The 71,775-nt window shown below is 43.3% G+C and overlaps 1 protein-coding gene and 1 pseudogene across 1 annotated transcript; one reads left to right on the top strand and one right to left on the bottom strand.

Moving 5' to 3' along the window:
• Positions 1-41,533: 41,533 nt before the first annotated feature.
• On the bottom strand, positions 41,534-56,694 carry CD2 (CD2 molecule). The gene is made up of 5 exons (XM_033195594.1): positions 56,531-56,694; positions 56,073-56,393; positions 50,142-50,372; positions 46,177-46,299; positions 41,534-42,300 (listed from the first exon to the last, which is right to left on the bottom strand). The coding sequence occupies exons 1-5, from the start codon at positions 56,589-56,591 to the stop codon at positions 41,981-41,983; spliced, it is 1,056 nt and encodes a 351-aa protein (XP_033051485.1). The 5' UTR covers positions 56,592-56,694; the 3' UTR covers positions 41,534-41,980.
• A 12,201-nt stretch (positions 56,695-68,895) lies between these two features.
• Positions 68,896-71,570, top strand: LOC117076157 (annotated as a pseudogene).
• The last annotated feature ends 205 nt before the right edge of the window (positions 71,571-71,775 follow it).

Raw genomic sequence — 71,775 nt, forward strand, 5'->3', positions numbered from 1 at the left:
GCTTTAAAATCTAACAATACTCTTATTAACTACTCTAGAGTCTCAAAAGGGGAATCGTAGAGTGTCTTCTGTTTCAAAGTTGAATCATTAGCAAACTCTAATAACTGCTGTCATTCCTTAATTGGTTAGCATTCTATGTGAAGAGTATGAATAAATGGACTTCTCAGATAATAAATCTCCACCATTTGGAAAAAAATACTTACCAGTTATCTAGTAAGGTTTTATATTAGGATATTTTGATCTATGACATTTTACAAAGTTTCATGTAACTTCTTGTTTCTGATAGAGGCATATTCAGTTTTAAAACAGTAAATCTAACTTTGGTTTTCATATTGATTTCATGTTTCAGTTTTATCTCTGACACTAGCTGCTATTGTTAGTCTAGTAGCATCGTTGCTATATGTTGCCACAATGATTTTATTGAATTTATTACAATATTTAAATTAGTAAAATATGCAAGCTTGCACAATCATAGTACAGACATATTTAGCTAAAGGGATCTCTCTTTTTTTCTCTCTTTTTTTTTTTTTTGGAGGCAGGGTCTTGCTCTGTCGCCTGGGTTTGAGTGCACTGATGTGATCACGGCTCACTGTAGCTTCATCTTGCTGTGCTTGGGCGATCTCCCCACCCACCTCATCCTCCCAAGTAGCTAGTACTGCAGGCACTCACCACTGCGCAGGTAATTTTTTATTTTTTGTAGAGACGTTGTCTCACTGTGTTGCCCAGGCTGGTCTCAAACTCCTGGGCCCAAGTGATCCTCCTGCATTGGTCTCCCAAAGTGCTGAAATTACAGGTCTGAGCCTTCACTTCCAGCCTCCACATCCCCTGAAGGGATGACTTTATCAGCTTCCCCAAAATGATTTCTTGTCTCATTTAAGTTATTTGTACATACATCCTGTCTCAAATTTTGCTTTTGGAAACTAAAATTTGGAACTGAGTCCACAGCATTATAAAGAATTCTGAATAATCCATGGTTTTCACCATGATCAGGACAATTTGTATGGAATCACCCAACACTTGGAAGATTCTGGCATCTTCTTAGATGTTCATGCTTGTCCCTGCTGGGCACAGTGGTTCATTGAACATGTTTTAGCATCAGTCATTTGTATGTGCTATGACTTGCATAGTTTTTTCTTTTACTTATTGTACTCTCAGTACACATGGCACTGTTATTTTGCCAGTTTATTTGATGGAGTGTTAAAATTGATCTCAACAATTAGAAACATCTTCTCCTGTTATGTAATACATCTTTATTGTTTGTACCTGCAAGATCTCATTACATAAGAACAGGCAAAAAGGTGAGGCCTATGGCACGACTCCAAACTGTCACCATTTGCACTTAGAACTAGAAACAGATTGACAATACTCAAATATCACACTCCAGGATGTCTTTGAGTCTCAGGCTTATAATAATGGAGACACTGTCGCTCTTGTAAGCATCTGAAAGGACTGCTTAGTGGAGAAATTACTAAGAGTGTTCTCGGAAATCTTGGGGTCTACTTCCTCCAAGAAGTCAGAAACAGGATGCAGTGGACTTTCAATGAGTCATTAATTTGACACTCATTGGCCCTTTTGTTGACAGAATTTGGGGAAAAAATGGGTTTATTTTTGTGGCGCCACTAAGACTAATTGTAGGGATGGCACAAAATGCGGGGCAGCTGCTTAGGAGTGTGGGGCGGCGTAATCCTGCGCCCTCTGTTTACCAGTGTGAAAGGAGAAGGTGGTGCGCAACCATGAAGCCAATAGGCCCTCGAGAGATTTTGAATTGACCCTCAGTCCTTGTGTCTGGAAATCCATCATTCTACACAGACACAGGGACTTGAGCTGAATGAATAATTAGTATGGTTTAGAGAATTCAACAAGTATTTGTTGAGCGCACTGTGAACACACAGTGTTCAGGACCAGGTGCTGGAAGAGGGAGGAAAGGAGGGGGGAAGAAAACATGCAACGATGTATGAAATGGTTCTCGTCCCCAGAAGCTTTCAGTAGTGGAAGGGAAACAAAACACACTTAGGAAATAGTGAGAAAATAGGACAATGTCTACATTTTAAAACCACAGACTGAATATAGATCAGACTTGTGGCCTCAGCATGGGACATGGGTCGGATGGGTACTGGAGAGGCAAAGAGACCATCAAAAGGCAACTAGCTGGCCCAGGGAGAGATGATGAGGGTCTGTGTTAGGGCTGAGGCAGAGGGAAAGACAGAACAATGACACTGGCGCAGTGCCGGCAGGGGTAGTGACTGATATGTTGAAAGCAAACGCTTACTTTGACAGTATAGATTTCTCCAGATGTTTCTGAAAACATATTTTTGTAAGAGTGAAATGCTAAGGTCTTTTTCAGTTCTAAAACAACCTATTTGTTCTAAGCCAATTTTAATGTCACTGACTCTATCAAAATGTTCTGTAAGTAAAATCGAACATAGGACTTCTCATTAGGATAGTTCCAAAATGATGGTAATATCACAGAAAATAAATTTAAGTCTTCCTGACATTTATACTTAAGCTGAATATACTTATGTGTACAGAATAGAAACATGAGGAAGAATAAGAAGAATAAAGGAGATAATATTTTAGTGATTAAATTTATCTTCTCAATATAAAACCTATTTCTAAAAAAACGTTTCCGGAAAACATTACTTGTGTTTGTAGGGGTCTCCTCCTCATCCAGACAAAAGGAAAATTATGCTTTCACACTCCTTGGAAGTTAGAGTCACGGGACTATGTTTGAGCTATGCTATGAGCCAAAGTAGCCTGTGTCACTTCTGGGAGGAGGCTTTTCTGAGCAGGCACATGATTCCCCAGCCTCCCCTTCTCCTGCCACACTCACCAAGGAGACCATGAGCTCAGATGGAGCCTCCACAGCCTGGATGGTGGACGCAGCTCGTTTAGGACAGTTGCTCTGGAAGTCATCCCAAAACTCAATGGATGTTGCCTGAGTAAAAATCAACTTTTGCTGTGTGAAGTCATTTTTTGGGGGTTGTTTGTTACCACAGTGTAGTCTATCCTATCTTGATTGGATAAGTGGTTCATTTTTCCTTTAATTTTTTATTGAAATAATTTTGAATCTGGGTTAGTTAGTTCATTGGTTAGAGAATAGTTCTCAGAAGGCCAAAGTGTCGGTTAATCTTCGGCAGGTCAGTTAGCTCTGTGGAGAGAAAAGCTGTTTCAGGAGCCTGTGAGACTCAGACCTTGCGTCCCTTCTCAGAGCCCCTTGATTGCCTGCCACCCTGATGGCACCATCACCCGCCCCAAACGGCTGGCACTCTGCCAAGGTCCCCAAGCGTAGTTTTCACATCTCACATACTAAGCCTTATTTGCACCAAGTCTCAGTTGCACTTCTGGAACTTGAATGAAATGATTCACCATGAAGCTTGAACTTGGCTTTCTGGCAGCCTCTGAGTACCCGGTGATACCACTCAAGATGCAGCAGAATGATTTCTGCACGGGGTAAATCTTGACCATTGGGCAGCAGGAGATGGCGAGAATCAAGAAGAAACCATTTTCTCTTCCTTTCTTCCTTCAATACAATACACAGAGGCCTGGATTTTTCTTGTAACATTTCCAGGGGACATCCTAGTTGAGCAGTCTGCTGTTTTCTTTATGGCCTGAAAGATTTGCACAACTTGGTGATGCTTCCCATCATATGACTTCTCATGATTTTGGTCTTATTTCCTTTTTCCTCACCCTTAACTCCCTGGACTTGCACCTTCCGAGAAGGTGGCAGCACCTTCATCCTTCTATGGGCTCTATAGAAATCCAGAATTAAGATGACGAATCACAGATTTCACCCCAAACTCTGAACAACGAGTTCACAAAATTAAGGCAGGGGATCTACACAAGGGACATAAATTAGGAAAGTCGGACAGTTGAAGAAGCTCCTTATACTTTGTTTCATCTTCCATCTCTGACTTCCACTTGTATATTTTTTGCTTCTTTCTGAAATGAATGCATTTCAGAAGTTTCTATAGTTAGAAGTTCTCAGAGTTTTGTTTGTTTGTTTGTTTGTTTTGGTCAGAAGCATGTCTTCATTTTTTCTTTTTTCTTAAAAAGTAGTTTTTGCTGGGTATAGTTCTAAGTTGACAGCTGTTTTCTCTTAGCAATTTGAAGATCTTGTTCTATTGTCTTCTGGTTTATATTCTTGCTGCTGATAAGTCCTCTGACAGTCATTAACAGGTAACCTTTCTTTATGCTCTCACTACTTTTTTTTTTTTTTTTTGAGACGGAGTCTTGCTCTGTTACCCAGGCTGGAGTGCAGTGGCGGGATCTCGGCTCACTGCAAGCTCCGACTACCGGGTTTACGCCATTCTCCTGCCTCAGCCTCCCGAGTAGCTGGGACTACAGGCACCTGCCACCACGCCCGGCTAGTTGTTTTTTTTTTTTTTGAGACGGAGTCTCGCTCTGTCGCCCAGGCTGGAGTGCAGTGGCCGGATCTCAGCTCACTGCAAGCTCCGCCTCCCGGGTTTACGCCAGTCTCTCGCCTCAGCCTCCCGAGTAGCTGGGACTACAGGCGCCCGCCATCTCGCCCGGCTAATTTTTTGTATTTTTTTTTTTTAGTAGAGACGGGGTTTCACCGTGTTAGCCAGGATGGTCTCGATCTCCTGACCTCGTGATCCGCCCGTCTCAGCCTCCCAAAGTGCTGGGATTATAGGCTTGAGCCACCGCGCCCGGCTACTTTTACATTCTCTTTGTCTCTGGTGTTCTGCAGTTTTACTACAGTGTGTCTAGGTATAGATTATTTTTTATTTATCTTGCTAAACATTTATTAACACTTCCTCGATCTAAGGACTTTGAAAATTCGTAGGTACCATCTTTTTGGATAATACCTCTCCTCTGATAGGAGGAGATTCTTTGCTGTTTTTTGTTTGTTTGTTTGTTTGTTTGTTTTGTCTTTAAGGAGCAGAATTTTGTTGATACGTTATACTGGTACATATTTATGGGGCACAGGTAAAATTTTGTTACATTCATGGAATCTGTAATGACCAAGTCAGGGTATTTAGAGTATCAGTCACCCAAGTATTTATCATTTCTGTATATTGGGTACATTTCAAATCTCCTAGCTATTTGAAAAATACAACACACTGATGTTAACTTTAGTCACTCTACTCTGCTATCAGAGAGATTCATTAGAATTTATTCCTTCTATCTAACTGTATCTTTGTACCCATTAAGCAGCTTCAGGAGGAGATCCTTTTAAACCAACACTCCTGGCCTCTGTCTGTCTATTCTCTCTCCTCCCTGGGGTGAGGAGATGACTTATCCAACAGTGAGGTTGGAGAGCGTATCTGAGCATGCTCAGCCAAGTCTGTGGTCCTCTTTCTCTTTGGGAGTTGGCTGCAGGGCATACACTTTTCTCTGTGTTCCTCTCTGCTTAAGGTTTTCAGGGCATATCCTATGAAGGATGGGAGACAGGGGATGGGACTTCAATTGTCTAGTGCTGCCAGTGATGGAATGGGGAAATTTGCTTAATTCTGAAGTTCAATATTAGGAAGGCTGCAATTAATGCATATTTATTTGCCAGTTACATCAGTAATAAACCTGGCATTTTTATCTCCATCTGCCGAAATCTAATGTACCTTTAAACAAAATAGCTTTTAATTTTTTTCTGAGACACGATCTTCCTCTGCCACCCAGGCTGGAGTGCAGTCGCACTATCACAGCTCACTGTGGCCTTGATCTCCTGAACTCAAGCGATCCTCCCACCTCAGCCTCCCAAGTAGCTGGAACTACAGGCCTGCACCATTATGCCTGGCTAATTTTTTTTTTTTTTTTTTTTTTTTACTTTGAGTAGTGGCAAGGTCTTGCTACATTGCCCAGGCTGGTCTCAAACTCCTAAGCTCAAGCAATCCTTCACCTCAGCTGCCCAAAGAGCTGGGAGGACAGACGTGAGCCACCACGCCTAACCAATGTGCATTTTTAATAGGTTCCAAACATGGTGGAGAATGGAGTGTCATTTATTGACCATCCTCATAGACTCCAATATCCCTGAGCCCTTCTGTTCTGTTATTTTGGAATTCTAATTAAGATGTCAGACATTCTGTTTCCCATGTCTGTTAACTTCCATTTTATATCTCTCATATTTCTGTCTCTGCCTTTTTTCATTCTGGGCAAATTTATTTCAGTTTCCTAAATCTCTCTTTAGCCATGTAGAATCTATTGTGTAATCCTTCCTTTTTTGATGGTAACTGTTTTCTTGCTCATGTTTTCCATTTCTTTTTTCCCCTTTCTTTTAACGCTTTAAACTGTTATCTGATGTTGTAGATTAGCGGTCCCCAACCTTTTTGGCACCAGGAACTGGTTTTGTGGAAGACAATCTTTCCACAGACAGGGTAGTTGGGGCGGGGGTGATGGTTTCAGGATGATTCAAGCATGTTATATTTATTGTGCACCTTATTTCTATTATTATTACCTTGTAATATGTAATGAAACAACTTATACAACTCATCAAAATGTAGAATCAGTGGGAGCCCTGAGCTTGTTTTTCTGCAACTAGACAGTCCCATCTGGGGTTAATGGGAGACACTGACAGATCAACAGGCATTAGATTCTCTTAAGGAGCAGACAGCCCAGATCCCTCGCGTTCACACACAGTTCACAATAGGGCTTGCCCTTCTGTGAGAATCTAATGCCACTACTGATCTGACAGGAGTCGGAGCTCAGGTGGTAATGCTCATTCACCTGCTGGTTACCTCTTGCTGTGCAGTGGCCCAAGTGTTGGGGACCCCTGTCATAGGTGATCTATTTTGATTTTTTTTTTTTTTTTTTGAGATGGAGTCTCACTCTGTCATCCAGGCTGGAGTGCAATGGCACCATGTCCGCTCACTGCAATCTTTGTCTCCTGGGTTCAAGCAATTCTCCTGCCTCAGCCTCCTGAGTAGCTGGGATTACAGGCACCCACCACCATGCCCAGCCAATTTTTATATTTTTAGTAGAGATGAGGTCTCACCGTGTTGGCCAGGCTGGTCTCAAACTCCTGACCTCGGGTGATCCGCCCACCTTGGCCTCCCAAAGTGTTGGGATTACAGGCGTGAGCCACTGCGCCTGACCATTTGATCATTATTTTTTTATTGACTCTTGCCTAGGAGTGTCTTGTTTTCTTAGGTCTTTTATAACTTCATGAGGTGATCTTTTTTTTTTTTTTTTTTTTTGAGACAGAGTCTTGTTCTGTCACCCAGGCTGGAGTGCAGTGGCCGGATCTCAGCTCACTGCAAGCTCCGCCTCCTGGGTTTACGCCATTCTCCTGCCTCAGCCTCCCGAGTAGCTGGGACTACAGGCGCCCGCCACCTCGCCCGGCTAGTTTTTGTATTTTTTAGTAGAGACGGGGTTTCACCGTGTTCACCAGGATGGTCTCGAACTCCTGACCTCGTGATCCGCCCGTCTCGGCCTCCCAAAGTGCTGGGATTACAGGCTTGAGCCACCGCGCCCGGCGAGGTGATCTTATATTTGGCTGGACTTCATTTGTGGGACTCCTGAGAGACCTGGATTAAGAATATGCCTTCTAGAGGTAATTGGTGTGTTCTTCTACCTGTCACCATGTATATTACAAACCTGGAGGCACCTCAGTAAAATTTTCAGCTTATGCCTTCTTGAGCTACAAAGATAATGCAAAACCCAGCCACAAATTCATTTTCTTGTTTTTCTTTTCTTTTTTTTTTTTTTTTTGAGATGGCGTCTCATTCTTGTTGCCCAGGCTAGAGTGCAGTCATGTGATCTCAGCTCACTGCAAACTCCGCCTCCCGGGTTCAAGTGATTCTTCTGCCTCAGCCTCCCAGGTATTTGGGATTACAGGCGCCCATCACCATGTCTGGGTAATTTTTTGTATTTTTAGTAGAGACGGGGTTTTGCCATGTTGGCCAGGCTCGTCTCAAATTCCCGACCTCAGGTGATCCGGCTGCCTTGGCCTCCCAAAGTGCTGGGATTACAGGCGTGAGTCACCACACCCGGCCCACAAATTCAGTTTTAGGAGAGACTTTTTTTCCTAGCCAGTTTTAATGCAGGCTGAAAAAAATTCCCTCAATATGTCCCCTTGCTTTGAGCAGTTTTTCTGTAGACACTCTTTCACTGAGGCTTTTTGACTATGTCAATATTATATGAGGGTCTCTATTCCAACTCCTACCTTTCTAAGGACCTGAGACTTTAACTTTACTCCTTACATCACCATGAAACTCCAAAGTCTGGGTTATAGCCATTAGAACATCTCCAAAGGATGTCTACAGCTTCAGAGTCAGGTCTTCACTAAGTTTTCCAGCTTCAGTTTCATTTTGGTATCATTTCACTACCATTTTTGTGAAGATTATGCCTTTCGGAGGAGTTTTGATATATTTTATTCAGCGTTTCTAAATGTCTTACAGTTGGATATTTTCTCAGGCTCTTTTGTTCATGATATTGCTCGAAACAGAAATCTCCTATGTGCTAAACAAATTAAACACAGAAAATAAAATGGATTGATACGGCACCACGGCACGTGGTATAGTGGACGTCTGTCATGCTTTGTGGCCACCCTGCATTATTTCAACATCTTATGTTTGGGCATCTTCCCACATTGTGGACTTGCACTTTCCAGGTCGGAAGTCAGGATTCATTTCTCCAGATTCTAGTGCAGGTGTAGGGGGCAGGCGTGCCTCCTAGACTGTGTCCATGGGATGGACCAAGTACATTAGAGCTGATGTGTCCAAGTCTTATATTGATAAGACTTACATTTGAAAAGAAGCAACATGAAGAGCAGGAACACATGAGACCCAGGTTTTGGCAGGCAGAGTGGCAGTGTGTCTGCTTTTCTAGAGAGCAGAGGCAGAGATTCTGATGTACAGTGCCCAGCATCACCAGTGGGCTCTGCAGCGCTGCTCTGTGTGGTCTTTGCAGATTTAGTCCTGTGATGAGTGATACACTTGACTGGGTAGCTTCCAGTCCTGACCTTTTGGACTTCCCAGGGAGTGTGTGATACCTAACATCCCATAGTATAGTCTCTTTCTGCTTAACCTGGCTAAGCAGATGATTGTGTTTTCAATTATGGACTCTGACTGATAGCCTGTGGATATAGCAATGTACAGAGGTTTAATTATGACAATTAATTCCACACACTACATGCAGAAATCAATATCATTACATATAGCCCCAGCTCACTGAAATCTGTGTGCTAATAAGGAGGTTTACAAACACAGATTACCGAATAAATTTCATATTATATTTAGAACAGGAAAATAATTTAGGATTCAAAAATATACCTTTCTTGTCAGCAATTTTGGTTCAAAACTACAAAATAGGTTTTTAATATTTGCAGGATTCTATTGTCTGGTTCAAACTTAGGGGTATATATGGTGTGCGTGTGTGTGTGTGTGTTTCAGGTTTGGTTTGATCTCATCTGTGGTTTAGTTAAAAATAAGAAATGAATATTTGGTTCCAGTTGGGATTTTATGTAAGTTCCTGCCAAGGTTATTATTACAAAGGTATAAAGAGGTCAGCATTGTACAGATAAATAATCACGCTGATTTCCCACGTGATATCCCATGACACCCATGATAAATAAAGACAACACATCTCATTTCCATTCCCATTTCACCTCTGCTCCCTTTGCTTGGAATTTCCTCCCCTTCTCTCTCCACGGACTTAGATTATAGCTGTCCTTTAAAGCTCCTTTTTTTTTTTTTTTTTTTTGAGACAGAGTCTCGCTGTGTCGCCCAGGCTGGAGTGCAGTGGCCGGATCTCAGCTCACTGCAAGCTCCGCCTCCCGGGTTTACGCCATTCTCCTGCCTCAGCCTCCCGAGTAGCTAGGACCACAGGCGCCCGCCACCACGCCCGGCTAGTTTTTTGTATTTTTTAGTAGAGACGGGGTTTCACTGTGTTAGCCAGGATGGTCTCGATCTCCTGACCTCGTGATCCGCCCATCTCAGCCTCCCAAAGTGCTGGGATTACAGGCTTGAGCCACCGTGCCCAGCCAAAGCTCCTTTTTAATGCCACTTCCTCCATCAAACCTGTCTTTCATCAAAGCAGAAAGAGTTAACATCTCCTTACTCTGGACTTGCAAAGTGCTTCGTGGGTTCTATTTAATATTTCTATGTGTGTCTGGAACTTGGGCACCACCCTCTTCTTGTGGAAGGTGGAACAGTCAAACGAGAGTGCCTCTCCATTTGTTGATCAGTTGGCTCCCAGAGTGGCTCTCTTCATTTCCTAGGCTCTGACATCCAGGACTGTGCTGTGAAGGAAGGTGGGAGGTGGGGTAGAGTGGGAAGACGATCTGATTCACATCTTATCAGGTCAAACACACAACCAGAATCATGAAGAATATAAAAACAGCTCTTTATTTCTGCTGATCATCCAAAGCCTTCTAATCCAAATGCTAATGATCCCAGTGGTTAGTCTACTTTGTCTCTTAATTTGCTCAAGGGCACAGGCATTGGGATCTGCCACAGAGCAACAGCTTTTAGTGGCAGGGTCCCTTCCCTAGATCTTCCTCCTCTTCTTTCCCACGACACTTATTTTAATCCTTTTCCTCCATAGCACCCACCCAAAGTCTTGACTCTTCTTGTGTCTGAACGTCATCAGGACAACTTGTCAATTACTTTCTGTTTCAACTCTTTCTCCTCTTGAAATGTGAGGTGGGGAGGAAAACTTTGGGTGCTGAAGTAGAAGAAAGGAGAAGAAGTCCCAGGAGACTGATCCTTATGTGAAATATTTAAAATTATCATAATATCTCTCATAAGGCAGATGTTAACCTCCTACTCATGTATCTCCTGTTACGAGAAAAGATTGGCCCTTTCCAAGACCTAGGTGTCACAACCAAAATTATCCTCTGTTATCCTCTATTATCGTAGCCTTGGGAGATTTACTCTCTGGAAAGAGGAAAGGATGGTGAGCAAGAAGGAAAAAAACCCATTCTTCCATATATCACCTCTCTGGCTAGAAATTAAGCATTTTGAGAGAATGAGCTGGTTTTCACACGTCTTAGTCCTTTGCCACAGTAGAGCAACACATATTTATTTAGTGGACGGACAAACTATAGAGGAAATCTAGCAGGAAAAATTTCATGTTCTGATGTTTGGCAGTGTATCTGATGTCTTAGACGTCAGTCCCCTGATGTCTAGGACTTTTTTCTAAAGCACAGGCAAGTTCTGGCATGACATAAATCATCAAGAATGTTCCACCCACCCAAGGCACTCACTATCGTTGCCTAACAGGACACAGAAGGCCCACAACATTTATTTGTCTGCTGCAACCCAGCAGGGCCACCCCTGGTAAGGGTGTGAAGTAAGGAAGTTTGGCCTTGGCCCTCCTGCTCCTCTGTTTGGTCCCCCAACCCCCAGGAATCTCCCCTCCCCACCTTCCCCAGTCAGCACTTTCCTACGCTCTAATATTTTTGCAAAACAGGAAAAGGTCTGATATCATATATATTTTGACTGAAATTGCTCTAGGTAAAATAACTAAATGATTCAAAAAATTGTAGGTTCTTTCTTCAAGACACCAGAAAAGAGTGACAGCCCAGATGAAAGGAGATTCTAGGGCCACAGGGCTTTCTCTGAGAATGTGGAAATCCCACTGGATACAGGAGATTCAACAGAAACTGCTTAATAAGCCCACCCAAGGCTCCCAATGCAGAGACACTGTCCCTGGTTTTCCTGCTCAGACAACAGCAGCAGCAGGGCTGTCTGGGACGTGATGGTAATGATGTGGGAAAACCTCTGCAACTTTGAGGAGTGTTTGCCTCTAGGACTCTCAGTGGGGCTTGGAGTTTAACAATTGCTTGTGGGTGTTCAGAGTTAAATACCATTGCACTTGTCACTCATGCCCTTGTTTATACCCAACACTGATGAGACTTGAGAAATCAATGTGTGTGTACACCTTAAATGAATGGTGAGTTTTCAAGGCCAGCAGGCATAATTTTCATGCTTCTGTTTTTGTTTTTGTTTTGTTTTGTTTTGAGATGGAGTCTCACTCTGTCACCCAGGCTGGAGTGCAATGGCTTGGTCTCAGCTCACTGCAACCTCTGCCTTTCAGGTTCAAGCAATTCTCCTGCCTCAGCCTCCCAAGTAGCTGGACTACAGGTGCGTGCCACTGCACCTGGCTAATTTTTGTATTTTTAGTAGAGAGGGGGGTTTCGCCATGTTGGACAGGCTGGTCTCGAACTCCTGACCTCAGGTGATCCACCACCCTTGGGCTCCGAAAGTGCTGGAATTACAGGAATGAGCCACCCATGCCCAGCCTCATAATTTTCATCCTTCTAATCCCAGTGCCTGGCACCATAGATATTTGCAGTAAAAAATGACTGAAGGAATGTATGGATGAATGCATGAGTAAATAAATAGCACATCTTACATTTTTCTGGTCCCCTGAAAGAAGAAGTAAACAAACAAAAAATAAAGTTGAGGGGGAAAGAGGCAAGGTAGCTAATGAAGAGGAATGAAAAATTTCCTGAACACTCTAAGTGATTTTATGTGCTCATTCATGCCATCAAAAATTCAGAATTGCCTCCTACGGCCCTCTTTCCACACACTTCAAGGTCTGGTGGTATTCATGTGGTCACAGGGCTTTCTCTGCACCACCTCTGTGTGTTCTGCAAGGAGGCTTTATCCCTGGGAAGCCAGCTGGGAGCAGAAGCAGGTCTTAGTGAGAGATGAACACTAACTCTCTCTAATCCCATTGCAGCCCTTCCAACATTACACATTTACTGATCAATGTCTATGGGACAGAAAGCAAATTAATTTCTCAAAGAGCCAATAGTCTGACTCACATATGCAGCAGATCCAAGGTAGTCTTCATGATTCATGAAGATCAGGATGGATCCTAGTAAGTACAGGGAAGTAGGAGAGGCGAAGGGCACATGGAGTGGAAATGCATGGGACTTGCCTCTGGAATGGATTTTATAACTGTACTGTATCTAGAGGATGTACATACCCAACATAACAATATCAGTTAAGTCTCCACCTGGCCTCCTACCCTGGAGTCCATTCACCAGCCTTTTCTGACTTTCTGTGCCTCAGGAAGTTGACCGCTATGGGCTGAAACACCTGTGCTCCCTGACCACCTGGCTTCCAATTGGGTTGGCCAATGGGAGGCCCCCACAAGAAGGAAAGAGAAGTTGGGGTTTTCCCACACCTTTTCCTGCTCTAGCGCTCTATCTTGACTGCAGCTGTCTTCCCATGGCTGCTGCTCTCTCCAGAGGACCCCTTCTCTACGGCTACAACTCTCATTGAACCCCTTGTCCCTCCTGGTCTAGGGGAGTAACAGCTTCCGGTAGTTCCTAGCCTCTAGGTGCCTCAGCATCCCTATTGGTGCCCTTGACCTTGCCTACACTTCTTAAGTGGTCCCTCCATTGAAGTCTCAAGTTGAGCCATCTGAGTGACATTCTGCTTCCTGCCAGTACACTGACTGGTAGAGAGGTGAACATATAGAAGTCATGTGAAGAGTCATTTTCCACTAAAAGCAAGTTCTTACATTGTACTTGTTTTTTGTTATTCAACAAGAGGTTCCTGACTTTTCAACACCTTTCTGCCCAACCTGTTTCCATGAGCTTGTTTCATGGCAGCTCCAGTGCTGACAGCACATAGCACATGCCTGCCTCATAGCGGATGTTCTGAGAGCTCCTGCCAGCTCAGGGGGCTCAGATCCCTGGACTGAAGGTACAATAATTCCATTGTGCAGGGGTCCAAGCCAGCTGCTCCCACATCCCAGGGCAGCACACAAAAGAGATGGCTCATTATTAATTCCCAGCCCCTCTCAGAGCCCCAGGTTGCACTCCAGGACCAGCCACAAGCATAGTACAATTTGGGGTGCAAGGAGAAGGGTTCTCAGACAGTCCTTGGCATTTTCTTTACATACTTGCTGAAATTCCTAGAAAACATCAGATTTTTTTTTTCATAAGGTTCACATGGCCTAGCCAGGGAAAACATCGGTGTTGATGGGGCTCAGGACATTGCTAGCCCAAAATATTCTAAGCTGCAGGAATTTGAGAAAACAGCATGTGCAGGAAAGTCTCTCTAACCTTCCCCATACTTCTCCATAAAACATAGGAAGGATTTTCTCACCTTCCCCTGCAGCAGGTCTTAAAACCTTCATGTGAGAGGTGAATGGTTCCCTCCCTACACCCAGGGGAAAGGAGCATCCTTGTCCCTGGAGACACAGGGACACAGAGGGGGATCTGAACAACAGGGCTTGCTAAGTTTTCCCCAGTTTTGTCTCCATTATGTCGTTCCCTTTTGTCCTCCTCTCATATTTCTCTTTGATTGTCAAACCTAACATGAAAATATTCAGGCTTACCTGTTTCCTCATTTCCTGATGAGGGCTCCTGCGTCATGTAACATTTATGTTAAATATATTGTTTTTGCCTTTATTTTTTTAATCTGTTTTTTGTTACAGGGGCCTCAGCCATGAATCTAAGATGGGTCAAGAAAAAGATATTTTTCCTCCCTTACAGTATGAGTGTGAGTGACTGCCTTTTCAGTGAGGGTGTAAATGGTGGTATCTGATCCTGCCCTGTGAGGAAGTGGGAACACATCTGGCTCTGAGACCCTGCCAGAAGATGAAAAGGACATAGAGGAAAGAAAGCTCCCTTTGAGGAATGATCCCCGTGAAGACTTCCCCTTAAGAGAAGTTAGCCCTGAGGAAAATTCCTCCTGAGGAGTGCTCCCTCTGAGGAGAGTTCCCTCAAGGAGTGCTCCTCCTAAGGAGTGTTCCCCCCGAAGAATGCTCCCCCTGTGGAGTGCTCCCTTGAGGAGTGTTCCCCTGAGAAGTGCTTCCCTGAAAGGTATTCCCTCTGAGGCGAGGTCCCCTTGAGAAGGGTTTCCCCTGAGGAGTGCTCCCCCAAGGAGTGCTCCCCCGATCAAGACTCTCTTAGCCTTTCCCGCACAGATTCTCCTCTGAGCTCTAGGTTGAGGCAAGAGTCCCTTCCCTGGAAGAGGGGACTTTTTGGCTTTAAAAAGGGCAGATTTCTCTTCCAACATCTAGGCAGCTCTTGGAGGCTACTAGTGGAGGGCTTTATGGGATTGGCAGCTACTCAGGAGAGCACCAGGCCAGCTGCCCTGCATGCCACAGCTCCGTTTCCTCTGCTATGGGGCTCTAAGGCTCAGTGTATTCTAAGCAGGGCTGGCCACAAGCAGAGCTGTGAGCGGGGAGGTGTTGCCCCAACTCCCTTCCCCACATGAGTCTCCTGCTCCTTTCTACCATTTCTATGCCTTCAGCATCCTTGCCAAAATGCTCTTCTTTCCATACAAGAAAGGCTGCACTCATCTTTATTCATAATAACCAATACTTGAAAGCACAAGATATCCTTCTGTAGGTGAATGTGCAACCGAGCACAGGTCTGGCTGCTTTGCCACTTGCAGGGCCCAATGACAAGAGTGAGATATGGTAGAAAGAAAGTGACTTTATTAACCGAAACTAGTAAAGCAGAAGTGAAAGTGACCAGATTCCCATCCAAAGTAATCACTTTAAATTTCTGAGGAGAAAGCAAGAGTTTAAAAAGGGGAACTTGGCCAGGCATAGTGGCTGACGTCTTTAATCCCAGCACTTTGGGAGGCTGAGGCGGGCAGATCACGAGGTTAAGAAATCAAGACCTTCCTGGCCAGCATGGTGAAACCCCTCTCTACTAAAAATAAGAAAAATTAGCTGGGCATGGTGGTGCTTTCTTGCAACCCCAGCTACTCGGGAGGCTGAAGCAGGAGAATCACGTGAACCCAGGAGGAGGAGGTTGCAGTGAACCGAAATCACGCCACTGCACTCCAGTCTGGTGAAAGACCAAGACTCTGTCAAAAAAAAAAAAAAAAGAGGAACTTGACGTGTGAAGCATACAGGAATTGTGCTGAGTACAAGATCCATGTGTCTTGTTTCCGTGGCTATCTTGGGTCTCAGTCCACCTGGAACAATGGCCGTATTGTTGACTAGCTGCCTTGAGGTAATCTCTGGAATTTTGCAGTGGGGTCTCCAGGCTTGGTCTGCCTGTCTCAAGATTAGCCCCTGGAAGGCAGCTTTTGATAATTTTTAGATTATACTATATTAAATCCCTGTGTATTCCATTAAAAAAAAAAAAGATTAGCCCCTGGAACTTCTAAGTAAGAACATATTTAGATACTAGTATACAGTTAGATAAATGCAAAGGGAGTATATGGTGGGAAAGGGCGGGACATAGAGTCTACTTTAAGCTTGAGGGTGAAGGCTTCTGCAGTTTGCTTCAACATTGTATTTCAAGACTAGGGAGAAAAGAGAAAGGGGATGTTTAAAAAAATGCATTTTGAAGTTAAGCTATTTTGTTACAAATGGATAAATAAACTACAGTACATACAGACAATGGAATATTATTCAATGCTAAAAACAAATGAGCCACCACGCCATGAAAAGACATGGGGAAACATTAAATGCGTATTACTAAGCAAAAGAAGCTAATATGAAAAGGTTACATACCATAAGACATTCTGCAAAAGGCTAAACTACGGAGACATCGAAAAGATCAGCGGTTGCCTGAGGTTAGGGGGAAGGAGGGATGAACAAGCAGAGCACAGAGGATTTTCAGGGCAGTGAAACTACTCTGTATGGTGGATACAACTCATTATATATTTGTCCAAACCCACAGAATGCACATAAAGAGTGAACCCTAATGTAAACTTTGGATGACAATGATGTGTCAGTGTGGGTTCATCATTGTAACAAATGTGCCACTCTGGTGGGGGATGTGGATAATTCAGGAGGCTATGACTTTATGAAGAAAGGGGGTACATGGAAATCTCTGTATCTGCCTCTCAATTTTGCTGTGAACCTAAAACTGCTCTAAAAAATAAAGTTGTTGTTGTCATTTTTAAGCTGCACTCTTCTGGGATGATTTGCATTTTAACAGGAATCAAACCCTTAAACCAGAGGTGAGCAGCCTTCTTTGCATACCATTTACTTTCCATGAAATGAAAATGCAAGGAAAACAACATAGATTCTCAAGATTTGGAATACTTGCTTTACTGAATAAAAGAAATGTCAATGAGGAAGCCATCATGGCTTTTTAGTCACTAACAAGTTAGTATCTGGACATTCATCCTGAAAATCATTTACCAGTCTGGTGGTTCTTCCATGTAGATCTCAGTCCTCAAGTTGCTCATCACTGCTTCATGCTGAAAAACATAATGTTTTTGTTTGTTTGTGTGTTTGAGACAGGGTCTCGCTCTGTTACTCAGGCTGGAGTGTGGTGGTATGATCATGGCTCACTGCAACCTCTGCTTCCTTGGCTCAAGCAATCCTCCCACCTCAGCCTCCTGAGTAGCTGGGACCACAGGTACACGCCACTACGCTCGGCTAATTTTTTTGCATTTTTAGTAGAGATGGGGTTTCACCATGTTTCCTAGGCTGGTCTTGAACTCTTGGACTCAAGTGATCTGCCCTCCTCAGCCTTCCAAAGTGCTGGGATTACAGGCGTGAGCCACCGCATCCAACCCAACATGAATTTTTAATAGTGGAATTTCAGGAGAGGCGCGGTAGCTCACATCTGTAATCCCCGCACTTTGGGAGGCCGAGGTGGGCAGATCACGAGGTCAGGCGATCGAGACCATCCTGGCTAACACAGTGAAACCCCATCTCTATTAAAAATACAAAAATTAGCCGGGTGTCGTGGTGGGCACCTGTAATCCTAGCTACTCAGGAGGCTGAGGCAGGAGAATCACTTGAACCCGGGAGACAGAGGTTGCAGTGAGCCAAGATCATGCCACTGCACTCCAGCCTGGGCTGCAGAGCAAGACTCCATCTCAAAAAATAAAATAATAAAATAAAATAAAAAAATAAAATTTCAGTTATCAGCCAGTGGTATGGGAGCCACCTAGAGGGCAGCAGGGCTTCCTAATCTCTCAGAAATCACACCAGTGGGCTCACCTTGGACCTGGTCCTAAGACACAGATCTTTGTGAAGCATAGGTGGAGATTTTCTTCCACATCCCTAACTAAAGCTTCCAAGGAAATCCTGCCCCTGAGAGGTAAGTGATATGACACACTGCTGACAAGTGCACTAGTCCCTAAGCAGCAGAAATTTCTGTTCTTTTGTTCCTCCTTGCTTTCTTAGAGAAATGTGTTTTTATGGTGTAATCAACAGTCACAGCTGAATCCCTTTATCAGCTCTGCAAGGGCAGGTGATGACACAGTGACCAATCTAGGTCACAGGCACCTTGTCTCTTCCTGTCCAGGTTTGCCTCTCCTAATGGACATATTGGTGTGGAGTCCATTTATTCATTGGAACACTCACTGGGCCTGTAGTAGTCTTATCTCAGGTAACTCATGGCACTGGGCTATTGCTGATGTTAGTACTCTGCTTTTCCTTGCTGTTGTTTATTTGTTTTGTTTTTGTGTTTGTTTTTGTTTTTTTAGACAGTCTTGCTCTGTCATCCAGGCTGAAGTGCAGTAGTGTGATCTCGGCTCACTACAGCCTCAACCTCCTAGGCTCAAGTAGCCTTCCCACCTCAGTCTCTCAAGTAGCTGGGACTAAAGGCATGAATGCACTACCATGCCCAGCTTATTTATTTATTTATTTATTTATTTATTTATTTATTTATTTATGAAACCAGGTCTCACTATGTTGCCTAGGCTGGTCTTGAACTCCTGGGCTCAAGTCATCCTCCTACCTTGGCTTCCCAAAGTGTTGGGATTATAGGCATAAGCTACCACATCCATCCTAATGTTAGTTCTATTTTTTAATTTCAGTTTATTTTATTTATTTATTTATTTCAATAGGTTTTTGGGAAATAGGTGGTATTTGGTTACATAAATAAGTTCTTTAGTGGTGATTTCTGAGAATTTGGTGCACACATCCCGCAAGCAGTGTACGCTGTACCCAATGTGTAGTCTTTTATCCCTCACCCACCTCCCACCCTTTCCCCTGAATCCCCAAAGTCCATTGTATTTTTCCTGTGCCTTTGTGTCCTCATAGCTTAGCTCCCACATGTGAGTGAGAGCATACAATGTTTGGTTTTCCATTCCTGAGTTATTTTACTTAGAATAATTGTTTCCAATTCCATCCAGGTTGCTGCAAGTGCCATTATTTCATTCCTTTTCATGGCTGAGCAGTATTCCATGGCATACATATATCCACTCGTTGATTGATGGGCATTTGGGCTGGTTCCATATTTTGCAATTGCAAATTATGCTGCTATGAACATGTATGTGCAAGTGTCTTTTTTGTGTAATGACTTATTTTCCTCTCAGTAGATACCCAGGAGTGGGATTGCTGAATCAAATAGTAGATCTACCTTTAGTTCTTTAAGGAATCTCCACACTGCTCTCAATAGTGGTTGTACTAGTTTATGTTCCCACAAACATTGTAAAAATGTCCCTTTTCACCACATCTGTGCCAACATCTATTATTTTTGGATTTTGTTTATTATGGCCATTCTTGCAGGAGTGAGGTGATATCACATTGTGGTTTTGATTTGCATGTCCCTGATAATTAGTGATGTTGAGTACTTTTTCATATATTTGTTGGCCATTTGTATATCTTCTTTTGAGCATTGTCTATTCATGTCCTTAGCCCACTTTTTGATGGGATTGCTTGTTTTTTTTCTTGCTGATTTTTTTGAGTTCCTTGTAGATTCTGGATATTAGTCCTTTGTTGCATATATAGATTGTGAAGATTTTCTCCTACTCTGTGGATTGTCTTTTTACTCTGCTGATTATTTCTATTGCTGTGTGGAAGTTGTTTAGTTTAGTTAAGTCTCATCTGTTTATCTTTGTTTTTGTTGTGTTTGCTTTTGGGTTCTTGGTCGTTGCCTAAGCCAATATCTAGAAGAGTTTTTCCAGTGTTATCTTATAGAATTTGTATGGTTTCAGGTCTTAGATTTAAGTCTTTGGTCCATCTTGAGTTGATTTTTGTATAAGATGAGAGACGAAGATCCAGTTTCATTGTTCTACATGTGGCTTGCCAATTATCCCAGCACCAATTGTCCCAGCACCATTTGTTGAATAGGGTGTCTTTTTCTCGCTTTATGTTTTTGTTTGTTTTATTGAAGATCAGTTGGCTGTAAGTATTTGGTTTTATTTCTGGGTTCTCTATTCTGTTCCATTGGTCTATATGTCTGTTTTTATACCAGTGCCATGCTGTTTTGGTGACTATGGCCTTATAGTATAGTTTGAAGTTGGGTAATGTAATACCTCCAGTTTTGTTCTTTTTGCTTAGTCTTGCTTTGGCTATGCATCTTTTTTGGGTCCATATGAATTTTAGGATTTTTTTTTTTCTAGTTCTGTAAAGAATGAACGTGGTATTTTGATGGGAATTGCATTGAATTTGTAGATTGCTTTTGCAGTATGGCCATTTTCACAATATTGATTCTACCCATCCATGAGCATGGGACATGTTTCCACTTGTTTGTGTTGTCTATGATTTCTACTTTTTTTTTTTTTTTGAGATGTAGTCTCGCTCTGTTGTCAGGCTGGAGTGCAGTGGCACGATCTCGGCTCACTGCAACCTCTACCTCCTGCGTTCAAGCGATTCTCCTGCTTCAGCCTCCTGAGTAGCTGGGACTACAGGCGTGCACCACTATGTCCAGCTAGTTTTTGTATTTTTAGTAGAGACAGTGTTTCACCATGTTGGCCAGGATGATTTTGATCTCTTCACCTCATGATCTGCCTGCCTGGGTCTATCATTTCTGTTTTTTTGTTTTTTGTTTTTTGAAATAGAGTCTCGCTCCGTCGCCCAGGCTGGACTGCAGTGGCTTGCCATCTCGGCTCACTGCAAGCTCCACCTCCCGGGTTCATGCCATTCTCCTGCCTCAGCCTCCGGAGTAGCTGGGACTACAGGTGCCCGCCACCACGACGGGCTAATTTTTTGTATTTTTAGTAGGGACGGGGCCTCACCATGTTAGCCAGGATGGTCTCGATCTCTTGACCTCATGATCTGCCTGCCTCGGCCTCCTGAAGTGCTGGAATTACAGGCGTGAGCCACCGCGCCTGAGCGGGTCTGTGATTTCTTTAAGCAGTGTTTTGTAGTTTTCCTTGTAGAGGTCTTTCACCTCCTTGGTTAAGTATATCCCTAAGTATTTTTTTTTCTTCAGTTATTGTAAAAGGGATTAAGTTCTTGATCTGACTTTCAGCTTGGTCGCTGTTGGTGTATAACAGGTCTACTGAGTTGTGTACATTAATTTTGTATCCAGAAACTTTGCTGAATTCATTCACCAGTTCTAGAAGCTTTTTGGATGAGTCTTTAGAATTTTCTAGGCATATGATTATGTAACCATTAAACAGTGACAGTTTAACTTCCTCTTTAACAATTTGAATGCCCTTTCTTTCTTTCTCTTGTCTGATTGCTCTGGCTAGGACTTCCAGTACTATGTTGAATAGAAGTGGTAAATGTGGGCATCCTTGTCTTGTTCCAGTTGTCAGGGGAAACACTTTCAACTTTTCTCCATTCACTATAATGTTGGCTGTGGGTTTCTCATAGATGGCTTTTATTACCTTAAGGTGTGTCCCTTCTATGCTGATTTTGCTGAGGGTTTTAATCAAAAAGGGATGCTGGATTTTGTCAAATGCTTTTTCTGCAACTATTGAGATTATTGTGTGAATTTTGTTTTTCATTCTGTTTATGTGGTGTATCACATTTATTGACTTGTGGATGTAAAACCATCCCTGTGTCCCTGGTATGAAACCCACTTGATCATGGTGGATTATCTTTTTGATATGCTGTTGGATTAGGTTAGCTAGTATTTTTTTTTAGAATTTTTGCATCTATGTTCATCAGGGATATTGGTCTGTAGTTTTCTTTTTTTTGTTATATCCTTTCCTGGTTTTGGTATTAGGTGATAGTGGCTCCATAGAATGAATGATTCAGAGAGGATTCTCTCTTTCTCCATCTTTTGGAGTAGTGTCAATAGGATTGGTAGCAATTCTTTGAAAGTCTGATATAACTCAGCTATGAACCCGTCTGGTCCTGGACTTTTTTTTGTTGGTAACTTTTTAATTACCATTTCAATCTTACTGCATGTGTCTGTTCAGAGTTTCCATTTCTTCCTGATTTAATCTAGGAGGGTTGTATATTTCCAGGAATGTACCATCTCCTCCAGGTTTTCTAGTTTATGCACATAAAGGTGTTCATAGTAGTCTTGAATAATCTTGTATTTCTGTGGTATCAGTTGTAATATCTCCCATTTTGTTTCTAATTGAGCTTATTTGGATCTTCTTTCTTCTTTACTTGGTTAATCTCACTAATGGCCTATCAATTCTATTTATCATTTCAAAGGACTAGTTTTTATTCTATTTACCTTTTGTATTATTTCTTGTTTCAATTTCATTTAATTCTGCTCTGATCTTGATTATTTCTTTTCTTCTACTGGGTTTGGATTTGTTTTGTTCTTGTTTCTCTAACTCCTTGAGGTGTGACCTTAGATTGTCTATTTGTGCTCTTTCAGACTTTTCGATGTAGGCATTTAATACTATGAACTTTTCTCTTAGCACTACCTTTGCTGCATCCCAGAGGTTTTTATAGGTTGTGTCACCATTATTATTCAGTTCAAAGAATTTTTTAATTCCCATCTTGGTTTCATTGTTGACCCAATGATCATTTAGGAGCAGGTTATTTAATTTCCAAGTATTTGCATGGTTTTGAGTCTTCCTTTTGGAGTTGATTTCTGATTTTATTACACTCTAGTCTGAGAGAGTACTTGTTATACTTTCATTTTTTTTTTTTAATTTGTTGAGACTTGTTTTGTGGCCTTTCATATGGTCTATCTTGGAGAATATTCCATGTGCTGATGAACAGAAGGCATTACGATGAATAGAATATATTTTGCGGTTGTTGGGTAGAATGTTCTGTAAATAATCTGTTAAGTCCATTTGTTCTAGAGTATAGTTTAAGTCCATTGTTTCTTTGTTGACTTTCTGTCATGATGACCTGTCTAGTGCTGTCAGTGCAGTATTGAAGTCCCCCACTATTATTGTGTTGCCATCTATCTCATTTCTTAGGTCTAGAAGTAATTGTTTTATAAATTTGGGAGCTCCAGTGTCAGGTGCATACATATTTCAGATTGTGATAATTCCCGTTGGACTAGTACTTTTGTCATTATACAATGTGCCTCTTTCTCTTTTTTAACTGCTGTTGCTTTAAAGTTTTTTTTTTTTTTTTTTTGATATAAGAATAACGACTCCTGCTTGCTTTTGGTGTCCATTTGCGTGGAATATCTTTTTCCACCCCTTTACCTTAAGTTTATGTGAGTCCTTATGTGTCAGATGCATCTCTTGAAGATAGCAGATACATGGCTGATGAATTCTATATCATTCTGCCATTCTCTATTTTTTAAGTGGAACATTTAGGCCACTTACATTCAATGTTAATATCGAGATGTGAAGTACTATTCTCTTCATGGTGCTATTTGTTGCCTGAATACCTTGGTGTGTGTGCTGTTGTTGTTGTTTTACAGGTGCTGTGAGATTTATGCTTTAAGGAGGTTCTATTTTGGTGTACTTTGAAGATTTTTTTCAAGATTTGGAGTTCTTTTTAAGCAGTTCTCGTAGTGCTGGCTTATTAGTGGTGAATTCTCTCAGCATTTGTTTATCTGAAAAAGACTGTATCTTTTCTTCATTTATGTAGCTTAGTTTCACTGGATACAAAATTCTTGACTGATAATTGTATTGTTTAAACAGGCTAGGAGGATAGGCTCCCAATCCCTTCTAGTTTGTAGGGTTTCTGCTAAGAAATCTGCTGTTAATCTGATAAGTTTTCCTTTATAGGTTACTTGATTCTTTCTTTTGCCTCACAGCTCTTAAGATTTTTTCCTTCATCTTGACTTTAGATAACTTGATGACTATGTGCCTAGGCAATGATCTTTTTGTGAAGAATTTCCCAGGTGTTCTTTGAGCTTTTTGTATTTCGATGTTTAGATCTCCAGCAAGGTCAGAGAAGTTTTCATCGATTATTCCTCAAACATGTTTTCTAAACTTTTATATTTCTCTTCTTCCTCAGGAACACCAATTATTCTTAGGTTTGCTCGTTTAACATAATCCCAGACTTCTTGGAGGCTTTGTTCATTTTTTAAAAATTCTTTTTCTTTTTCTTTTTTATTTTTGGATTGGGTTAATTCAAAAGCCTTGTCTTTGAGCTCTGAAGTTCTTCCACTAGTTTGATTCTACTGCTGAGACTTTCCAGTGCATTTTGCAGTTCTCTAAGTGTCCTTCATTTCCAGAAGTTGTGATTGTTTTTTTATTTGTGCTATCTGTTTCACTGGAGATTTTCCATTCGTCTATACCCTTTTTTTGTTTTCATATCTTAAAGTTGGACTTCACCTTTCTTTGATGCCTCCTTGATAGGCTAAATAGTCAACCTTCTGAATTCTATTTTTGGTAATTCAGAGATTTTGTCTTGGTTTGGATGCATTGCTAGAGAGCTGATATGATCTTTTGGGGGTGTTAAAGAACCTTGTTTTGTCATATTACCAGAATAGTTTTCCTGGTTCCTTCTCATTTGGGTAGACAATGTCAGAGGGAAGATGAGAGACTCAAGGGCCATTGTTCAGATTCTTTTGTCCCACAGGGTGCTCCCTTGATGCCGTGCTCTCCCCTTTCCCCTAAGGATGGGGTTTCCTGAGAGCTGAACTGCAGTGACTGTTTTTCTTCTGGACCTAGCCACTCAGTGGAGTTACCAGCCTCCAGTCTGGGGAGTGTCTGCAAAGAGTCCTGTAATGTGATCCGTCTTCAGGTCTCTTCGCTGTGGAAACCAGCACCTACTCTGGTGGAGGTAGCAAGGGAGTAAAGTGGACTCTGTGAGGGCCCTTGGTTGTACTTTTGTTAAGTGTGCTGGTTTTGTGTTGGTTGGCTTCCAGCTAGGAGGTAGAGATTTCAAGAGCACGTCAGCTGTGGTTGTATAGGGAGGATACAAGCTTGCCCTAGGGTCAGGTGGTGGGCAGGGCCATAGAGCTACCAAGGGATTATGTCCTTCGTCTTTGGCTACCAGGGCAGGCACAGAAAGACCATCAGATGAGGGAAGGATTAGGTGTCTGAGCTCAGACTCTCCTTGGACAGGGCTTGCTGTGACTGCTGTAGGGGATGGGGATGTGGTTTTCAGGCCAATGGAGTTATGTTCCCAGGGGGATTATTGCTGCCTTTGCAACATCACACAGGTCTCCAGGGAAGTGGGGAAAAACCAGCAGCCACAGGCCTCACCCAGCTTCCATGCAGCCCACGGCTCAAAAGGCTGGTCTCACTCCCACCGTGCCCCCACAACAGCACAAGTTTATTTCCAGGCAGCCAGTGAATAAGGCTGAGAACTTGCCCCAGGCTACAAGCCTCTTAGTTAAGAAAGCAAGAAGATTCACTATTCCTAGGCTGTCCCATGGAGGCTGTCCCATGGAGGCTGCAGCGGCAATCCACCTCCTTTTAAGGGTCTGTGGATTCTCTCAGTTTTGCTGGTAGTTTCTGTGGCAGTTCTTGGAACAAAATTCACGATGTGGGTCTCCATACGCTGCTCTGTTCATCAGTGTGGGATCTACAAGTTAGTCCTGCCTCCTATATGGCATTTTCTTTGGTTTTCCCTAATGTTATACTCTTAAAGCTAGCTTTGCTTCCAAGGCATCCTATAACATTAATCTTGATGCCCTTGACCTTGAGACAGGAGTAAATGAAGCAGCTAGAGACTCTGTGGGCTGCTCTCTCTGACAGGAGAAAATCCACTTCTTGAAAGCTCCTCCTCCTCCTCTTCCTCCTCATCCTCCTCTTCCTTCTTCTTCTTCTCCCCCTTCTTCTTCTCCCCCTTCTTCTCCCCTTCTTCTTCTCCCCCTTCTTCTCCTCCTCCTCCTCCTCCTTCTTCTTCTTCTTCTTCCTCCTCCTCCTCCTCATCCTCCTCTTCCTTCTTCTTCTTCCTCCTCATCCTCCTCTTCCTTCTTCTCTTCTTCTCCTTCTCCTCCTCCTTCTCCTTCTTCTTCTTCCTCTTCCTCTTCCTCTTCTTCTTCCTTCTTCCTTCTTCCTTCTTCTTCCTTCTTCCTTCTTCTTCAATGGAGTCTCGCTCTGTTACCCAGGCTGGAGTGCAGTGGTACGATCTTTGCTCACCACAACGTCCACCTCCTGGGTTCAAGCGATTCTCCTGCCTCAGCCTCTCGAGTAGCTGGGACTACAGGCATGTGTCACCATGCCAGGCTAATTTTTGTATTATTTTTAGAGAGACGGGGTTTCACTATGTTGGCCAGGCTGGTCTTGAACTCCTGACCTCATGATCCACCCCCCAGCCTCCCAAAGTGTTGGGATTACAGGCATGAGCCACTGCGCCCAGCCTCTTCTTAAGCCCCCTGAAGGTTAATGGGCAGCCTGCTGATTGTGAGGGTGGAAGAAGATTCAAACATTCAAAGTGATGTCTTTTTTTTTTTTTTTTTTTTCTGTATTTTCTCCAAGCCACTTCATGCAGGGATCATGTAGTGTGAGTGGGGAAACTGCTTCAGCCCCCGGACTCTTTTCCAGCTCCTATCTGCCCTGCTTCTCATGGATGGTCCCAGTCATCAACTTCCCAGCACATACAATCCTGTGTCAGTTCTCATATGAGTCCTGACCAGCCCTATTTTCATACTTCAGGTCAGGGATCTGGTTCTTAAGGCAGACCCCTTGCTCCCAACGAGTCACCCAGGCAAATATATTGTTTAAAAATATTTATTCAGCATTGACTATGTTTCAGGCTCCACGCTAAGTACTGACAATTCTGAAGCGAACGAGACAGACCTAGGACATAGCCCAACCTAGAAGGCAGGCAATAGGCAAGTAACCGCTTTGAAGTATCAGGATGGTTGTAAAAGGGGCCAGACATCAGGGTGCTATGGGGAATTCAGGAATCAGCCCAGCTAGTGCTCTGTTCTAAGTGTTGGGAAGATGGTGGGGGTTTTAGGTAAAAAGAATGATGTTTAAGCTGAGATCTGAAGAACACATAGTAGTTAGCTAAATAAGGCAGTAAGGATGGCATGTGCATAGGGCCAGAATGAGAGAAAGTGGCATGTTTAAAGAACCAAATAAAGTTGACTATGCCTGGAACTTAGACATAGGGGTAGGCATGCAGAGTGCTGCCACAGGAGAGGCATGCAGGAGCCAGGCTGGAAGTGCTTCAAACAATGGTAGTAAAAAGTTGGTCCTTTTTCTTTGGAGAAATAGAAGTAAGATTAATTTTAAGCAGTGCTGTGTTTTTTTATAAGTTCTTTTTTTTTTAATTAAAGACTAGAGTTTATTCACTGCTATAATAGAGAGCAGAAGATACCTTGTTGTGATGTTACAGAAATTCCTGAGCACCAAGCTCTTCACAGTCACATTCTTATGAGCCAAATAACAACTTCATGCCACACAAATACACCATAAAATTCGTGATCAGGAAATGAAATTAAGAGAATAAAAATCTAAGTATTGTTTTTAATGATATCCCTCATGTTCTTTTTCCTAGTTCTGCAAGTGTTGCAAGACTCTGGCTCTATAATATTTGTATGGACGGTTTTTGCTTACTTTTGGCTTCTTCTTCTAATTGTCTGCAGAATGTCTAATTTGTCCTAGAATAGTCAATAGACTTACCCACCCAATTACACACTCCAAGGAAGTTACAAAAATAGGACCTGGAGTCTAGTGAACCCTTAACCCGGATTTCTCCAACAGTGGTACCTTAAATACCAGCATTACAATATCAAAACCTGGAAATAGGTATTGGTGCAATACTATTAACTAAATCACAAATTTTAATTTGGTTTTCACATGAACTCCCCCCCCCCTCTGTGTGTGTGTGTGTGGTTCTATGCAATTTAATCCCATGTATACATTCACGTAACCACCACAATCAAGATATTGAACTGGTCCATCACCATAAAGGAACTCCCTCATGTTATTCCTTTCTATTTCCTTTCCCTGGGCAACTACTGATTAGCAGCATTGTTTGTAAGGTGTCTTCTTGCTGCTGGGTACTCTTTTAATCTGTTGTCTCTAGCTGCTAATAAAATTCCATGCAAGTGGCCGGGCACGGTGGTTCATGCCTGTAATCCCAGCACTTTGGGAGGCCAAGGCGGGTGGATCACGAGGTCAGGAGATAGAGACCATCCTGGCTAACACAGTGAAACCCTGTCTCTACTAAAAAAAAAAAAAAAAAAAAAAAAAAAAAAAAAAAAAAAAAAAAAATTAGCCGGGCATGGTGGCAGGTGTCTGTAGTCCCAGCTACTCGGGAGGTTGAGGCAGGAGAATGGCATGAACCCGGGAGGCAGAGCTTGCAGTGAGCCGAGATTGCACCACTGCAGTCCAGCCTGGGCAACAGAGCGAGACTCCATCTCAAAAAAAAAAAAAAAAAAAAAAAAAATCAGTGAATCATCAAATATTGCTCTATTAAGCACCTACTCTGAGTAAGGTGTAGGAGGGTACAGCTGATGGATGTGACTTAACAACAGTCTCTGATTTAAGAATCTCAGTGTCTCACAAAAACAAAAAACATTCCATGCAAGTACCAAATTTTACTTTATCCATTCTCCTGGTCATGACCTAGAGTACCTACAATTCTTTATAAGAACAGACATTATGCGCCCATGTGGGTACTTCTCTAAGATGTATTAATATGCAGCCAGGAGTGAATTTTTTGGTGACAAATGCTATACGATTTGTTGATTTGATTCAGCACTGCCAGATGCTCAAAATGTATCCCTTTGACCAGAGTCTAAATATTTAATACATAGCAAGAGTGGATGGGGCCGGGCACAATAACTCAAGTCTGTAATCCCAGTACTTTTGGGAAGCTAAGGCAGAGGATCCCTTGAGCCCAGGAGGTTGAGACCAATCCGGGTGGCATAGGGAGACCTCATATCTACAAATAATAATAATTAAAATATTAGCCAGATGCAGTGACATGCACTTGTGGTCCCAGCTACTTGGGAGACTGAGGTGGGAGGATCACCTGGAGCTGAGGAGGTCGAGGCTGCAGTGACTGTGCCACTGTGCTCCAGCCTGGGTGACAGAGCAAGACTCAGTTTCGAAAAAAAAAGGAGTGGATGGAAAACCTAGTCTTAACTTCACAACCATGTGTCCAGGTAAACTTTTATCATTAGCAGGGGGCCAATTAGCAATGATGGCAAGAGCTTCTATTCCTAGCCTGTTAATGCTTTTGAGTAAATATTTGGTTTTACCCCTTCCATCCATGCATACATTAATATAATCATGATTTTTCTCCTTTAGACTATTAATGTTGTAATTTTATTGGTAGATTATTTTTATGTTGCCATTTCCTTACATTGCCAGGATAAACTGTACTTCATCATGATATGTTTTTAAAAATATAGTGTTGAATTTATTTGTTAATATTTCATCTAGAATTTTTGCATCTACATTTATATGTAAAATGGGCTTGTACTTTTAAAAATGTGTTAATTTATAGTTAATTGTTCACAATATTAATTAATTTTAAAACCTCTACTGTGTCTGTGGTTATTTCCCCATTTGTGTTCAGTTTTTAAATTTGTACTTTCTACCTCTTTTTTTTTTCACTTTAGTAGCCTTGCCGCGTGTCTATCTTTATTAATCTTTCTGAAACATCAGTTTAAGGTTTTATTAATCTTCTCTGTTTTGTTGTTGTTTTTCTCTAGGTCATTGATATCTGTTCTATCTTTGTTATTATTTCTTTCTTTCTGTTTCTTTGCTTGTCCTTTCTCTGTATTCTTGAGTATTACCCTTTGTTTTCAATCTGCCTTATATCTCGATAAATGTAATTAAAGCTATACATCTGTCTTTAAAACCTACTGCAGATATGGTCTTCAAATTTTGATAGGTAGTGTTTTCATTACCCATTTTATATATTTATTAGCTTCATTTGTTATTATTATTATCAAAACTTTCATTTTACTGTTAGGCCAACTATTAATAATTGTTTTCTGGAAATAACACATTTCTAGAAAAAAATTGTATTTCTAGAAATAACATAGTTTTAGAAAAATATTCTCTAGTAATCTAACAGTTTTGTCACTACCCTATTGAAAAATATTTTATACTTTTAATTATTATGATTGAAAAATATATTCTTGATAACATTCATTCATTAGACTTTCTTGTAACTTTCTTTGTGGATTAATGTGTGATTAATTTTTAAAATTGTTTCATATATGCCCAAAAAGAGCATGTGTTCTCTGTTGAATATAAATAAAGCTTATTAATTAAAATACTCAGATTTCTTTTTGTTGTTGTTGTTGTTGTTGTTGTTGAGACGGAGTCTCGCTCTGTTGCCCAGGCTGGAGTGCAGTGGCCGGATCTCAGCTCACTGCAAGCTCCGCCTCCTGGGTTTACGCCATTCTCCTGCCTCAGCCTCCCGAGTAGCTGGGACTACAGGCGCCCGCCACATCGCCCGGCTAGTTTTTTTGTATTTTTTAGTAGAGACGGGGTTTCACCGTGTTAGCCAGGATGGTCTCGATCTCCTGACCTTGTGATCCGCCCGTCTCGGCCTCCCAAAGTGCTGGGATTACAGGCTTGAGCCACCGCGCCCGGCCTAAAATACTTAGAATTCTATATCACTGTTTTCTCTCTGTTTAACCTATTCATTTCTGAAGACTCCATTTCCTCCTCAGTAAGTTTTTTGTGTTAAAACTTCCAATTAAAATTATTAATTAATATATATATATTATTTGCTATGAAGTTCTATTGATTGCCTTATTTTTTTGTTGCAATATTGTCAGGTGCATATGTGTTTGCTCTACTATTCTTTCAACAAGTATGGTTCCCTTTTTTGTCCTTTGAATTTTTCTATTAGATATTAAGATTGTTGCTTCAGCTTTCTTTTGGATCATATTTGCCTTATTTTCAACCTTTTTGTATTCTTTGTTGTAAAGTTGTCTTCTGTAAACAATATATTGTTGGATCTTTCAAAATGTTCAATTTGAGATGCTCTCTTTTGATTGGTTGTTTAACCTGTTTACATTTCTTATAATCACTTTATATTATTACTTATTTCTTCCATTTTATTTCATGTTTTTCATTACTGATACCTTTTTTTCTTTTCTAATTTTACTCTTCACTGAGTAGATACGATTTTCTTTTGCTGGTTTAAAAGAACATATTCCATTTTTGTTTTTATGGTGGTTGCTCTTAAGACACACATTTGTTTATTTATTCATCCTGACTTACTAAACTTATAAATACCCATTTCTTTCTTCCAATAAGGCAAGTAGTTTAGCATGTTCTCTTATGTCTTTGGACTCTTCTTTCTCTCTCCCCCACCAATACATATAACAGCAACAACAACAGCACACACACAACTGATATAGTCTAGATAGAATTTTAGTTCTGGGTTTGTATGAATATGGTTTTCAATTTGTGTTTTCATCAATCTTTGATGTTTTAAGATAACAATTAATTTGCTAAATTATTGAATCACCCTAACTTCACATTTCTATACAACATCTGTTGTATTTATTTTCCTCTAATTTGAATATTTCTTCCAAGGGTTTTTCAAAGTGAGTCTTTGTATGACATAGTTTCTGAGATTTTGTATACTAGAAACTATGGTTGTTATGCCCAGAATTTTAAAATTATATCTTCATGTTTCATTATCAGTTTGTCTGTATGTAAAATTCAATGTACAGTAGACCCTTGGAAAACTTGAGTGTGAACTGCAGGGGTCCACTTACATGCAGGTTTTTTTCAACCAAGTAAGATAAAAAATAGAGTATTTGCGGGATGTGAAACCCACATCTACAGAGAGCCGACTTTTCACATACATGGGTGGGTTCTGCAGGGCCAACTGCAGGACTCGAGCATGTCCAGACGTGGATATATATGGGGGTTCTGGAATCAATCTCCCACATAAACCTAGGGATGACTGCACAACACTTTAAAAATACTACTTCTTTGTCTTGTTGTGTCCAGCGTTGTTACTCAGAGGTCTCATGTCAATCTAGTGCTTGTTCTTTTGTATGTTTTTCTCTCTGAAAACATTCTGAAAATTTCTTGCAGTCTTTGATGATTCTAATTCACAGTAAAATGTTGGGGTTTGCTCTCTCTCTCTTTGGCTCTGTATTATAGGCTCAATTTTCAACTTTATGTTTTTCTCCCTGTGGAATCTCTGTTATCTGAATGCTGCTATTTTTATCCTTCATATCCCTATTGTTTCTTTTTTTCTTTTTTTTTTTAAAAAAACTCTTTTACTTTCCCCTGCATTCTTGCATAGGTCTTTGCAATGATCTTGCAGGTTCCTAATTCAGTCCTTAGCTGTATCTATCCTGCTTCATACTTCAGCTATTGTGCCTTTTGTTTCAACAGTTATATTTTTCATATCTGATATTTCCTCTTGGTTGTTCTTGCATCATGTTGCTAACATCCTCCCGATCAAGTTTTTGACAAGCCAATGAACCAGCTTGTACTGCTGGTACCTTCCTCCAAAACTGTAAATACGGAACTATAGTAGAGAAAAGCTACAAAAGAGAAATAATCATGTACATGATAAACTAACACATAATTGAGAACCCTCTGAGAAGACTGAAGGCTCTTTTGAAGCACAATGGGAGCAAGCACATGTTGGGGGATGGGTGTCTCCAAACCGGGGCGGAGATGAGCAGGCCAGGGGAGAGCTAGTAAACTCTTTGTTAACCCCCTTCTTGCCTCATCACCACAGCAATCATCAGCAACAGTGTAGTTGGCCCAGTGGTGGAAAAGGGGATATGAGAAGAGGTAATCTGATGGCAGAGCAAAAAGAAAGAAAAGGAAAAGTCGATACAGCCGATTCTCACTATTCATGGTAGTTATGCTCTGTAAAGTTATTGCAAACACTGACTTAGCAAACTGAAACATTGCTCCCGGGGGAAATACAGGGTTAGATTCTTGTGAGCCTGACCACTGAGTGAGTAAACAGTGAGTCAACTGATCAATACAAAACCTAATTTTATGTGTGTTTCTGTTTAAAGACATCTTATTTGAGATATATTTTTGATTCACTAACATTGACCTCATGGCCAACAGCACTATGACTCATGCCTCAGAAAAGCTTGTAGAACACATGTTTTCTCTATAAGCCACATGCATAGTTGATAGTTTGCCTAGAATACTAAGCTGAAAATTCCCCAGAATTTGAAAGCATCGCTTTGGTGTCTTCTAGCTTCCAGTATAGCTGTTGAGAAATCCAGTGCTATTCTAATTCTTTCTAATTCTTGATACTAGGTATAGTGTCTCTCTCTGTCTCTCTCTCCCCTGCCTTTTCTCTTCTTCTTTCCCCTTACCCCTTTTCCTCTCTCCCCTTCTAATCTTTGTCCCGGTGTTCTAAAGTTTTACAATCATATATCTTGGTGTTAATACATTTTCTTTCATGGTGCTAGGTCCTTGGTAAGCACTTTAAAAAAATAGACTTCAGTTTTCGGGACAGTTTTAGATTGACAGCATAATTCAGAGGAAGTTATAGAAATTTCCCATATCCCCCCTGCGTTCCCCCACACATATAGCCTTCCCCGTTATCAACATCCCCAACCAAGACTGGTACATTTTTTAACAATCAATGAGTCTACATTGACAAATCATTATCATCTAAAGCCCAGAGTTTACAATAGTAAAGAGTTACAATACAAGAGTTCACTCTTGACATACATTCTGAGTTTGAACAAATGTGTAAGGCCAAGTATCCACCATTATAGTATCAATCAAAGTATTCTCGAATCTCTGAAAAGTATCTGTCTCATGCTATGTATCCCTTCCTGCCATCTGACACCTGGCAACCACTGATCTTTTTACCATTGCCACAGTTTTGCCTTTTCCAGAGTGTCATATAGTTGGAATCATATGGTATGTGTAGACTTTTTAGATTGGCTCCTTTCACTTAGTAATATGCATCTAAGTTTCTTCCGTGTCTTTTCATGGCTTGATAGATAACTTTTTTTTTTTTTTTTTTGAGATGGAGTCTCACCCTGTCATCCAGGCTAGAGTGCAGTGGTGCAATCTCAGCTCACTGCAACCTCCACCTCCTGGGCTCAAATGATTCTCCTGCCTCAGCCTCCCAAGTAGCTGGGACTACAGGTGTGTGCCACCATGCCTGGCTAATTTTTGTATTTTTAGGAGACAGAGGGTTTCACCATGTTGGCCAGGCTGGTCTTGAATTCCTGACCTCAAGTGATCCACCACGCCCGGCCGATAGCTAACTTCTTTAGCACTGACTAATATTTTGTTGTCTGGATATACCACAGTTTATTTATCCATTCACTTACTGAAGGACTCCTTGGTTGCTTCCAAGTGGTGTCATTATAAATAGAGCTTCTCTGGGCATGTGTGTGCAGGCTTTTGTATGAACAAGTTTTCAACTTCTTTCAGTAAATACCAAGGAATATGACTGCTGGATTGCAAGGGGGAAGTATGTATGGTTATATAAGACACTGCCAAACTGTCTTTAAAAGTGGCTGTACCATTTGCATTCCCACCAGCAATGTTTGAGAGTTCCTGTTGCTCCACATCCTCACTGGCATTTAGTGTAGTCAGCATTCTGGACTTCGGCCATTCTAATAGGTGTGTAGTAGTATTCTCATTGTTGTTTTAATTTGCATTTTTCCTGATGACATATGACATAGAGCATCTCTTCATGTGCTTAGGTGTTTGCCATCTGTATATCTCCTTTGGTGAGGTGTCTGTTAAGATCTTTGGTCATTTTTAATCTGGTTGCTTGTTTTCTTATTGTTGAGTATTAAGAGTTCTTTGTATCTTTTGAATAATAATCCTTTAACTGGCATGTCTTTTGCAAATAATTTCTCATAGTCTGTGGCTTGTCTTTTCATTCTCTTGACTGTCTTTCACAGAGCAAAAAATGTTAATTTAATTTAATTTAATTTATTTTTCAGACACGGTCTTGCTCTCTGTCGCCCAGGTTGGAGTGCAGTGGCATGATCCAGCTCATGACAACCTCTGCCTCCCTGAGGTGGTCCTCCTACCACATCCTCCTTAATAGCTGGGACTACAGGTGTGTGCCACACTGCTGGGCTAGTTTTTTAAGAAAATTTTTATAGAAACATGGTCTCAGTATATTGCCCAGGCTGGTGTCAAACTCCTGGGCTCAAGCAGTCTTCCCACTTGACCTCCCAAAGTGCTGGGATTACAGGTGTGATCCAATGAACCTACCCAAGAAAATTTTAACCTTAATGAACTCTAGCTTATTACTTTTTTCTTTCATGGATCTTGCCTTTGATGTTGCATCTAAAGAGTCATTGCCAAGACCAAGGTCCTCCAGATGTTCTCCAGTTATCTTCTAGGCGTTTTATAGTCTTGCATCTAATATTTAGGTCCGGAGATGTTCTTCGCCGAGAGTCACCACGATTTCCTGCTTCACCAGTGCTTGGAGGGAACTGGCGCTTTTCCCATGCCCCGGCAGCTGGCAGCTCAGAGCCAGAGCTTCCACCTCCTTACCGTGCGCTGGGACCGCCCTGAGGCCCCCTGTCAACCTGGAGCTCCAACCTCCTCCATCTACCTGTCCACATCTTACTGCTTTCACCTCCACAACGTAGCTTTGAGGAAGTTTGCCAGACACTTATTTCTTCACTAATCTCATGAGGAGAGGGAGCCCGCTGAGAAACTGAAGAAGCTGCAGAAACAACGAGGGGGTGGGGTCTTCCTCAGGAGTCAATACACCAGGCGGAGAGCCGGCTGAATGCGATGGAGTGTGCCTTACACTTGGAAAACACGTAAATTGGTCACTACTGAAACTGCATAAAAACGACCCCCGCTTCCATCACCTCATTGAGACACATCACCTGAATGAACCGGAGAAATCCATCAAAGAATTGGGTGACCACGTGACCAACCTGTGCAGGAAAAGAGCTGGGAATCTAGCCTGGCAGAAATCTCTGGGAGAGAGGGATAAGGACAGCTAAGCCTTAGGCTCATTTCCTGTAGCCACGGGGTGACCTCTCTGGACCAAAGCAGTGCCTGCACATTGGGGTTTCCTTTACCTTTTCTGTAAGTTATACCAAAACATCAACTTAAGTTCTTTGATTTGTACCATTTCTTAAAATAAATAAATTTGGTACCCTGCCACCAAATTTAGGCCTGTAATTAATTTGAATTGATTTTTATGGAGGCTGTTAAATCTGTATCTAGATTCGTTTTTCTCTTTGTGTATGTGGATGTCCAGTTGTTCCAGCATTATTTGTTGAAGAGACCATTCTTTCTCCATTGTATGGCCTTTGCTCCTTTGTCAAATCAGGGGTATCCAATCCTTTGGCTTCCCTGGGCCACACTGGAAGAAGAAGAATGGGGTCACACATAAAATACACTAACACTAACAATAGTTGATGAGTCAAAAAAAAAATCTCATAATGTTTTAAGAAAGTTGACAAATTTGTGTTGGACCACATTCAAAGCCATCCTGGGCTGCATGCTGCCCGTGGGCTGAGGGTTGGACAAGCTTGGGTTAGATGATGACATTTATATGGGTCTCTTCTGGCACTCTATTCTGTTCCATTTGATCTATTTGTCTCTTCTTTCACCAATACCATGCTATCTTGATTACTGTAACTTTATAGTACATCTTGAAGTGGGATAGTTCAGTTCTCCAATATTGTTCTCCTTCAATATTATGTTGGCTATTCTGGGACTTTTGCCTCTCTATATAAACTTGAGAATCACTTTAATATCCACAAAATAGTTTACAGGGATTTTTTTTTTTTTGAGACGGAGTCTCACTCTGTCTCCTAGGCTGGAGTGCAGTGGCATGATCTTGCCTCACTGCAACATCTGCTTCTCAGGTTCCAGTGATTCTCCTGCCTCAGCCTCCCAAGTAGCTGGAATTACAGGTGGGTGCCACCATGCCCAGCTAATTTTTTGTATTTTTTGTAGCAACAGGGTTTCACCATGTTGACCAGGCTGGTCTCAAAGTGATCTGCCCATCTTGGCCTCCCCAAATGCTGGGATTACAGGCATGAGGTACCACGCCTGGCTCAATTTGCTGGGATTTTGACCAGGATTACACGGAATCTATAAATTGAGTTAGGAAGAACTAACGTCTTGGTGACATTGAGTCTTCCTGTCCATTAACATAATAGTTCTCCATTTATTTGGTTCTTCTTTAATTTTGTTCATTAGAGTTTTGTAGTTTTCTTCATATAAATCTATACTTAAGTATTTCATTTTTTGAGTGCTAATGTAAAAGGTATTATGTCTTCAATTTCAAATTGCACTTGTTCATTGTTGGTATATGGGAAACTGATGGACTTTTTAATATTAACCTTGTAAGAATTATTTAATACAACATTGCTATTAATATAATTGCTTAATAGTTCCAGTATTATTTTGTTGTTGATTCTTTCAGATTTTCTACACAGATGATCACGTCATCTACAAAGACAGTTTTATTTATTTCTTCCCAACCTGCATACCTTTTATTTCCTTTTCTTGTCTTATTGCATTAGCTAAGACTTCTAATATGATGCTGAGAAACAGTGGTGAGAGGAAACATCCTGATTCCTGATCTTACTGGAAAGTTTAGTTTCTCATTGTTAAGTAAAATGTTAGATGCATGTCTTTTTTGTAGAATTTTTTTTTATCAAGTTGAGAAAGTTTCCCTCTATTCCCAGTTACCAGAAGTTTTTTTAATAAATAGGCATTGATAAACAGGTGTCAAATTCTTTTTTTGTGTCTACTTATAGTATCATGTGATTTTTCTCCATTAGCTTGTGGATATGATAGATTATACTAATTGATTTACAAATGTTGAACCAGCATTGCATACCTGAGATTAATACCACTTGGTTGTAATGTATAGTTCTTATTATACATTGTCAAATTTGATTTGCTAATATTTTTTGAAAAATTTTGCATCTGTATCTGTGAGAGTTGTTGGCCTGTAGTTTCTTTTTTGTAATGTCATTGTCTGGTAGGCAATTAAAAAGACCAGAATTTTCCCTTGTTTCCTCATCCTTTTGCTCTGTGTTACTATAAATAAACCAGCAAGATGCCATGTGAAGTAATGTCCTGGTATTGTTTTCATGAAAACCTTGCTTATGAGGCCAGGGAGGTGACAGAAGACTTGTGACTCAATCCAGGATTTGTGAGGTGGCCTCACAGGTCTGTTCTTTATCTTTAAATGCCTCTGTTGTAGGATTTTATCATCCATTTGTTCCATGTGAGCCAACATTAGGAAACCGACTCAGATGAATCAAACTCATAACAGACTAAGTCACCTTACGAGTGCTTATTTATCAATTTATAATGAGCTGTGTCTCTTTCCAATAACTAGCCCATTTATATGTGCCATCCAGGATATTCCTTCTTGAGTATCATGCCAGAAATAAAGCTCACAGCTTTCAGATGCATTCTGTACACAAGGATATATTAGTTACATTACATACATTATTTCCATTTAGTCCTCACTCTAACCTTGTGAGATGTCATCCTCATTTAATAGATGAGAAATTCAGTGTTCATAGAAGCTGAATAAATTACTCAAGCTTACAAAGCCAGTGTGAGACAGAGAGAGTCAGAACTTCCTGTCTTCGATACTTGTGAGTCTTCTACAACACTGAACTTCATGGGCACAGAACAGAGATGGTCTCACACAAGATTCACGTTACAGTGGAGTTCAAGCGTTAGGAAAGGTCTCCCCCAGGAAATGCCTTTCTGTCTGAGCTCTGAAAGAAGAATGTGGACAGGTGAAGAGCCAGGTGAAAAGTGTTGGGTAGTGGGAACAGCATGTGTAATAGCAACAGCGTGTACAGTGGTCTTGAGGTGGTGAACTTATTGGTAAACTTGAGTTGTTGAGTAACTGCAACCCACTGAGCATGGGTAAGGAGCCTAACATTAGAAAATGAGCAAAGGAAAAGGAGCAGGAGGACTGAGATGAAATTTCCAGTTTACAGTTGAGATCATTTTGGAGCTAAGCTGGTCCAGCTGCTATGATTAGACCACGATTTAGGGTGGGCAGATAGGCTATCAGAAACCTCTAAATGTTCTATCTTCATATAACCCTCTAGGATGTTCCAGTGCCTTAAATTATGTGGATATTTTTTCCGACATGGTTGGCCTTCTTATTGGAGATTTCCCTGTGGAGGAATAGTTAACTGGGCTACAACTGTTGATTTTTCTTGCAATACCGCATTATCTATAGACTCCAAGGTTGCCTACAACTTGAATGCCCATTGGAATCAGCTGGAGAGGTTGTTTAAAAATATGTTTATTTGGCCCCCAACCTAACTTACAGAATTGTCAGCATTTTTTTTTTCACAAGCTCTACAAGTGATTCCTATGCAGCTGGCCTGACTACTTCTCAGAATGTCCATGCTCTGGGACAGGTTCAGTGTCACACAGTGTCAGACAGGTGGGTGATAACAGCACAAATCTTAAGCAAGGTTCATGTTTCCCACCTAATGGTGGTGCAGGGCAGAGAATCTATCTTATCTTCCCTGGATAAGGATGACAAGGATGTTGTGTATGTTCACTTCCCTTCCTTTCATCAGGACTGTGCTAACCCATCGAATCAATTGGCTAATGATAGCTTCAATAAAGTGCTGGCAGTGATATTGAGAAATGGTCTGGGCGACAGAGCGAGACTCCGTCTCAAAAAAAAAAGAAAAAGAGAGAAATGGTCATTGTACTAAAAAATCTTCTTTACTATGCATTTCATCAATTCTAAAATGCATCTTGTTTCATGTTGTAACATCTCAGGAATGGGACTGTGACTAAAAATTGACTGTATCTTAGTATTTATTACAATGCAACTGAGAAGTTTTCTTTCTTAGTGGCATGTAAAAGAACGGTGCCACTTAAAATCAATAACATCTTCACATTAGTTAAATACAGTAGTTGAAAAAGAAAGAAAAAGAAATGCAAAAAGTTGAAAACAGTAGTTGAAAAATCAATGAAATATTCAAATTAGTTAAATACAGTAGTTGAAAAAGAAACTACATGTTTGTGTAAACAGAAAGCCAAATGAGCCTTGCTCATGCTGCTCCCTCTACGTGGGTAATTCTGTACCTCTGCTTCACCAGTTCAATTAATCTATTACAACACAACCCAAATGTCTCTCCTCTAGGAAGCCCTCTTTGTCACCCCAGTCCTACCATTCAGTCTGGGTTCAAAGTCCTTCCTCCGGGTTCATGTACTTGCCTCTGACCTGTATTTATCACACTGCACTACATTTGTCCCATGATTGGTCTGCTTCTTGCCTACCAGATGGTGAGCTTCTTGAAAGCAGAGATGCAATTGTACGCCTCTGTTTTCCTAGTGCCTAACACAGAGCCTGACAGGTAGTAGAAGTTCAATAAATGTTTGTTGAATGAATGAACAATGAAGGATTGAATAGGCTGTATGTGTTTTGTACCATATGTAATGCCACAGGACTTCAGAAGAAAGGCAGAGCCCAGGGCTGGATAGCCAGGGAAGATTTTCTTAAGGGAATGGCATATGAGTTACTCTGGCGAGATAGCCAATGAAATCACTCATAGGTGTTATGAAGCACGAGAAAGGGGCAGGGCTGGGACCCTCACCTCTTTTTTCTTTTTTCTTTTTTTTAAGACGGAGTTTCGCTCTTTTGCCCAGGCTAGAGCGAAGTGATGTGATCTCAGCTCACTGCAACCTCCACACCCCCGGGTTCAAGCAATTCTCCTGCCTCAACCTCCCAAGTAGCTGGGATTATAGGTGCGTGCCACAGTGCCCAGCTAATTTTTCTTTTTAGTAGAGAAGGGGTTTCACCACGTTGGCCAGGCTGGTCTCAAATTCCTGACCTCAGGTGATCTACCTGTCTCGGCCTCCCAAGGTGTTAGGATTACAGGCGTGAGCCACCATGCCCGGGCAGAGCCCTCATCCCTCTACTGGGTAGATCTTGTGGCAATTGTTACCTAGCAGGATTTTGTGTTTGAATTTTGGAAGGCGATGAGGTTTCATTCATCATTGTCCTTAGTAATTAACTCTGGGTGCTGAAACAATAGCCTCTCAGATTCAGAGGAAAAAGTAGTTCAATCCTCAGTGAGCTGTCACAGGAAGTCCTGAATATACTTAGTTTTTGTGGTTTAGCCCTCAGAGCTTCCTGCCAGAGTGTAACAAGGTTTAGCAAGTCTAAGAAGCCAAGGAGAAGGCGGGCAGACAGGACCACAGACATGGCACCAACATTTCAAAGCAGGTGCTTTCTCACCACCTATTGTTTTAGAACTCCAACTGAAAATTATTTTTTTCTCCCCACTTCCCCCAAAGTACAGCTAGCATGACTGCTAGCTGGGGATGGGGTCTGACCTTTTAATTACAGTCACTTAAGACACTTAAGATTTGATTCAACTGAGTTGTCTCTTAGCCTATCCTTTTGTATGTCATCTGATGAGTTCATGACACCTCCAGTATCCATAGATTTCCCTGTTTTCAAGGATGACAGTACAGGTCATTATGACCGTGTCTGAACAGTCAAGGAAGTAAGACCCAAAAGGTTAAGTTTTCTGGTGATTCCTGTTAACGTTTGTGCATGGAGTCTTCAATTCATTATGGAAATCTACAAATAGGTTGTTGGACCCAGCTTTGCAGCTGAGACCTGGGGAGAATGTTCTGGTCATTCTGGTGAGAACTAAGGAGGTCTCAGCTGGATTGAGTTGACTGAATTTGATCCTGCTGTCACACCAGCGAGGCAGCCTTCTCTCCTCGATACTGGGGTCCTTCACACAATGAGCAGACTCGGGTCTAGTCAAAGCTTTTATTTCACTTTTACTCACGGGATGGTGAGCAAGTGTCCACCAGGGCACATAAGAAATTCCAGAGTCTCTTAAGCAGATAGGCTGCTTGTAGAGAGACCCAGGCACACCAATCACTTGATTTATCGCATCTACACATGATCTGAGAGGGGAAAAGAGATCTCTAAGATTTCTGTGCTAGGTGCTCTACAATTCTTACAATCACACTTATATTGCTTCTCCTTACTGGTGTGATGGGGCTCTCTGAGGAGACCAAAGACTCCAGATGTTGGCCACATGGCTGAGTTCAAAGATGCAGAGGTGGCTGTGACCCACAGCCTCAGGAGGTGACAATGTTCTGCATGTAGAAAACACCTGATGGAAGTACGGATGTGCATATCAGGAGTGCAGAAATCCACAGTGCTTTTTAATTGGAAAAGACAGTTTCTATCTTTTTTAATTAGAGGAAGGGGACAATGAGTTTTCTGCTGCCCCTTGGGGAGGTTTTGGCTGAACTCGAGGTCTGGGGAGGGGTGGGCCTTTCTGCTGGTGAACTTGTGTGCCCGACGGAGCAGGAGGCCTCTTCTGGGGCTGGTGCTGAACACGGTGTGCAGGAGGCAGGGGGCGATGACTAGGTGCCTGGGAACGATGACCAGGTGGTGGAGGAGGATGTTGGGAAGCTGCTGGATTCTGAGGGGTTGACGCTGGAATTTGGTGGGGCTTCCGGGCCCTTTCTTCAGTAGCTACTCTGTGGGCTCTTATCTCCAGCTCCTCATCTGCAACAACAAAACCTCAATAGAGTTCATCTTGGCCAGGTGAAATTGATGTAAATATTGAGTACCTTTCATGTGCAAGGCACCTTGCACATAAAAGGTACTGCTTTGGGGGATGCAATGAGGAAGAAGAAGTTGCCCCTACTCTCTGAGAACTCTAAAGCTCATAGGAGAGAAAGAAGTGCTCACCATAAGGTAGAGGGAGAGCGTAGGACTAGAGAACTCAAGGAACCAACAGGAAGAAGACACATGAGTGGAGGGCTTTGCGCCTGGTGCTCCTGTGATCAGAGATAGCACTCAGACCTGGATCCCTACCTCTGTACTGACCTAGAGATTGTTCCCTAAGAGCAAGAACCTCATGGTTAGAGCGCATGGGAAGGGGTTATGAGGAGTCATGGAGGATATTAGTAACTACATTCCTTCTGAGGCATTTCAATGTTGGATATGCCTTTCCCCCAGTTCTACTGTCATGCAACCCACCTACTGGTAAGAGGTTGGAATATGCAAGGGACTTTTTGTCCTTAGAAATTTACTAACTCCTCAGAAATTCACGACCTATCCTCTTGGCCGTAGGAGGGAAAGAATTCCTCCTCTCCTCATCCATCAGGATTTTCTTCTTTATGTGACTTCAGTCCATGAAAGCAGGACCACAACTACTCGTAATGTAGTTTTCCTGTACTCTGAAAATCACAGGGCATCTGTGAGGGTGCCCAGCTGCTAGAGGCCTGGAGCACCCTGCTGGCCCCTCTGGACTCCTTCAGGCTGTAAGTTAGGTATTTCAGTACCTGTACCCAAAGCCATCTTTGCAGTAGCTCCAGAGGGAGTTAGGAAGAGAAGATTTTCTCTGGGGTGAAATAATTACCTCTTTTCTTTTCTTTTTTTGGAGACGAAGTTTCACTCTTGTTGCCCAGGCTGGAGTGCAATGGCACAATCTTGGCTCACTACAACCTCCGCCTCCCGGGTTCAAGCAATTCTCCTGCTTCAGCCTCCTGAGTAGCTGGGATTACAGGCATATACCACCATGCCTGGCTAATATTGTATTTTTAGTAGAGACAGGTTTCTCCATGTTGGTCAGGCTGGTCTTGAACTCCCGACCTCAGGTAATCTGCCCGCCTTGGCATCCCAAAGTGCTGGAATTACAGGCATGAGCCACCGCACCCGGCCGAAAAAATTACCTCTTACATCTTTATGGAGATGTGTGGCCGGGGAAGCACAAGCCCTCTCTAAGCATCACCCTGTAACTTCCGGATGTTGATTCAAACCAGATGGCCTCCTCTGACTACAGGAAATGTGAGCATTAGGTGGCTTTGAGTGTAGAGTCAAAGTCAGACAATGTGATTTTGATACCTAAGTGGCTCGTGTGCTCTAAGCACAAAGAGGAAAGGGCCTCCAGAAAGGGCAAAACACATCCTCTATGCCATCTTCCGTGCCCTGCAGTCGTTGCTTAGGTTATGTCCAGTAGACTGTGCAGAGGCCTCTAACCCCTGACCCCAGTTCTGAATTTGGGGCAGTGGGTGGTCCTTTTTCAATGACTCCTATGTGGCAAGCTTGCACCAGCCATTGATTTACTACTCTGTTCACCCACCATTTTTGTTTTTTGTTTGTTTTGTTTTTTTGAGACAGGGTCTTGCTCTGTCGCCCAGACTGGAGTGCAGTGGTTGATCACATCTCACTGTATTCTCAATTTCCTGGGCTGAAATGATTCACCTACCTCAGCCTCCTGACTAGCTGGGACTACAGGTATACGTCACCACACCCGCCTAATTTTTTAATTTATTTTTTAAAGTAGAGACAAGGTCTCACTACATTGCCTAGGCTGGTCCCAAACTCCTGAGCTCAAAGGATCCTCTTGCCTCGGCCTCCCAAAGTGCTGAGATTACAGGTGTGAGCCACCACACCTGGCCCATCCACCATTTTGTTCATTTGTCCTTCCAATGTTTATTCCTCATCTTCTAAGTGTTAAGTGTCATTGTGACTTAGACACAAATTGTCCTCAGGAAGCCTAAAATCAAGAGGCGAACAAGAATTGAAAATTGCAATGTCAATTTCTGTGAAGAGCCCAGGGCCACCAGAAAATGTAGGCAGAGGCACATGAGTTCTGGTAGGAGGAATGGGGTGTGACCACATGGCTGAGACTGCAGGCAGGGTTGCACAGACAAGGCTGGCTACGACTCTGTGCACCCTGCCTGGTTCAAGCAGGACAGTGGGTCTCAGCCTGCCCACCCCAGCAGCTGCAGCTGGCGCCTAAATGTGTGCTCCCAGGAATTCCTCCAGGCTCACTGTCCGTCTCCCTTGTTTGCATCTCCTGGTTGCTCAGCCCAGGGCGTGACTGGGATGAGGCAAGTGAGGCTGACGGGCATGCAGTTTAAAGAGGCACCAACTTTCAGGTTGTGCAAGGGCAGGTCAGCCTCCTTAAATTCTGTGCCTTAAATTCTGGGCTCCTTGCCTCAGCCTAGGCCTGAATCAGCCTACTGGCCACAGGATTTAAGGCAAATAATTGAACCTCACTGAATTTAAGTTTGCTCAACTGTGTTGTTATCTATCTCCTAAGATCACTCTGAAAGCTGGATGCACTAATAGATATAAAACACAGAGACTAATGACTTTTTTTTTTATCAGCATGAACTAACCACCATGCTGGTCTTCTCAGCCTGGTGATGGCAGAGATCACCTTGTCTTGGAGTGACAAGTGAGGTCCACCTTGGAAGAAGACGTGGTCTTTGACCATTAGTCAATGGAGAAGGGGTCTTTGCTAGAGAGGAGCATGGAGAACAGCCAGAGCTGGGCACAGAGGAGGGCAAGCCGGGCATGCCTAAGGGACCTGCCAGTGATTCAGCTGCACTGTGGTGGAAAGCGTGGGACAATGGTGGTGGGAAGAATGGGGCTAAGTTCAGGAAGATGTTTCAGGGCCTGGGCTGGGGGCAATGGCATGATGGGACGTGGGGCTGAGGGACCACAGCCTGACGGGGAGGCAGAGGGAGAACAGAGGAAGAAGTTTGAGGTAAAGAAACCAAATCCAGAGGGCACAGGGCCCAAGGCCACCGCTGCCTGGGGAAATCTGGACCACCTCCCCGGGCAGCACTGGAAACAGCTGGTGTGGCTGTGCCTGCAGGTTCTAGGGAGAGACCAAGTCCTGCTGTGAATGTGAATTGCAGAGAACCCCAGGGCCTGTTCCCTTGGCTGCAAGTCCCGCCAATGGCTGACACCCTCATCTGTGCCCCGACAGTGACCCCGGGTTGGCCATTCTCTGAAGTGTTTTGCTTTGGCTGGCCTGGATGCTCCCTGAGCCAGCTGCCCTTTTCATTGCTGATAGGTTGTCGGACAGGCCTGATTCGAGGAGAAACTCTCAACCCTAACACATCCCTCAAACAGAGAATTAGCAAAGGGGAGCACAGTCACCCTGCTTTAGAACAGCTGTTCTCCTGTGAGTACCTGATGACCTGAATGATTTTCCCTGTGTTTCTAGGAGCTTGGTCCTGAACCCAAGACTAAGTCCACAGTCTTCGGTCACCCATAGACAGGACATTTATTGCTAGAAATGGTGTTTTAGAGCTAACCTTTCTACGTATGTAGAGAAGTGTGGCTCATTCAAAAGATGTTCACATTAGCCTGTCACCAAGTAGGCCTCAGTGGTGGATTCCAATGAGGCCAACTGGATTCACTGTCTCAAAGCTCCCACATTGTCACCACTAAGAATTTGTTTTTCAAAAATCAAGCTAACCACAAAATGAAACAAGCTATACCCGCTGGCTACAACCCTGACATTCCGAAACTACCTATTTCCATTATTTTCTCTGCAGATTCAAGGTGTCATCCCCATGAGCTGTTTCATGGGGATTTTGCTGGGGCCTGTGGTGGGACGAAAGAGGGGGAGCTTACCATTTCTCCGACTCCTCTGTTTTTTCCTTTTGGTGATGTAGAAAACGAGCAGTGCCACAAAGACCATCAAGAGGCTGCCTCCTCCACAAACGCCAATGATGAGATAGATGTCCAGACCTTTCTCTGCAAAAGGAAGAGAAGTGGGATGGCCGGGAGGGGTCCAGGCAGAGAGGCCGTTACTCTGGCCAAGGACGCTGCCTCCTACATCAAGCAGATAAGAGAGCTTGTTAGGACCTTTCACCCCACGGCTCCCAGGCTCACAGAGGGTGGTGAGTGGTGTCAACCCTGGGAGGACCCAAGGTCCTGGGGAAGCTCCATCTGCAGGCTCCTTGGGAAACTGCTCTCAGGGACTAGAAATGCCTGACTGCTCATGCACCGAGGCCTGCCTGCCCACTGCCCCCGTCATGGACAGCATCACAAACTTTTAGATCCGAGGATCTTAGAGATACTCTAAAGGAACCTCTAGTTTCAAACATGAGGCCCCGAGAGGGAGGATGAGTTGCCCGAAGCCACACAATATCTGTTCCTGAGCAGTTCCCTTAAGCAACCCCTTGTCTCGGTGTGTCGGTGTTTCTGCACTGTCAATCCTGCTCTCGTCTCTGGCTACTCTGCCCCCCACACCATGATTCCTTCTCACCCTCTCTACCAGGCAGTTTCCAAACACTCAGAGTAAATATTTCACTTGTCCAGCCCAGCACTCTTGACCTCATGGCCAGCACCCCCTCACAGAGTTTCCCTGGAGCCACGAGAGAAACCCGGCGTACAGTGCGTTAGTAACAGCAGTAGACTTAGTCTTCAGTTTCTGGACCTTCAGTCACTGTAATGCAATGAGGAAAACAGTGACTTCGGTGTTAAGGGAAATGGGTTTGGTCTAGGCTTTTCTAGGCAAGAGCTGTAGTGAACTTTGGAGAGTTACTTCACCCCTCCGAGCCTGTTTCCTTCTTTGTAAAGTGGAGATAATGAAACCTACATCATAAGGTGGCTGTTGGAAGTCAATCAGATAATGGATATGAAAGTGCTTTGTAAACTGTAAAACAACACAAATGTGAGGTCTCACTCTTACTAGTGTTCTTGCACTGGTGCTTCTGGGAGCTGTTTCCCAGAAACAGGGGAAACGGGAGGGCTGTCTGCCCTTTGTGAGTCAATAGCAGTTAGAGAAGCAGCAGTGGGGCTGGGGTCAGGGGACAGGGTCATCTAAAGAACAAACTGGAACTTGGCCCAGCATCACAAAAGAAATGCTTCTCCAGGCAAAAAAGATCCTAGGGAGACACTGTTATACATGAAGCCCAGGATGGGCCCCAAGGAGAGGGTCAGAGGCTCAGAAACCAAGTTTAACAGATTATTAGACTGCAGTGGTTTGTTCATCTTGGCTTTCTTTCCTCGAGTCTCTCTCTGACCCATTCTTTGCCTGCCAGTTACACAACATCTCTAAGCTCTACTGATGAAGAGGCCTCCACCAGAGAAACAGGCATAATCTTAAACCATTGAAATTGGGTCAGTAAAGGATTTAGGGCCCTTTAGGCCCTACCGGCTTGGAGGAGGGGCAGGAGACACCAGAGGCCACTTCCTGCTGAGCTTGAGAACTTTTCAGATTTGACCCGGGGTGCGGCAGGGCAGGCCTGAAATGCTTTGGGGAGCACATGGCAAAGTCATGCAGCCACCAGCTCCATCTTCTCTCCGAGTCGTTGGGAAGTTGCCACAACTTTATGTTGGGCACATGCAGGAATGTAGGCAATGCTTTACTCAGCCTGCCCTCCAGTTTGTCCGGTGTGGCGCCGTGGGACACCTGGTAGTGCTCGCGGTGGGGAACATTACATTATGTTTCAGAAGCAGCGGTGGCACTGTCAATCAAACATATGCCCTCCCAGTTCCTAAATCCAGGCATACTATCTTCCTACAATTTCTCTTGGAGATCACATGCCCATGAGTTTATGTGATAAAGTATTTTTGCGCATCGGAATCTGTTCCTTCCTCCTAGTATTTTGGTTTTAAGTATGTAAACGCTCACCTAATCTGAACCAAATGGTTAGACTCTCATCATTGCTCCTCTCTGCCTTGGCCTTTCAGAATAAAACTTCCAAATCCCTTTTCAGGTCTTCAAGAGCAGCTCCTCCACCCTAATCTCTCCCCAGGTATTCTTCCCATCTCCCTAGTGGTCCTTCTCCCAACCAGCTTCCGCTCTGCACCATAGAATAAGGGACATAAGTGTTCCAGCCTTCAAACCTTGGCTGCTCCCAAGGTCCTCCTTCTCTCCCTCCTTCCATCCCTGATACACACATATTTTTATACTTGTGGGCTCCAGTTAAAATAGGGTTGTCAGATATAATGCAAAACACCCAGTTAAATTTGAATTTCAGATAAAGAATGAATAATTTCTAGCCCAAGTATGTTCCATGCAATCTCTGAAACATACTTATACTGTATTTTTATTTGCTATATCTGACAACTCTAATCAAAGATCTCCCGAGGACACTGCAGTGGCTCATGCCTATAATCCCAGCACTTTGGGAGGCTGAGGTAGGAGGACTGTGTGAGCACAGGAGTTTGAGACCAGCCTGGGCAACACAGTGAGACCTTATTTCTACAAAAAATTTAAAAATTAGCTGGGTTTGGTGGCATCCTCCTGTAGTCTCAGCTACTAGGGAGGCTGAGGTGGGAGGATTGCTTGAGCCTGGAAGGTCGAGGCTGCAGTGAGCTATGATCATACAACCGCACTCCAGCCTTAGCAACAGAGCAAAATCCTGTCTCAAACAAAAAGAAGTTGTGAAGTCAAGGAGAGGCAACTTCACTCACTGTGCCTTAGTGATAGGGGAATGTGGGAGAATGACTGGTGGGAAAACCGGGGGTGAAGTGATGCTGGTCAAATTGGTGATTGGCAGACTCTCAGATGCCTTCAATGACCCCTGCTTCCTGGTATTCTCATCTATGTGCAATCCCCTTTGATTGAATGTGGGCTAGACTTATTAATTTGCTTCTAATGAACAGAACACAGCAGAAGTGATTGGGATATCACTCCTGAGATTAAGTTACAAAAAGACCATGGCTTTTTTCCTGGGCACTTATTCCTGCTCTTTCTTAGAGGACTCTGAGGGAAGCTAGCTGCCATATTGTGAGGCAGCCCAATGGCCAACGTGAATGAACTTGGAAGTGGATCCAAGAGCCTACTCATCTAATAGTCTGTGAACATGGTGCTTATTTTCTTCATGGGCCAGGAAGCTGAAGCATAGAGAGGGGAAGAAACTCTGTCAAGATTATCTGGCTAAATAAAGACCCAAACTAGAAGTCCAGACCTCTACTCCCAAGCGAGAGCTTGGGCACTACAGCAGGCTGCTTCTCAGAAATACTTCTGGAGGTCATGTCAGGCTGGGACACTGGGGACCCATTATGGTTTTGGAGTTTTGAGATTTTCTGGAGCTAGTCCCCAAGCCTTGCCGTCCTGCTGTGTGCCAGGAGTGTTGCCTCGCTGTCCACAGTCCTCTTTGGCCTCAAGGGCTCCATTCCCCCATGTCCCTGTCCCCCAGGGTTTCTGCAACCTTTTCACCTTTATTCCTGATAGGAGGTGCTGACCACTGATGATCTTTAGGGGAGCAGTTGGAATCATGTCACTAACTAGCCAAGGGACCTTGGGCAAGTCAGTTTCCCTCTCTGGAAAATGGGGCTTTGCATGAGATACTCTCTACAGCTCCTCCCTCTTTGGTTTTGCAATTCTTTCTCCTAGAAGAGGATCTTTAAAATTGCTTGTGGTCAAATTGTGCTCAGTGGGAGGACTCCCAGGTTGGGTAACCACAGAACACCACCTCCCCTGAGGCTTCCCTTGAAGGTTTCCAGGAGAAAGAGATATGTTTTCACGCTTCATCCTGAGCCGGGGCTGCCTCCCAGCATGAGCACCTGTGACCTGGAGCAGCGTGCCTCTGCCTCCTGAGGGCCTGGAGAGCTGTGTTTGTGAAGTGACGCTTGCCACGCACCTGGACAGCTGACAGTCTCCACCCTGGATTCCTTGCTGACTTTGTTCTCTGCTGTGCACTTGAATTTCGCACTCAGGCTGGTGGTCCACTTGTGTGTGATGACCCACCGAGAAAGTTTTAGATGTTTCCCATCTTGATACAGGTTTAATTCGGGGTCAGTTCCATTCATTACTTCACAGGTCAGGGTTGTGTTGATACAAGTCCAGGAGATCTTTGGTTTTGAGACCCTCTCTAAAAAGAAAATAAAGATCCTGTTCAATTTAGGCAATTTTCTGATTTTAATAAGCATATCTATTTATACAGTGGGGAATGGAGTCAGATAGGGACAAGGGAACCATGTCAAAGACCTCTAGCACCATTTGAAAATGATTTTATTTACAAAGAGCATTCAGAAAAAAATTATTTCTGATGACATTCATAGATACATTTTGCCACTAAATAATGTATCATATGTAATGTTTATATGCTGTCTTATACCTTAAAATGCTTTCACATGTATGATATCACTTAATCCTAACAGAGAGGCTGATGTTTTTCTTCCCATTTATAGAAAAAATGTTCAAGGCTCTGAAAGGTTCAGTGGGTGGCCTTAGAGCACCATCTAAATAAAACATGGCAGTCAGGGTTTAGGAATATGGCTAAGAGGGTGCCTCAGGAGTCTGAGAAGGGCAATGCCTTAAGAGCAGCCAGGAACCCCATCCTGGAGGAATCGCCACATTGACATGTGAACGGAGATCTCGGATACCTCTGCCCCAACCAAGTTCCTGGAGCAGAGGGCCAGGTGGGTACATGTGAGCATGTGGGTGTCCAAGGAGCTCAAGGCTCTGGGGAAAAAGAGCACCTGCCTGGGAACCAGAGACTTGGTTCTGCCTTCTCCCAGCCCAGAGCTGCTCAGCTGCTCACAGGGTCTACACTAGCCCTCCTCAGAGCATCGGAAAAGGATCAGAAAAACATGCCCCACCTGTCACAAAAGGAGCAACATGTGGCAAAGCCCTGGGCAGATCATTAGGCACTGATATTATTAGTGGTAGTTCATGCATTCAATAATCACAAACTTCTTGCCTCTCCCACAGAGAGACTGCATCATAAAAGGAAAATGCCTAGGCTTGACATTAGATGGCTCAGGTCTACATCCTAGCCCCATCAGTTCCTAGCTGTGTGACCTTCTCTTTTTCCTCCTCCTCTGGTTTTTTTTCTCATTCTTTGCTTTGTTTCCCCCAGACTTGCCACTTTTCCCTCTCAGTTTCTCTCCATTCATAATATAGACGCACTAGCTTATTTTTCAATGATTCCCTCCCACTCTGACTTCCAGACACCAATATCTTCCCCATGGAACATCACAGTCAAACTTCGTTTATGTCCCAATATATATAGGCACGCAGAAATTAAATTAAAAGTTTTCTTCTCATCCCAAGATGATCAGTTCTACGATGCCATTGGCGTTACTGAGAAGGAAGAAAATGGAAAGTATCAACACTCAGCAACGAGTAAGTACATAGCCTAGGGGTTTGGTCATGAAGTTTGCCTGTCTCTTCAGAATGGAATTTTTTTTTTTCTGCTTACAACAGTAACACAGTAACATGATTGTGATGATGGTTGCAAAACTCTGAATATACTAAAGGCCATTTTAGTATATGGACAAATTGAATGCTAGGTGAATTATCTCAATGAAGCTGTTTGAAAAAAAAAAAAGGTCATCATCCTTGCCAAAAAGACCTCTGAGTTTGAATCCTGACTTTGCTTCTGTCAAGCAATGAGACCTTGGACAAGCTGCTTCTGACTAGGTCTCTGTTTTCTTATATATAACAAGGAGATAATAACAGCTATGTCTCAGTATTGTTGGGAGCTTTAAGTAAGATCATGTAAGCAAGCACCTGATCCCTAGCTGGTAGCCATTATTTCCACCGCAATGCTAAATGCGACCCAAATGTGAAAACACCAGCATGGTCTCCCGCGTAGGGCTCACACTCAAAACAGGACACTCAAATTTTGTGCTGTTTGGAATCCTGAGATCTGTGGTTTCCAGAGCCCATAATCAGAGACCCTTTTGAGCACCATGCTCAACCCCACTACATTTCTACAAGGTGCTCCCACTCAAGGTTGCAGGACTAGGGTGTGGAAAGTTGTCACTGCAGGGGAGCTGACAGTGTCTGGGATTGCTGGCCTGGGCAATCTGACACTATCTGGGATTGCTGGTAGGCCCAGGTGCTGAAGATGGGGCTGGAGACAGGGGAAGAAGGAGGGGGCCCTGCTTCTGGCGACATTTTCTGTATGAAGCACAGAAATGCTTATTTGCTCACTGAATGGCTGGCCTGTGCTCATGCTGGGGTTCCTGTCTGCCTCCCCAAGCCAAGTGCAGCTTCCTCTTTTCCCCTCTTATCACTCCCTGCCCAGCATCCGTGGGCTTTCAACTTCAGTCATTGTACAAGTTGATAAAATATTTTTAAAAGTTTAAAGCAGATTAAAAATTACCCACAATGCCACCACTCAAAGTCAATAATGAATAATATTTTTATGTATATCTTTATCAGATATTTTCTATTTATATGTACATATATAAATAATGTAATATTTCAGCTGGGTGAGGTGGCTCATGCCTGTAATCCAGCACTTTGGGAGGCTGAGGTGGGCGGATCACTTGAAGCCAGGAGTTCAAGAGTACCCTAGCCAACATGGTGAAATCCATCTCTACTAAAAATACGAAGATTAGCCAGGTGTGTGGGTACGCGCCTGTAATCCGAACTACTCAGGAGGCTGAGGCATGAGAATTGCTTGAACCCAGGAGGCAGAGGCTGCAGTGAACCAAGATTGAGCCACTACACTCCAGGCTGGACTACAGAGTGAGACCCTGTCTCTCTTTCTCTCTCTCTCTCTCTCTGTCTGTGTGTGTATATGTATATATATGTAATATTTTTAAAATTAAAACTAGTTTGTGATCCTATAGTCTGCCTTTTCCCCTTTATTGTGAAATTATATTATGACATTCTTTTTTTAATGAACATCAATAAATGCATATCTCCATCTTTTTAAAGGATGCATTCTTAATTTAATTGATTAATAAGTTTCTGACTGCTGACTGTTCTAGCATTTCGCTAACATGAACAACGCAGTGATGGGAGTTGTGGAGTGGTACCTCTGTATACATTCACTAAGATAGCATCTTAGAACTGATCCAACCTAAGGCCTCCCATGGTTGAGAACCCCTTAATTCTGAGTTGCTGGGATTAACCCCTTCCCTACCAGCATCTGCTTCTAAGGAGCCCTCCACTGCCTCTTCAGCCTGCAGCAGCAACTCCCTCATGAAGGAAATGCAGGCACAACTACTGGAGTTTGAGAAGTTTGGAGGCCGGGTGCAGTGGCTCACACCTGTAATCCCAGCACTTTGGGAGGCTGATGCAGGCAGATCCTCTGAGGTCAGGAGTTTGAGACCAGCCTGACCAACATGGCAAAATCCCATCCCTAACACAGTGAAACCCCGTTTCTACTAAAAATGCAAAAAATTAGCCAGGCATGGCAGCGGGCGCCTGTAGTCCCAGCTACTTGGGAGGCTGAGGCAGGAGAATGGCATGAACCCGAGAGGTGGAGCTTGCAGTGAGCCGAGATCACGCCACTGCACTCCAGCCTGGGTGACTGAGCGAGACTCTGTCCCCCCCACAAAAAAAAAAAAAAAAAACACACACACACAAAAATTAGCTGGACGTGGTGGTACATGCCTGTAATCCCAGCGACTTGGGAGGATGAGGCAGGAGAATCATTTGAACCTGGGAGGCAGAGGCTGCAGTAAGCATAGATCATGCCAGTGCACTGCAGCCTGGGCAACAGAACAAGACTCCATCTCACACACACACACAAAAAAAAACAAAGAGAAGCTTGGAGAAACAAACAGATGTGGGAGGGCATTAGCACTGAGCAAACAGGTATTATGCCCCAGGCACTGCAAGGCACTTGTACACACATTGTCTCATTGAATATCCCTTGAAGTTGTCCTTCAAAAATCAGACTCAGAGCAGATAGGGAATTTGCCCAAGGCCGTGGTGACCTTAAGTCTGGTAATAGTGCCCAACTACAAGTTGAATCAAGATGTTATATGACATTGGCGTGCACACACACAAAGCAAGTCGCTGTCTTTAGGCTAAAGGGTGAAGGGTTTCTTTTGGGGGCAATGAAAATGTTGATTGTGGTGATGGTTACAAAACTCTGAATATACTAAAGGCCATTTTAGTATATGGACAAATTGAATGCTAGGTGAATTATCTCAATGAAGCTGCTTGGAAAAAAAAAAGAAAAGGTCATCATCCTTGCCAAAAAGACCTCTGAGTTTGAATCCTGACTTTGCTTCTGTCAAGCAATGAGACCTTGGACAAGCTGCCTCTGACTAGGTCTCTGTTTTCTTATATATAACAAAGAGATAATAACAGCTATGTCTCAGTATTGTTGGGAGCTTTAAATAAGATCATGTAAGCAAGCACCTGACCCCTAGCTGGTAGCCATTATTTCCACCGCAATGCTAAACGCAACCCAAATGTGAAAACACCAGCATGGTCCCTCATGTAGGGCTCACACTCAAAACAGGACACTCGAGTTTTGTGCTGTTTGGAGTCCTGAGATCTGTGGTTTCCAGAGCCCATAATCAGAGACCCTTTTGAGCACCATGCTCAACCCCACTACATTTCTACAAGGTGCTCCCACTCAAGGTTGTAGGACTACAGTGCGGAAAGTTGTCACTGCAGGGGAGCTGACAGTGTCTGGGATTGCTGGACTGGGCAATCTGACACTATCTGGGATTGCTGGTAGGCCCAGGTGCTGAAGAGGGGGCTGGAGACAGAAGGTCCAGGTGCTGAAGACGGGGCTGGAGACAGAAAGGAAGAAGGAGGGGACCCTGTTTCCGGTGACATTTTCTGTGTGAAGCACAGAAATGCTTATTTGCTCACTGAATGGTTGGCCTGTGCTCATTCTGGGGTTCCTGTCTGCCTCCCCAAGTCAAGCGCAGCTTCTTCTTTTTCCTTCTTATCACTACCTCCCCAGCATCCCCTGGGCTTTCAACTTCAATGGCATTTCAATTCCACTTTCTCTTCCTTCTGTCCCTTGCCCAAGCCACCTTTCTCTATGCCTGACCCTTATTATCCTCATTCTTCCCACTTTACAGGCACCCTTTGGTCTAGGCCAGTGGTGACTGACTTTGGCTGCTCATTATAATCTCCCAGGGAGCTTTATAACCTAATGATACCCAGGCCGCATGCAAAAACATCTGATTTAATTGGTCCTCACTTCCCTTGGATCACAGCAGCAGCTTTCTGACTAGTCTCCCTAACCCCATCCTCAATATCCACTCCTGCCCTCCCAGTATGGCAGAGATAAATAAAGCCACACCTTGTGCATCTTCTACACATATTAGCAAAAATCACCTATCACCTTGGATCACTCTGACAAGCAGATCCAAAACGAGGGCTGTTCATCCTTAAATATGTTGTTTCCAGGCCTTTTCTGCCATATAACTCCTCCTTCAGGGCAGCCTGTGAAATGGGCTCTGTCGATGAAAGGCCCGCTGCTCTCCAGTCAGCCTCTTCCCGCCCCACTCCTAGCTCGCCCATTCATCAGCAACCTGGAACAGTTGCCTTTTCCCCCTCCCCACCTGTGTCCCTCTCCTGATTAATGCCACCTTGATCCAGGTTCTTCACCCAGCCCCACATTCCTATAACCACCTGAAGAGAGAGTTGTAGGCAGGTAGACTTCAGATGTGTCTATCAGATGTGTGGATCCCATTCCAGCACTGGACCACAGTCTTCACTGGGGCAGGAGACATGCATCTAATTTCCTGTACAGCCCCCCAAGAGGCAGAGGTCAGCGCTGGGGAATATTATAAATGCTATTTTCCAACTTGCCAAATAGTACCCACACTGAAATAAAGCAATTAAGGGAATGAACACTTACCTTGAATCTTCAAATCAAATGTTTTTTCCAACACATTTTTTCCTTTTGTATCGTATATTGATACCTTGTAGCTATCCTGATCATGGATCTTCAGATGCTTAATTTTCAGAGTTCCGTTTTTAAATAGTTTATATGCATCTTTATCCTCGAAAGTCTCCTTCTCTTTTCTGAACTGTGCAATCTTTTTCTTGTCTGAAGTTTTTTCCCATTTTATATCATCAATATCATCACTCATTTGGAAACTAGGAATGTCCAAGTCGATGTCCTGACCCAGGGCTCCCCAGGTTTCCAAAGCATTCCTAATCTCTTTGGAGACTGCACCTAGAAAAAGCAAAAGAGTTACTGAGAGTCACTTCCAGGGAAAGCTGGGTTGGGACTTCTTTGGCTCTTATGTTACTTCAGGGTCTCCGAAGAAGAAGCTTCTAACCGTGACAGTGGCGACCCATCCACCAGCTTACCTTTGGAAGAAACGTTGAAAATTAGAAGGAAGCTGGTTACAATTTTACATGGAAGGCTCATCTTAGGAGTTAGTTTCCTCTTTTGATTCTGAGCTCTTCATGCAAAAGGAACTGAAGTGAGGCTGGTGGAGTCCACACCCCGAGAACTTAACCACGTGCCTCTCTTTACATCTTTTACAGTAACATAAAACATAGCACACATACACAGAGAGCGAGAGCGTGCACAAGCCAGCCCTTCTGATATGCTCCTTTGCCAAAGCAGATGTGTTAATGAGTGTGTGTTTTCTTACCGCATTTTAATCCTCACACAAAAAATTGGGACGGATGGATTTTCTCATCTCAGTGAAAGAGAAAAGGAACATAGAGGCTAAGTAGATGACTAAGGATCAGTCTTGTGTAAACGAGAAGCCAAATTCAACCACCCAGCCTTTTATCCACTTAGGTATACTGTCCCTAACAAGACCACAGAGAAATATAGGTAAATGTTCACAAGCCAATAGCAGAATGCAAATATTTATCCTATATGATTATAAATATTGAAAAAGGTATGCCCATAAAATGATTAGGAAATTGATTTTTTTGTTTCTCCAAAGATATTTTTCATGTTCTAAAATCGTTTTTGTGATGAAAACAAAGAAATTGAGTATCAGCTGTAAATGCTTGCAATCCCCAAATCCTATGTTTGGTGTATATGTTACAACTCTAGTGAAATTCACAGTTAGGTAAATAAAAACTTGTTCCAAAACAAAGAAGCATAGAGACTATGAAATACAATTAAACCACCAAAACAAACAAGTCAAAAGCATTTAAAGTGATTAGCATTATAGGTGGTTAAGAAAAAGGAGAGATTAGGAGAAAAAAGAAATGAAAGGGAACAGGGGCCGGGCGCGGTGGCTCAAGCCTGTAATCCCAGCACTTTGGGAGGCCGAGACGGGCGGATCACGAGGTCAGGAGATCGAGACCATCCTGGCTAACACGGTGAAACCCCGTCTCTACTAAAAATACAAAAACTAGCCGGGCGAGGTGGCGGCGCCTGTAGTCCCAGCTACTCGGGAGGCTGAGGCAGGAGAATGGCATAAACCCGGGAGGTGGAGCTTGCAGTGAGCTGAGATCCGGCCACTGCACTCCAGTCCGGGCAACAGAGCGAGACTCCGCCTCAAAAAAAAAAAAAAAAAAAAAAAGGGAACAGGGAGAGAAAAAGAGAACAGAAATTTGTGACACAAGGAAAGAGACAGTGATGCAGAGATGCGTGTGCCCTGAAAAGATGCCTAAAAAGAGGAATAACCATGACAGACTTCCAAAGCACATTTTCAGCGTTACAATTCTTTAGGTCACAGTGAGTAAAAACTGTAAAAGTGGTGCTCGTTTTCTTTTTCAACTCTAAGTACAAATATGGATATTTTCTGTCAGAAAGTTGCCGAGGAAATGAAATTAAGTCAAAGCAGTTATTTGCCATTACTGGGTAAAAGGAAGCCCCAAATATTTACCTCATGGTTGTATGAGCATCTTCCACAATAATGCACAACAATTGAATTAAAATTTTAAATGCAAAACTACTACAATAATGCTAAAAGAAGGCCGGGCGTGGCGGCTCACAGCTATAATCCCAGCACTCTGGGAGGCCGAGGCGGACCTCCTCACCTTAGGTCAGGAGTTCAAGACCAACGTGGCCAACGTGGTGAAACCCCATCTCTACTAAAACTACAAAAATTAGCCAGGCATGGTGACATGTGCCTGTAATTCCAGCTACTCAGGAGGCTGAGGCAGGCAAATTGCTTGAACCTGGGAAGCAGAGGTTGCAGTGAGCCAGGGTGGTGCCACTGCACTCCAGCCTGGGCGGCAGAGTGAGACTCTGTCTCAAAAAAATAAAATAAAATAAAATAATTAATTAATTAAAATGCTAAAAGGACAATATAGAAAGATATTCTTATAGCTTGAGGATGGAAGGCCTATCTACATATAACACATAATCCAAAGTAAGAAAGAAAGGATGAACACAACTGATGATATAAAGAAGTAAGATTTATGTGCAGATGAAGAAATAAGGAACAGAATGAAAAGCCATGACAAAATACTTGCGATATGTATAAAATTATTAATATTCAAAATATAGAAATAATTCTTATCAATCAATACAAAATAGTTTTGAAAATGGGCAAAGGATATAAATGATCAGCTTGCAGAAGAAGCACTTCACAGAAGAATTATCAAACCCACAAGAGGAGTCTAATGTCACCAAAATTATATGTATATATCTTAGCTATAAAATACCATTTTTCACCATCAGATTGGCAAAATCAGGAAAAATGAGAATTTACATTATTACCATGAACATGTGGAGAAATGAACCTTCATACAACATCAGAGGGAATATAAATCAATACCTTCTAGGGAAAGGAATTTATCATTTCCACCAAACTTTAAAATTTGTCTTTTTTTCACCGAGTGATTTTAACTTCAGAAATCTATCCCACGCAAATGAAAGCACAGATGTTTTAAAATGCTGTTCAAGGACGTTTGTTGTATCATTTTTGTAATAAAAAATTGCAAACCACTAAAATTACAGTATATTCGTATTATGAAATACTGTATAACCATCAAAATAGTATAACATAGGCCTAAAAGTAAGACATGGAAAGATGCTTTTGGAAAATCACATGAAAAGAGTAAATTGCAAAACAATATCTATAGGATTAGTCCTTTTTATATATGATACTGTGTTTAAACTATGCTACGGGTATACCAGCATACCGTACCATATTCTGTTGTTATTAAGGTATGTACGGGAAAAAAGCCTGAAAGGGCTGATGGTGAATTTTTTTACAGTGTTTGTCTTTCAGGTATTAGACTGCGAGAGAACGGAAATGAAATCTTCACTTCTTACCTTTGTAAACCAAAAAATACTTGAGACAGGTCTCAATCGATTTAGAAGTTTATTTCATCAACATTAAGGACAAAAAGGAACACAGAACCACGGGAACAATCTGTGGTTTGTGCCTTTTTCTCAAGATGATTTTGAAGGCTTCAGTATTTAAAGGGGAAAAGCTGGTCAGAGGGGAAGGAGGGAGGATACAGTCACATTACTGAATCCATATGTTGCAAGAGAAAAGAAGCAGGTAGGGGAATGGTCAATTGTGTATTCTTCTCATGCTCAGTAAATTGGCACTTTCATAAGATAAGGTGAACATAGAGTAGCTACCCCTGGAGACAGCAGCTTTTTATCTGTAGTTGTCTGCTTAGGAACTCAAGGAAAGGCAGTTTCTTGCATGACTCAACTTTCAGTTTATTTTTTCCTTTTGGCATAATGAATTGGGGTCCTGGCATTTTATTTTTCTTTCCATTTTATTAATTTCTGTGAAGTTTAAAATTTTGGAAATAAACACTTTTTTGTAATAAAAAAATGTCTTTTTAAGAAAGGATGCTTAGGGCACACATATTTTTTCAAAAGTATCTGCCAACCCAGAGAAGCAGCACAGAGCTTCCCTGCTTGTGAGTGGCTAACCCACCAGCCACTGTCCAACTCCAGTCTGTCAAGGCCTGGTGGAGAGAAGGTGGTGCCGGCCATCCTCTCCCCCGTCTCAGCTTTTGAGTGCGCTTGCCCTCTCTTCCTCTCACTTTCCTCATGGAGCATGTGAAGAGCAGCTTTCTGCTCCTCTATTTGAAACATTGATTTTACTCCTCTAAAACTAATTCAATTCTGAGTGATGAGCATGGCTTCAAGGGCAGAAACCATGAAAAAGAAAGAGATCGGTAGATCTGACTCTGTAAAATGTGAAAACTTTGTATTTTTCCATAAAAAAATTAAAAGAATGCACTAAAAGGAGCAAATTACTTGCAAGATACATGACAAAGGCATAACAATTTTTTTTTTTTAATTTTAGAGACAGGGTTTCGCTCTGTTTCAGGAAGGAGTGCAGTGGCATGATCACAATATACTGCAGCCTTGACCTCCTGAGCTCAGGTGATCCTCCTGCCTCAGCCTCCTGAGTAGCTGGGAATACAGACATGTGGCACCATGCCTGGCTATTTTTTTTTTTAATTTTTTGTAGAGACAGGGGTCTCACTATGTTGCCCAGGCTGATCTTGAACTCCTGGGCTCAAGTGATCCTCCCACCTTGGCCTCCCAAAGTGTTGGGATGACAGGTGTGGGCCACTGTGCCTGGCAAACATTAAATTTTTAATATTAAATTTTTCTTGTAAACATAGAAAAGATAGACACCTTAATATCAAAATAGGTCAAAGTCGTAAAAGAAGCAATCCACAAAAGAAGAATTTTGTTTCTATTTATGAATAAAGAAATGTCAGTTTTAACATAGATGCATTTTTCATCTTCATTTGAAAAATGAAAACATAGTGTTGATGATGGTGAAAGTGGGTGTTCTTGTATATAGCATTCTTGTATATAGGAGAATTGCAAATAGGTATAGTTTCTGGTGGGCAATTTGTCAGTGTGAATTAGAAGTATCAAAAATATGTGGATTTCTAACAAGTCCACAAGGATGATTTTATCATAAGGAAATAATGAAGGCTATGTACTAGACTTGGCTATAATTTATACACTGCAGTATTTTAAAGCCAAAATTGGAAACAATTTAAATGTCTAAGAGAAGGAAATTGGTTAAGTAAATCATGACATAGACAAGCTGTGGAATATGATAAAAACAGGTCCCAATTGTAGGAGAGGAGAAAAGTAATCTTTTTCCTCTGCTCATCTTAGATTCTCTGGCTGGAACCCTGTAAACCAGACTGGGAAAAGACAGGTTAACTAGGGAAAGACACATTGAAGTTGATCAAGATGTGTATCCCTCATAAACATGGGAGCACCCAGTGGTGAGTAACCCAAAGGGATGTTAGAACTTGGACTTGTAGAGTATCTTAGGCTAAACAAACAAAAAGGGATTTGGGGCTTCTAGGTGGGAGAGGCAGGTTACTGAATAACCAGGAAAAGTGTGGTAAACAATTAGTTATTTAGTAAGGTTTGTTGGCAGATTGAAGCCAATGCCTTCTCCATTGATAAGAGTTGTTAAGAGTACTCCTCTTCCGGATACAGGAAAGGGAGATGCCTTTTACAAATGGGTATTTTCTTCAGAAATTGTAAATTTTCTTTACAAAAGAAAAATCTTGTGCTGTGTTTTTAAAGCTTTTACTGCCTCTGCTGGTTCATGATGGCCTTTTGCTCAAAATAACCCATATGCTAAAAAGGCATGTTTTAGGGTGGCATTAAAATGGGAGGTGGAACTTGATTCTGGGGGTGGGGCTTGGACACTGAACCAAATTGAGGACTAGCTAAAACAGAGATGGGTGGAAGCAGCTTTCCATAGGACATGCCCACCAGTGTGCCATGTCAGTTTACTGTTGCCATGGCAATACCCAACCTTTACCACCTTTTTCCATGACAATGACCTGGAGACCCAGAAGTTACTACCCTTTTCCTAGAAATTTCTGCATAATGTGCCCTTTAACTTGCATATAATTACAATGGGTATAAATGGGACTGCAAAACTACCTTTAAGCTGATACTCTAGGCACACTGACTGTAGTGTATACCTGCTCTGCAAGGAGCAGTACCTCTGCTGCTGCTTCAATAAAAGTTGCTGTCTAACACCACCAGCTCACCCTTGATTCTTTCCTGAGTGAAGCCAAGAACACTCCCAGGCTAAGCCCCAATGGGGCTTACCTGTCCTACATCAATATCTTCTGGTACCCTTCACAATCAACAATATAGTCCCATTTTATTTCTCGAAAAGCATGTGTTGGGTGAGTCTCTTGCAGAATGTCCCCAGGGTGCTGGTACCTGTGTGGTGGGATAATAGATACTATTCTGCTCTCCTTGCTTGCTGTTGCTATTCTAATATATCTAGATTGAACATGTATTGTCCTTCAGTTGAATTCTGTTTAATTCTAAGTGGATCTACCACTTCAGTAAACATTCTGAGTGCTGAGGCAGGTGCAGTCCCTGCCTTTGAGTCTTTGCACGGGACCATCTACTTGATGACTCATTCCAGTTCCTCCCTCGCCACTCTTGCTGCAATGTACAGGTTGGCTCTTGCTCTATCTTCACTGATTCTTTTTCTTACCTAAACTCACACTCCTGGAGAAGTAGGCTACAGGGAAGAGAATAAGAAGCAGAGAAGGAAGAAAACATTTTTGGAGGTCTTACGTTAGGTTGACCTCTTATTCCCTGATTAGTAAAATATTGATGGTCTTGACTTCTACCTCCCTTTCCCTTTGTCAAAGGAGAGCCTTAACAAGGCTCAGGTCAAGTCAGGACTGATAGAAATAAGTGCTCCGTGCCAGAAGGAAAAACCAGCACTTAGAAGATTTCTCAGCAAGGCACATTTACTTCTGCAGAAGGGTGCTGCCTGTGTCCCTCCGATTGTAAGAGCACACTGAGCAGGGTAGCGCAGGGGTTTTTATCCCTAACACAGTTCCTGTTTCTGTGTCCTTTCCCCACTGGCTGGAGTCAGACCACACAGTTTAAGCTGACCCAAATGGCTAGTGTTTGAAATTGAATAAGGCCAATTAGGCAGGAAGGGAGAGGTTGTCCATTACCAACTAGGCGAGAAGGGTTGTTTACAGAGTAAGAGGTTTGCTGGTTACAGATTAAGCAGAGAAACAAGTGCTCATTACAGATTAAGCAGAGTAACAAGTGCTCATTATAGATTAAGAAAGACCAAGGAAGCTTTGAAGAGGAACTTATTATTTTTGGCAAATTTCCCCCTCTTGACTTTATAGCTCTTCCTCTTCAAATTTCCTTAACATATCCTGGTTTTGTTAGTCCTCGTGGTCATTTAGGAGTAGGAACTTATCTGAGTAGGACAAGGGAGAATCGAGGGGGTTTTGTGAGGGCTTTTTCTATAAGTCTTTGCACTAATCTATGAATACAAGGTATGATGCAGCAACCTACAAGAATGGGAGAATCGAGGGAGTTTTGTGAGGGCTTTTTCTATAAGTCTTTGCACTAATCTATGAATACAAGTGTGATGCAGCAACCTACAAGAATGAGTACACCTATAACAATTGCAATGGGGGTAAAGATTGAGGTTATGAGTCCCTTCCATTTTCCAAACCATTCTTACATGAGACCAGAGAAGGGGTCATCTATTCCAGAATTCAGCTAATTCATTTGCTGGGGTGGTAAGGCCCTGTAAGGCTTTTGTAATTGTTCCATCAGGGGCTGTGTTGTTAGGGATAAAAGTACAGTATTGGACCTCAGTCATGACACAGACCCCACCTTTCTCAGCCAATATCATGTCCAGGGCTATTCTATTTTCCCAGACCATTTGGCTGGTAGGGCCTAATTGTTCAGCTATTCCTTTAATGGTATCCCTAGTATAATTGACAAACCACTGTTGATGATAGTAAATGTAATTTATCCAGTCTACATTTTTGTTTACAGTCACCCATGAGAACAATATAGATTCAAATCCTGCAGCTATTTGATTTTGAATTTTAAATTCATTTGGCACTCCTTGTGGAACTCTGAGGGCATCTATATAAATGTGAGAGTCAAAGGACCTGTGGAGGGGGGGTACTTCTTTTTTATGATTGTCTTTTTTCTTGGTTGATGAAACGCCAGGATGAAAGGGATGATCAATTGAATTAGGGTGCAAGTGTCGATCCAGTCACTTGACAAGTACCTAGTACTGGTCTACTGCAATACTACCATACATCTGCATGGGGATGAACAAGGGCAGACTGATTCATAAGCTCCTGAAAAGGCTTAGACTTACTGCATCCCACTAGAGTTCGGCATGCCTTATTGCCCCAGGCTGTGGGGTTTTGGAAGAGAGTTACCATACCACTCATACTCTGTTGGTCGGAGGACCATCCAAGTAGAAAGGGGACAATTTGGGTCTCTGGTCTGCCTGTTGCACAAGCGTAACAATTGCTTTTGTTTAGTGTGTGAATGGAATATTTAATCAATTCTAACCAGGCTTTTGCATCTTGGTAGCCCGTTTCAATAGCTAGGGTTTGTTTTAAATCTTTAACTTCTACAGTGGCTACTTTGGTGTTACTATTGGGTAGGGAGAAACTAATAGTTTGATTAGAAGATTTAGAAGGAGAGGGAGGAGGGGATGATGGGGGCGATGAAATGCATTTCGAAAAATCCTATAGAGTCTGCTCCTATGACCTCTGCTCCTATACCATAGAAACGACTTAATGAAGGGGAGGAATTTTGAGAAGTTGAGATAGTAATGGAAATCTGTACTGGATTATTTTGGTTTTGCTGGCAATTGCGGGGGGGTGCTTCCTTTAGTGAAAGGAATGTATGGTTTTAGGGACACACAGACTTGTTGGGGAGGTCCAACCCCGATTTTTGGTAGTCCATAGAATATTGGACCAGCTATGGCAGAGAAGCTCTGTTTTCAGAGGACAAGATTCCCAGTTAATAGAATTTTCTTTATAATATCCCAAGTCTGAGGGAACTGTCCAGTTAATTGAATCTGCCCAATCTGAGAATTTCCAAGAAGGGCAAAGATACTTTTCTGAAGTAAAGAGCTGCCTTTGACTTTGCAAGTCTCCACAGAGTATAACAAGACAAGCATCAAAAGTAATGATTTGGGGTGACTTTGACCTGGTTACATTAATAATGAGATGTGGGGTAGCTAAGGGAAAGAGAAGAGGAAAAAGGGACAGTCAGATTAAGCTTTCTTCTTTAACATTACTCTGGTAATGTTGGTCCTGGGGTGACAGTTCATGACTTTTGTTTCTTCTAAGATTTTTGCTTTAAATCCTTCTCCTTTTACTCCTGAGATCAGGAGTTCTTGTGAACAAAGTACACCAGAAGGAGGATAACAAACAGAGGAGCAAGCTGCCCCTGAGTCAATTAAAAAGGTAATGAGCTATGGCTTCTCGGCCTTTTGGATAAGATCAAGTGTAAAAGGTAATGAGCTCGGGTTTGGGTCCCACCTCTGAATTTATCAAGGGTTCTTGGTGGGACTCAAGATAAAAGAAACAGAGTCCCTGACTCTCTATTCTTCCTCGAAGGCCATAAATGGGATGACTTCCTTTTCTTTTTCCCATTCAGGACATTCCCTTTCGAAGTGACCTATTCTCCCACATTTGAAACATTTGTTCGGCTCTCTTTCTCTCCTTATTTTTAAATTCCCTTGCTTTGCTTTTTCATGCCATTTGTATGGCCTAGCAAGTGGGGGCTTAAATTCCTTACAGGTTTTGGCCCCTTGGGTATGTTGTTGTAGAGCAGAGAGCATGATTTTTGCTTTTTTGTTTTTGCTTTTCTTCATCCCTTCTTACATACACTTTTTGGGCCTCCCTCAAAAGTTCCTCTACAGGTCAATCTTTCCAGTTCTCTATTTTTTTGTAATCTCTTTGTGATATCTGGCCAACTATTAGTGACAAAATGGAGCTTTAACATCCCCTGCCCAAGGGGATCCTCTATGTCTAAGCCTGCATATTTTCTCATCTGTTCCTTTAGTCTGTTTAAAAACTCCATGGGCCCTTCGTTTTTTCCCTGCTGTATATTAAATGCTTGGGAAATATTTGGGGTTTGAGGCACTGATTCCCAACTCCCTTTAACTATCATTTCCCTAAGGTCTTTCATGTTTTCTCAGTGGACTGCATTGTCATTATCCCTTTGGGGGTCTTGGGCTGCAGGGATATTTTGACAGGGAGGATGTTCATGCTCCCAGACTATCACAGCAGTCCTGCAGATCATGGCTCTTTTCTCCCCCAAAAAGCAAATACTTAAGATGGACATTAGCCCAAGTATATACTTGGGGTCCTAAAAATTGGTCAATTTGATCCGTGACCCCAAAAGGATTATCTAATAGCATTTTAAGTTCCCTCTTCAGGTTTCTGACCTCTGAACTAGTTAAGGGGACATTTTCAAAGCCAATTTCCCTCCTCCAAGTGGTACTTCTCTTAAGGGAAAAAGGGTTGGGGCAGACTCCTTTGAGGAGGAGGGGAAAGGGAAGTTTTAAATATCCTTTTTACATGGTTCTATTTCACGGTGAAACTTTCCTGGGGCAGCAACCTACAAGTGCTTGATGCCACAAGCATTCAGACTGGGAATGGCCCCAAGAGTCGGGATTATAAGGGGAGGGAACAATGTGAGTAGGGGAAGGATTTGGGGCAGCTACATCTGATTGAAGGGAAGGGAAGTTGGTGGTGTTTGGCAGGGGAAGGTGGTCTAAAGGGTCTCATGTGTCAATGGACTGTTTGGGGGTAGGAGTCTCAATTTCTTTAGGGGAGGTAGTTTCTGGCTTATTTCCTGTAGCTTTCAGCAGGTAGAGGAGGACAGGCCCCTGCCGCCAGCACAGGGCATATTTTGTTTCCTCTTGGGAGACAGGATTTTATCATTGACATATTCTATTAAAAGATGACAAATCCAATCGTCATTTGACCCAAACCTTGGCCAGAAAATTGAAGGTTTGAGAATAGGTTCTTTGGTCAAAATAAAGCAACAATAATTTATTTGTTGCTTCTTATGTTTAGTCCTTTCATTATCCCTCCAATATTTTAACATGAGACCTAGAGGGCTATCAGACAGAATTTTATTATCTGTCTTGTCCTTTATATTGCCTGTCCTGCTTGGGGTATTTCCCATCCTGGAAGTTTTAGGCATTTCCCTGAGTTTCCTGGCTGTGTGTGGTTCAATCTCTCTTACTAGAGATTTCTTGCCCCCTTTCCCTGGAGGTTTAACTCCCCCGACACCTCACCCCACTGGAGGTTTCTTGCACTCGACTGCTTTCCTTTCATCCTTCTTTGGCTGCTTCCCTCGTGGGAATTTAAGTCCTTCTTAGCATTGGTGGGTCAGTATAAACTCCTGACAGGAAAGCCACTTTAAGCCATATGAGGTGACCCCAGAACTGCAAATCTGGACTCCACACTCACTTTGCACTTAATTGTGCATCTCATTCATACACTTTCAACCTCTAGGACATCCCAAACACCAAGGAAGTACTTCACCACCCCCGCAGCTTTTCTTACATTGGTCTGTGCACAGAATTACCTGGTCGCTGTGGTATCTGTAGGCCTTTTCCTCCCACGTTGCTGAGAATCCGGGTTTATTCATCATGCCAGGTGGGTCTCAATCCCTCACTCCTGAGGCAGTCGCAATGAGGCAGCAGAGGCATCTCCTCACAAGAGATGATTGGTGACACTTCCCCCAAGAGAATGGGATCCCAGAGAAACTGTTAGAAACAAGTGCTTGATGCCACAAGCAAAAAACAGCACTTAGATAAAAAATTTCTCAGCAAGGCACATTTACTTCTGCAGAGGGGTGCTGCCTGTATCCCTCTGATTGCAAGAGCATGCCAAGTGGGGTAGGGCAGGGGTTTTTATCCCTAACACAGTTCCTGTTTCTGTGTCCTTTCCCCACTGGGTGGAGTCGGGCACAGTCTAAGCTGATCTGATTGGCTAGTGTTTGAAATTGAGTAAGGCCAATTAGGCGGGAACAGAGAGGCTGTCCATTACCAAATAGGTGGGAAGGGTTATTTACAGAGTAAGAGGTTTGCTAGTTATAGATTAAGTAGAGAAACAAGCGCTCCTCACAGATTAAGCAGAGAAAGAAGTGCTTGTTACTGGTTAAGAAAGACAAAGGAAGCTTTGAAGAGGAACTTATTATTTCTGGCAGCACTATGGTCAAAATTGCCACTTCTGTACTTCACACCCAACTGAATCTTTTGAACTGTGAGATTTTGGAAGAGAAAGAAATTCCAAATAGTATTAGATCTCCTCATATTTCAGTAGAGGACTCTAAGCCCCGGGAGGTTCTGGGTTGTGCCTGTCTCCTCCCTCCACACTTTCATCACCTAATCCCTAGTCCCTTGGACCTGTGCTCCAAACTTGGAGACACTGCTTGCTTCTTTCTGAGACCTCACTGTTACCTTTGCCTCGCACACCTCACTTGTCCTTAGTTGCAGCAATCTCTGTGTCCCACCTCACCTTCCTGCCTAACTTCCATCTCCTCTCTTTGGTGCCTCCACTTGCACCCTTATTACACCTTCTTACAGATTCAGGGGACAAACACAGAAAAGGAGTCAAGTGTCTAGCATTTTTTTTTTTTTTTAGATGGAGTCTTGCTCTGTTGCCCAGGCTGGAGTGCAATGGTGCGATCTCAGCTCACTGCAACATCCCTCTCTGGATTCAAGCGATTCTCCTGCCTCAGCCTCCTGAGTAGCTGGGACTACAGGTGTGCACCACCACACCCACCTAATTTTTGTATTTTTAGTGGAGATGGGGTTTCACCATATTGACCAGGCTGGTCTCGAACTACTGACCTAATGATCCGCCAACCTCAGCCTTCCAAAGTGCTGGGATTACGCCAGGCCTCATTTTTACTATAAACTGACATTTGAGTGCCTCCCACCCTATCCTGGCCCTGGGCACCTGCTCAAACCATGATGAGCTTCAGTGGCTCGGACGCACTGCTGGGTGCCCTGTTCGTGAGGCTGCATGGCGGGGGCACCCTCCACTACAAGCTGGCCCTAAAGGGCAGCACAAGCAGGAGGCGCTTGGCCGCCGACTCCTCCGGTGGCTTCTACTCGTGGACGCAGACGTCCATGAGCTCCATGTCCGCCTCGTCGCCTCGCCCAGCCACTTCTGGGGCGCCTGCCGCCTCAAGCACCGACTGGCTGGACACGCTGAGCAATGGGATGGGATGAGAGAGCAGAGTGGTGGCTGCGGCCCGTGGCGCGCAGAGAAGGAGCAGCTAGCTGCAGGCGCTGAAGCACCGCTTCACCCGCTACATCGACAGGGTGCGGCAACCAGTCGTGAACAACTGCAGCCTGGAGGGTGAGGCGGCGGCGCTGCGACAGCAGCAGGTGGGCCGCACTGCCACGGGCGAGCTGTATGAACGCAAGGTCTGCGAGATGCGCTGCAACGTGCTGTACCCGGGCACCGCGCTATCCGCTGCGCCTGGAGCAGGAGCACCTGCTGGAAGACTTCGCACATGTGCATCAGTGCCTCCACATAAAGGCCCAGCAGCGCGAGGAGGCCAAGGCTGTGGCCCACTCGCCGGCTTCTTGTGGGAGGCGGAGGCGGCGGGCATGGAACTGCAGAAGAAAGCGCAGGCACTGCAGGAGGAGTGCAGCTACCTGCGGCGCCACCATCAGGAGGGGGTGGGCTAGCTGCCCGGTGAGATCAGCGCTGCAGCGCCTGGCAGGCACAGGCACAAGTACAGGCCACGCGGGGGGACGCCCTCAAGTGTCACATGATGTAAGCGCATCAGCGCTGCAGGAGACCTGCGGCAGCTCGAAGGCCACGCAGTGCAGAGCACGCTGCAGTCCGAGGAGTGGTTCCAAGTGAGGTTGGACTGACTGTTGGAGGCAGCCAAGGTGAACACAGACGACATGCGCTCAGTGCAGGAGGAGATAACTGAGTACCAGTGTCAGCTTCGGGCCAAGACCACAGAGCTGGACGCACTGAAAAGCACCATGGACTCACTGGAGAGGCAGCCCTCTGAGCTGGAGGACCCTCATCAGGCCGACATTGCCTCCTACCAGGAAGTCATTTAGCAGCTGGATGCCAAGCTGAGGAACATCAAGTGGGAGATGAGGGCCCAGCTATGACAATACCAGGACCTGCTCAATGTCAAGATGGCTCTGGATATAGAGATAGCCGCTTACAGAAAACTCCTGGAAGGTGAGGAATGTCAGATTGACTTTGGCCCGATTCCTTTCTCGCTTCCAGAAGGACTCCCCAAAATTCCCTCCACGTCCACTTACATAAAGGTCTAAAGCAAAGAGAAGATCAAAGTGGTAGACAAGTCTGAGAAAGAAACTGTGATTGTGGAGGAACAGATGGAGGAGACCCAAGTGACTGAAAAAGTGACTGAAGAGGAGAAAGGAGGCCAAAGAGGAGGAGCGAAAGGAGGTAGAAGGGGGTGAAGAGGAGGAGACAAAAGGGAGAGAAGAAGCAGCAAAGTCTCCCCCAGCAGAAGAGGCCACATACCCAGAGAAGGAAGCCACGTCCTCAGTGAAGGAAGAGGCAAAGTCACCAGCTGGGGCCAAGTCCCCAGAGAAGGAGGAAGCAAAATCCCCAGTTGAGGTCAAGTCCCCCAGGAAGGCCAAGTCTCCAGCAAAGGAAGAGTCAAAGTCATTGGCTAAGGCCAAGTCCCCAGAGAAAGAGGAACCAAAATCTCCAGCTGAGGTCAAGTCCCCCGGGAAGGCCAAGTCCCCAGCAAAGGAAGAGGCAAAGTCACTGGCTGAGGCCAAGCCTCCAAAGAAGGCCAAGTCCCCAGTGAAGGAAGAAGCAAAGTCCCCTGAGAAGGCCAAGACTCTTGATGTGAAGTCTCCAGAAGCCAACACTCCAGCAAAGGAGGAAGCAAGGCCCTCTGCAGATAAATCCCCCCAAAAGGCCAAAAGCCCTGTCAAGGAGGAGGTCAAGTTCCCAGAGAAGGTGAAGTATTCCCTGAAAGAGGATGCCAAGGCCCCTGAGAAGGAGATCCCATAGAAGGAAGAGGTGAAGTCCCCAGTGAAGGAGTGGGAGAAGCCCCAGGAGGTGAAAGTCAAAGAGACCCCAGAGAAGGCAGAGGAAGAGAAAGCTCCTGTCACACCAAAAACGGAGAAGAAGGACAACAAGAAAGAGGAGGCACCCAACAAGGAGGCTCCAAAGCCATGGTGGAGGAGAAGAAGGAAGCTGCCATCGAAAAGCCTAAAGAATCCAAAGTTGAAGCCAAGAAGGAAGAGGCTCAATATAAGAAAAAAGCAGCCACCCCAGAGAAGGAAGCTCCTGCCAAGGTGGAGGTGGAGGAAGACGCTAAACCCAAAGAGAAGACAGAGGTGGTCAAGAAGGAACCAGATGATGCCAAGGCCAAGGAACCCAGAAAACCAGCAGAGAAGGAGGAGGCAGCAGCAGCACTGGAGAAAAAAGACACCAAGGAGGAGAACGCCACTGAGGTCAAGAAGCCTGAGGAGAAACCCAAGACAGAGACCAAAGCCAAAGACGACCCACCCTCTCAAAGGAGCTCAGCAAACCTAAGGCGGAAAAGGCTGAAAAATCCTCCAGCACAGACCAAAAAGACAGCAGGCCTCCAGAGAAGGCCACAGAAGACAAGGCTGCTGAGGGGAAGTAAGGCAGGGAGAAAGGAATGTCTGGAGCAGCCAAAGAAACTCAGAAGGGTCCTGGAGCTCAAGGATCGGAGTAATGCAATTTTCACTTTTTTTCTCTTTATGTAAAAAGAAACCGCTTCTATGACAGGGCCTCTTTCTTGAAACAGGAACTTCTGTTAGCAATATGTTAGCAAGAGAGGGCACTCCCAGCCCCCTGCCCCCACGCCC

Source organism: Trachypithecus francoisi, unplaced genomic scaffold (assembly GCF_009764315.1).
Source record: "Trachypithecus francoisi isolate TF-2019V2 unplaced genomic scaffold, Tfra_2.0 Lachesis_group5, whole genome shotgun sequence".
Lineage (NCBI taxonomy): Eukaryota > Metazoa > Chordata > Mammalia > Primates > Cercopithecidae > Trachypithecus > Trachypithecus francoisi.

What these genes read in the sequence shown, in the direction of transcription:
- CD2 (XM_033195594.1), bottom strand. Translation starts at nt 56,591, where the DNA reads ATGAGCCTTCCATGTAAAATTGTAACCAGCTTCCTTCTAATTTTCAAC. An exon ending in ATTTGATTTGAAGATTCAAG is followed by an intron (nt 50,373 to 56,072) that starts GTAAGTGTTCAT and finishes TTTTCTTTTTAG; the next exon opens with AGAGGGTCTCAAAACCAAAG. An exon ending in GGAGACTGTCAGCTGTCCAG is followed by an intron (nt 46,300 to 50,141) that starts GTGCGTGGCAAG and finishes TTCCTTTTGCAG; the next exon opens with AGAAAGGTCTGGACATCTAT.